This window comes from Gorilla gorilla, chromosome 5 (genome assembly GCF_029281585.2).
Source record: "Gorilla gorilla gorilla isolate KB3781 chromosome 5, NHGRI_mGorGor1-v2.1_pri, whole genome shotgun sequence".
Lineage (NCBI taxonomy): Eukaryota > Metazoa > Chordata > Mammalia > Primates > Hominidae > Gorilla > Gorilla gorilla.
The window spans coordinates 113,515,756-113,587,844 of NC_073229.2; the positions used below are offsets into that span (position 1 = coordinate 113,515,756).

Here is a 72,089-nt window from a genome sequence, read left to right on the forward strand (position 1 = left end):
TCCCTTTAAACAACTACAGAGAAAACAGTGTCTCACAAATTATGAGAATTGTTTAGGGTCCTTATTTAAAAATACAGATTTCTGTATTTCTCCCTGGAGATTCCGATTCAAGAAGACCGGGATGGGGCTGGGAATCTGCATCCTTAAGCACTCTAGATGATTCATAAACTCAGGTAACTTTGGAAAATATGGGCCTAGAGCATTAAATGAAACAGTACTATGTGTGTTGGTGGCACCGTTTCTTGCATCTTATAAAGCTAAGTGAATTCCTTCCTCTGCTACGGAGATGGAAAGATACATAGGACTGGTCTCCTGCAGTCATCCCCTTTACTGCACTGCTTCCCAGGGAAAAGAAACAAAAGCCTAATTACCAAGGCCACCTTATAAGCGGTCTGGGAGAAGGCCAGAATTAGTTCCAGGTTATTGGCTATCTAGGTGAGGAAAGTTGAGTACTATGGGGCTTAGCTCTCTGCAAAGCCAGAGGGGAGAAAACTGAGTAGCAGCCCTCTTAGGGACTTAGGCAATAATGAAAGCAGAAGGCAAACAAAAGCAGCTTGTAGGAATGGAATTCTCCACGTGGTGATGAGGGTGAGCATGGGACTGAGGTTTAAATTGCTCTATCATAGTTGGCCTTTCATGAGAGGGGGCTTGGTTTCATGACTCTCAATTTTGGAAGAATAGAATAACCCTGCTGGCCCCAGGAGCTTATTAGGAAAGATTGAAGAAGCAAGATGGTCAAGGTCTCAGGCAGCTGGACACCAGTTAATGCCCCCACCCTCCTGAGTGTAGTCACTGGATCAGCTCCCTTTCAAAATAGCACAAAAGGGCAAACTCATGGATTCTTTTTTTTTTTTTTTTTTTTTTTTGAGACGGAGTCTCGCTCTGTTGCCCAGGCTGGCGCCCAGTGGCGCGATCTCGGCTCACTGCAACCTCTGCTTCCCGGGTTCAAGCGAATCTCCTGCCTCAACCTCCTGAGTAGCTGGGATTATAGGTGCGTGCCACCACTCCTGGCTAATTTTTGTATTTTTAGTAGAGACGGGGTTTCACCATGTTGGTCAGGCTGGTCTTGAACTCCTGACTTTGTGATCCACCCGCCTCGGCCTCCCAAAGTGCTAGGATTACAGGCATGAACCACCGCACCCGGCCAAACTCATGGATTCTTGATAACGGATAAGACCAATGTCATCTGAATTAACAAAGGACCCCTTAGGAGTCAGACATGAGCTCATGAGTCACTAAACTCCATGTAACGCTATCATATTATAGTCAAGGATAGAGTCTGTAATAAAAATGATTCTCTCAGGCCTACAACCCCATCAACCCTTCACCCCTAATACAACCCAGTATACAAAAATACCCAAGGATGGCAGTGAAAAGAAAAACCACTTTAGTAAACACTAGAAGGCCATGATCAAATGAAAGAAAAATTCAGGAACTTACTCAGAATTTCCCATTTGTTAAGATCTCTTAATTAACGAAGAAGGAAAAGATTTTAGGTTGGAAAGAAAATCCTTAGATATTTCTGATGTGGCCAATGGGTTCATTCTAACACTACTTTACAAACCACAGGTTGTGACTCATTAGTGGATTGTGGGACCTTTTTAAAAAAGCAAATGAAAGAGAAAATACCAGAATGCATTGCATGTAGAGAGGATATAACTTGGTAAGTTTTTTTAGTAACATTTGTATGAGTGTGTGATAGTTTGCAATGTGAACTGTATTTATTGTGGCTCACAATAACAAGTTTAAAATTGATTTCATAAAGGTGAACTACAGTTCTGTCCCAGGGCAATTTTACCTAGCGTTCAAACATGGCTTCAGGCATGAGTTCACATGGACGTTCTACTTTTTAAAGATGGTTTAGTTTTTCAAGATTGAATATGAGAACCATACTTCATCTCAGCTTTAACTGCTAAATCATTTATTGAAACCATAAATGTAATATTCTACAAAGAAAAGACTATTGACTTGTAAATATTTGTTGCACTGTTCTAACAATATTGTTTTGGATTTTTTTTTAAATCATGGAATTAAGTTGTTTCTTGGAATAATATGATACTTCAAATTGGTATCTTAAAATCATGAACGAGACTACTAGAGCTTATATTTTCACTTTCCCAGGACTATTGCAAAATACTGATGATACAACTGAAATAAGATCACTGCCTGAACTTAACTGTAATTTATGATAAAAGTAGGTCTTTTGAGGACCTCTAGGACAAGTATGACACATTTTAAAATCACCCAGCCTTTCAAAATTCTGAATGATGTGAAAGAGTTCTGCATTTACCATCAGATTTTTCTCACATATTCTACTGTTCCTGATGACATGTTAAGAGAATATAAACATTCTTAGGCGACACTCTTATAAATAGTTCCCTGGTACGAACAGATTGAAAAGGGTAGAAAAGTAAAATAAACTTTTTTTTTTTTGTTGAGATGGAGTCTTGCACTGTCGCCTGGGCTGGAGTGCAATGGCGCGATACTGGCTCACTGCAACCTCCGCCTCCTGGGCTCACACGATTCTCCTGCCTCACCCTCCTGAGTAGCTGGGATTACAGGCACACATCACCACACTGGGCTAATTTTGTGTATTTTTAGTAGAGACAGGGTTTCACTATGTTGGCCAGGATAGTCTTGAACTCCTGACCTCATGGTCCGCCCACCTCAGCCTCCCAAACTGCTGGGATTACAGATATGAGCCACCGCGCCCAGCCAAATAAACTTTTTATTAAATCTAATTCTGGAAGTGATATTGATGTCATATATGTATTAAGCTGGAAAAGTATGAATATTAAAATAACATTTAAAACTTCCTACTTTTAAGATAATTCACCTCTTAATTACAAGGAAAAGCACTACATGTCAATAAACATTTCGAATTTACAGCCTACTTCTATTTAGTCTTACATTAAATTAATAGTAAATATAGCTATTGATCTATCGGTTGAACAACTCAATTTCTTGGATGCTAGTTATTATCCATGGTCTCTGCTGCACACAGTGGTAAAGTCCTACACAACTGCAGTTCTAAAAACTGACATCTATAAGGACCTATCAAAAATTAGTTTATTTTTCATTATTTTTAGATATTAAAATCCTTTCATCTCCAGTATCTGCCTTTTAGCCATTTCTCTAGCACAGAGTCTGGAATATAATTGGAACCCTATAAATATCTGTTGGATAAAAGAACATTGTTAATTTCCCTCAGAAAGTCACACCATCATAGGAGATTTAGCAATCATTATTGACAAAAGAATCAAAACTCATGGCTCCTTTTATTTACCCCACACTCTTTTAGGCATGCTTGTCCTCAACACATTGAGGGAGAATAAACCAAGTCCAGAGATGCAGCAAGGCCAGGGAGCAGGGTCTTGTGAACTTTGCTAAGGAGTTTGGGCTGATATCTAGGAGTCATGGAGAGCTTCAGACCTGGAGGGTGTTAAGCAAGGAAGCTTAAGAAGGTCAGGAAGCAAGGAAGGTCAGAATTGTGGTGGTTGAGAGAGGCCACTCGGGGTCTGTGTGAAGGATGGATGGATGGATGGATGAATGAATGAATGGGGTAGAGAGACACTGGTTAAACAGCTACTGAAAGGTCCGATGCAGTTGCTCATGTCTATAATCCAAGCACTTTGGGAGCCCAAGATGGGAGGATCACTTGAGCCCAGGAGTTTGAGACCAGCCGGGGCAACATAGCAACATTCCATCTCTACAAAAAAACAAACAAACAAAAATTAGCCAGGTGTGGTGGGGCACACCTGTAGTCCTAGCTACTTGGGAGGCTGAAGCAGGAGAATCACTTGGGCCTAGGAGTTTGAGGTTATGGTATGCTGGGATCATGCCACTGCACTCCAGCATGGGCAACATAATGAGACTGTCTCTCAAAAAAAAAAAAATACTGAAATCCAAGTAAAAAGGAGATGGTGGTCTAAACCAAGATAATGGCAGAGGAGATGGAGGGAACAGATTCAATAGACCTTTGTAAGGCTGAGCTGAAAGAACCGAGTGACTGACTGCAGGTGAACAGGAGGGGAGGGAAGAGTCAAGAATGAGGCCCAAGTGTCTGGCAGAAGCACGGGGAGGAAAGTCACACCATCATAGGTGATTTAGCAAGAAGGAAGCCAATTTTAGACATATTAGATTTGAGGCTTTTCACCTATAGAAGATTCTAGCAAAAGCATGCTAATTGCAATTTAAGATATAGATCTGAAGGTCAAAAAAGAATTAGGATGGAAATATACCTTTTTGGATTTTATTCCAGATCAGTATTTTATTTTTTTTTACATATATTGAAATCTCAAGGTAAAAAATTGAATACAGTTAAGACCAAAGGCTTTTTCTCTCTTAGATTTCTGAGCTTGAAATATACTATTGCCTATTAGAAAACCAAATGGCTGTAAAAGGTATTTACATTTTCTTTAGATATTTAGACACTTAATACCATCTTCAGCATTAGAGTTATTTAATGGGTTAGGAATAAAAATGCATGATCTTTGACTTTCTTCTCTGGGTGAAGTACATTTAGAAGACTGCTCCTATTGGTTCTATAAATATGCCAGGGGAGCTCATGTAAGAATAGGTACTTCTTTCTCAATATGCCAGCATTCATGCCCATGTAGTAATTAGTAGTTTAGGTGGATAAACTCCAATGTGTCTGGTGGGCTCTGACACACTCTCCTGAATACCGCCCTCCTTTTGCATCCTCAAATGGCATGGCACACCCCATAGTCTTAGTCCACCAGACAAATCCTCTAAGTGCCCCTCTTCATATTTGTGAAAGGAAGGTATTTTTTTTTTTAAACATTTGGTGAAGCTACTTATAGTTGTAGTTGGGAAAGTGGGCTTACTAGCTATATGATCTTGAGCAAGTTATTATTTCATCTTTTTGACCTTGGTTGCCTCATCTGAAAAATAGAAATGGTAACAGTACTTACCTCTTGGATTTATGAATTTTAGTTATGCAAAAGTACTTCAGAGCAGTGCCTGGGGCATATTGTGTGTACTCAATCAGTATCTATTATTACTAAATACTTCTGTTGAAGACAAAATTTTCTTTCTCTTAAGCTCAACATCACTACTGATGTAAAATCTTGGAAATAATTATTTCAGATCAGGTTTTCCAACCAGGAACAGGATTTCATATTTGAGATATAACATCTAATGCTAGCCCCTCTCTGAGAATTCCTAGGGGATCTGAAAAAGGTCATTGTAGGATGGAATCTTACTAAGCAAAGTTAAGAATGATAAGGTAAACTGTTAGGAAAAGGATTTCCATATGACTAGGGGATTAGGGCCATAGCAGCAAGAGTTAATATCTGAAGTTTACTGAAGTAACAGTTCTACAGCCCTAACTGGCATGTACCCATCAAAAATGTGGAGATGTAAGAGAGTTTAAAAATAAAAGCATAAATTAAATTTAAGTAGTGAGATTTATCATCATTTCCATAAAATGACAGCTGGTTAATCAGGACAAATAAATTTTACCAAATGGATGTAACAGGGCCAATGAAACAGTGACATACATGTATGGTAAGCAACATCAGAAACAGGAAAGGCTGTACTTCCTTTTCACCAAAGAGACAATTCTGCTCCCAGAAAGCTTAGCTATGAATACACTTGAAATGAGAGCTTTACCAAAGCATGAACCTAGGACACATGCTTTTAAATTGGCAGTTAACATTCTTGAAAGCAATGGCTTAACAATGGTTATTAAGTGATGTACTGCTTAAAGTAAAACATGAACTATACCTGATTACAAATTACATCCAGTCTGTACAAGTTGAATACATACCATACTTTAATAACCAAGACAATTCAGCTGTTTTTCCAGAGTATATTTCAAACAGAGTTGGCATATAACCCGTATGTAACAATATTGCTGTGATTTTAGTCATATTTAAGGGTCCAAAATATGTTCACAAAAGAACAGTTTGTGAATGTCAACCGGTTTTTGCTTTATATTCCTTCAAAAACATTCCACCCTGGTCATTCACACTAATCTACATCACTGAAAATAACCAAAATAATTCACAGTCTCACCTCTATGTAAAAATTCTAATTGACTCAACAGGGAAAGGACTGCCCTGCTCCTTTTGAGGAAGGAAACCTGCAAGGCAAGTTCTCAATCCCTAAAACCAAGCAAAAATGTTCCAGTGCAGTTGCTGTAGCCATGTATTTAGGATTTGTATTTATAGAATTAAATTTGAGAATGAAACATGGCCATACACATCGCAATAAGCTGCCTCTCATATCAAAAATACAATGCAAAATGACTTGAAGACATTTCCAATAACACAGATTTGAAAAACTGAACGCTTAGACATAACTCCTGCATCTTTCTTTAATTAAGAAGTCATTGCCACACTTACAAAGTTAGAGGCAGTAATCTATATTAGCGTGTGATTAATCAAAGAGTGCACTTACTACCATGAACTTGGGCCCTATGTCATAGAATTATTTTTGCCTTTCCCCCAAAGAATCATTTGCTCTTGAAGTAATAGGCTTTTTAAGGCACATTTTAACAAAAACCCATCATATACCCAGCTTAAACATGGAAGCTCCAACCTGGTTATAGTAATAAATATACCTAAGTAATGTGTGATTTACCAAATAGGCTAGTGTCTCTAGCTTGAGGATAAAGTCAAATTAGAAAACTGATTCTTCATTTGCTTATTCAAAGTGAAACAACATGTAAAAAATATTAGAGAATTAGATTTATAACAATAGCCCATAAGTGCCAGGTCTGTTGGCAAAGGTCCAACAGGATATAGCTCTGGAAATCAGGGAGCCTTGGGCTCCTAACCATCCAGGTTTCGGAGTAGGAATCATGAGGAAAGGAGTTAGGGCACCTTAATTATTTTTAGAAATCTCCTTTCAAAATGCACAGACCCTTGGGAGGCTAAAACCTTAAACACCAACCAGATATCATCTTAAATTCAGTTACCAGCTTCAAAGAAACAGGACTTGGGGAGAGGAAGGAGAGAGGTTGGAAAGAAGCCACAGAGAGAAGTGGGAAAGTTTAGGCTGGGCATGGTAGCTCAGGCCTGTAATCTCAGCATTTGAGGAGGCCAAGGCAGGAGGATTGCTTGGGGCCAGGAGTTTGAGACCATCTTGGGCAACACAGTGAGATCCTGTCTCTACAAAAACAAAATTTAAGAATTAGCCGGGCGTGGTTGTGCACACCTGTAGTTCTAGCTACTAGGGAGGCTGAGGTGGAAGGATCCCTTGAGCCCAAGAGGTAACAGTGAGCTATGATTGTACCGATGTATTCCAGCACAAGCAACAGAATGAGGCCCCCCTCTAAAAAAAAAAAAAAAAAAAAAAAAAAAGTTTCAAGTATAAGTTGCTTTAGAGACTTTATATATTTTGCTAGGACCAACTTTGATGTTCTTAGGAGGCTCTGCTTTAAAAAAAAAAAAAATCTCATTTTCTAATGCCCCACAAGCATGCCTTAGAGGGTGCTAACCCTTGAGATGCACATAAAATTATCTACTTGGAATGATTTGGCATAGGGGTAGATTTAGGACTCTTAATTTCCTGTTAGTCTAAAGTAAACATAAGTGAAATAATTTCACAGAAACAATTACACAGCTAATTGTAATGTCTCTCCAGCCATCCTTTTCCCACTGACCTTCAGGGGTCTTCAGGATGACTCTTCAGCCTTGCAGAGCATGCTGGTGGCAGGCTGAGCTTGGCTTAATCATAAGGTGGGAACAAGTGGAGTACATGAGGCATGTTATCACCAGTGAGAAGGAGATGTGGAGGTGACAAAAGTGACTAACAGGATTGAGCTCCATGGTGGGGTTCTGCGATTTGTTCTATTCACTATGGTCATGGAGCAATAAAGAACTGGTCCTGAATAAGCATTTTAAATGCAGCACACCAGACCATCGCACAGGGCCAAAAGTCCAGAATTGTATATATGTTTTTTAGTCTGCAGTTGCCAATCACATACTTTTGGGACAACTTGAGGCCTCTGATGTTACTTTAGCCCTGGGTGGTAGGTACAGAAAAGCCTCCAGAAACCCTACAATTCAGTGACATTCTTACTTCTCTCCAGTGATCGGCACCATTTTGGAAATCTGGTCCCAAAGTTTCAAAAGAATACTAATGCAACAAAAAGAAATAACCTCTCTGTATAAAGTGATTATAGAGATGTGTGTTGAGGTAAACAGCTTCATAAAAACCGTTGAGCAGGGAAGCACAGCCACTGCTATAGAAATTTTTAGGTAAGTCTGGTGCTAACATTATTCTACAAAACTGTTTACACCCATTATAAATAGGGGACAGTTCTTATTGCTCCTGGAGCTTGTAGCTCCAATCTGTTCCAGCTCCACTGAAAAATGATTTTTCTCAACAATTGGTAGCAAAGATTTCCAAATTTACAAAAAGTCATTACCAATGCATCACTTTTTGATTAATTTCTGATTGCCATATAGATATGGACTACAGTATGCATGTCCTTGACACCAAGTACAGAAAAAAAGCTTAGAAAAGTCGTTTTATCAAAGTTCAGTTCAATGAGAAACATGAAAAAGTGCAAAATATGTACAATTCCTGGCAGTTCTCACACGGGATTTTTTTGACTACAGACCATAGAAGTTTACATTTGTGTAATGAAATGACAATGGATTTCACATCACTGTTAATATACAAGTTTTTGCTTCAAAGTGCTTACTTTATTTATAAAAGAGAAGATCAAGAGGGTTGCAGGAATTTTTTTTTTTTTTTTAGCAACAAATCAATGGTATGTGTCCCAATCTCCTTCTTCCTCTTCCTTTAGTGCAACATGGCGCAGCAGCCTCATGGATAAAGTCTGATTTCAAAAGACGTTCCTGAAACCTCACCTACAGCAGCACTCTAGGGGTCCCATTAGGGGTGGCTCTCTTTTTCTTCTGCAGCCGATTCTGAACCTTTCGAGATTTTACTACTTTCATTCTCACCTCAAAAACTTCATGAATGGCTTTCCGGAAGCAATGAAAATTATAGTCAATTAGCCCTGGAGAAGAGAACAAAAATATTTATAAATGTCACGTAGAAATAATCTCCATCTTTTCATGAGACCCATGGCCAGGGCAAGCCAGTAGGGGGCAGTACAGGATGGTCTTAGCGTAAGGACCACAGAATTTCCCTGGGATGTATGTCTGCAGCTGGCCTTCAGAAATTGCTATAAATCTTTAGGAATTATAGGCAAAGTCTTGTGAAGGAAGATTTTTCCTGATGCAAGGTTCCAGAGCATAGACCATATTTTCAAAGGTTCCTATGAGCCAAAAGATTTAAAGAACCACTGAACTGAACTTTTTTTTTAACCTTTCAGAATTAAAGATTTCTTACAATTAAGAGAAATCTGTAATGAAAAATGTTTCTCCCCAAAGGGCATTATTAGACTGAGTAGAGGCAGACCCTGACTTGGGATCCCAAAGCTGTGTATCAATCAATAAATATTTACTGAGTATCTATTATATTTAAACCATTCTCATAAGCCCGAGGGAAAGCGAAGCCCCTAATTTTAGAGTGTTAACAGTCCTCTCGCCAACTCCAGCAGAAATTCAACAACCAATGACACTCAGCTTTTCAGTATTAAGTATTTTAAGTGGAGAAATAGTAGGAGAGAATCTTCTTGTGTTTTCAGAAATGTATCAGTGACACAAAAAATAGAATAAAAGATAATCCAAAGTCTTGATGAGTGCATTTTTCATCATTACTAGTAATTTGTAAAAGTCCTGAGAGCAACATTATGTTTACACCAATTAGGATAAGGTGGTCAGTTCTATTTACTATCTTTGAATTTATTAAAATAACTAGCCCAACAATTATTTCTATCTATCAGTGGATGCTTCTAGAGCCGCGTCCAAAGGAAGAATTAGGATTCCAGCCAAGGATTAAATTCTTCAAACTAGTTATACAACTAACTGCAAGGGGAGGGCGGGGAGGGCACCATCTCGGTTTCCAGGAGCAGGAAAACCTCTGAGTAGTGCCCTCTGCTGCTTCTGCAGAGAGAGTGAACCACTAGTGCAGTAAAACCAGGAGTCAATTTCCTCAAGGAAAGACCAATGTCACAAGCAAGGGGAAAAGTAATAAAAACAAAGGAGCAAAGGAACGATTTTTAAATGGCAATTTGAATATGAGATGTGAGAGCCTCAAGATTCTCTGCTTTTATGTGCAACAAACTGTCTTAAAAAGCTTAGCTAAAAGAACTTGGCTCAATGAGAAGGGTACAATGAAATACTCAACTTGGGAAATTTCAGACATATCCTGTTGTTCTTATTTTTGAGGCAGGCTCTCACTCTGTCACCCAGGTGGGAGTGCAAGGCTCAATCACAGCTCATTGCAGTCTCAACCTCCTGGGCTCAAGCAATCCTCCCACCTCATTTTTGAATTTTTCCTAGAGATGAGGTCTCACTATGTTGCCCAGGATGGTCTTGAACCTCTAGGCTCAAGCAATCCTTCCACTTTGGCCTCCCAAAGTGCTGGGATCATAGGCATGAACCACTGGCACCCGCCCCTATTGTTCTTGACAAACCTTAACTTACATATCTTTGCACATTTCAAAATGTAACAGTAATCTTGCTGTGTTTGGAATTTTAAGTAAAAGTTCACAACTGAGGCTTTTTAAAGACAGTAAACATCCATAAACAGTGTTTGCTATTTCAACCCTCATGGAAAGTTTTTGAAAATACATGAACAGAGACATAAACAAAATAAACACTCTCTTCACCCCACCTACAGTTCATAAGGCCCCACATCCTTCTCTGGTTCAGGAGTTCTCAACCCTAGCTGCACAATAAAAACACCCAGGCACCAGGCACACCAGGAGGCCAGGCACAGCACAGCACTTTGGGAGGCTGAGCAGGGAGGATCACTTGAGGCCAGCAACCTTTAGCCCTGACTGCCATAAAGTGGTGGTGTGATGTTGAGAGAAAGTCATTTATATTTTCTAGGCCTGAGTAAAATCATCTGTGAAATGAGAGGGTGAAACAAGGTGTATTCCTGTCTATCTTTAAAATTCCATGATCTATTATATAATCTGTTCTTGTTTCTAGCAAGATGAAAATAAGGAGTAAAAGATGAACACCATTTAATTTAAAGTTTTGAGGACACAAAAGGCAATTTGGTCAGTCATGGTACACACAGGAAAAATACAGGACATCACTAAGCAGCAAGAAAATGTAAATTCACATAATATACCAGTTTTCAGTTACCAACTTTTAAAAATACTAATACCCAATATTGATAAGAACACAGCAAAATAAGTATTCATATTCTCTTCGCAGCATAAAACCAGAAAATCTTTCTGAAGAACATTTTGGTAATATGCATTAGAAGCCCCCAAAATGGGCCTACCCTTTTGATCTAAGTAATTCCACTTTAAATTTTTCCTTAGGAAACAACCAAAGATGAACATAAATATTTAGTGCAAAGGAGGTCATAATATTATTTATAACATCAAAATCTAGAAACAACATAGATGTCTGAAAATAGAAGAATCTAATACAATCATTAAAATGATGTGGTTAAAAAAAGATGGTGAATTGGAAACATGTCTGTAATAATTTAAGTGAAGGTTATAAAGTAGAATTCATCATACCATCTATCATAGTCCTTTTAGAAAATGCATATGCAAGAAAGGACTGGAAAAGTATACAGGAAATGTTAAGAGTAGTTATCTGAATGAGAAACATCGATAATTATTGTTTTTTTGCTAAATATTATTTCTAAATTTTCTAAAAGAATATTACTTTTCTGATAAAAATAAACAATGTAAATTAAGTTTTCATGGCCAATGAATTAGGAAAATTTCATGATATACGTAAGTGAAATATATGTAATATAAAATATAAATATTTTCATATTTATATTAAATATAAAACTACATTAGAATATAAAACTATATTAGACAACATGGCCCCAGTTTTGTTGGAAGGAAGGAAAAAAAGGAATGAAGGAAGGGAGAAAAGGAGCGAGGGTAGGAGGGAGAGGAAATAAGAGAGAAGAGCCAGACGTGGTGGCTCACTCCTTTAATCCCAGCACTTTGGGATGTCGAGGTGGGAGGGTCACTTGAGCCGAGGAGTTTGAGACCAGCCTAGGAAACATGGTGAGACCCCAATCTCTACCAAAAACAAAAAAAATTTCCAGGTTGTTGACATGTGTCTGTGGTCCTAGCTACATGGGAGGATGAGGTGGGAGGATCACTTGGGCCCGGGTGGTCGAAGCTGCAGAAAGCCATGACTGTGCCACTGCACTCCAGCCTAAGTAACAGAGCGAGATCCTGTCTCAAAAAAAAAGAGAGAGAGAAAGGGAGAAAGAAAATCCCAGAAATTTAACATGGGTTTAGCTCTAGATGGTGAAATACCTGGTTTTATTCTACATACTTTCCTAAATTTTCAAAGCATTTTTAATTTAATGGGCTTAGATTGCTTATAATATAGAAGAAAAAGGCTATTTCAGGATATGTTACTATTACATATTCAGGATATGTAACTATTTGTTGGAGATTTTTTTTTTTTACCCAACAAATTAGTAAACCATACCCTATTACTAACAAAAGTCCCCAGCCATATCAGTAAGCTAGGGACTTCTGTTAGTAACTTTTGTTTAGATATTATAGAAGGGGGAAATTAGTTTAATTGCTTTTGTTTCAAAATAAAACTGAATTTGATCCTAAAAAAAATTTGGTGGAGTTAAATATATTCATGGTCTTCCCTTTCCGGAATCATGATGCCATCCCTGTGTTCTGAACATTTAAGAAGTATTCTGAGGCTGAACAGAAGTCAAACCACCTGTTGTCCCCTCCTTTACATGGGAAGAACAAAAGATCACACGGTTACCTAAGACCTTCTAGAGGTGTGGAGCAAAGTGGAGACCTCCACCCTCAATATAGGCTGGGAGTCTGCTCCCTGGTAAGAGACTTCATTCACAGCCTGGCAACAGTGCCCCAACTAGCTTCCCCCTAGCAGAGATGCCAAGGCCCCTGGGAGGATCATGGGGTTCCACTTCCACCTCGCTGCAATCACAGATGCACCACTAGAGGGCAGGCCAGTTCACTGGCCCAGAAGCTGACACTGTGGGCAGGAGCCCGCCCCGCTCTGGACTCCAAGCCAAGAGGGCCTGTGACTGGCATCTGGAAGTTTCGAGGGCCATGCTGTTGTCCACCCACATTCAACAAACAATACATGCAGTAGCAGTCTGATGCTTCTTTTAATGCTTCTTTTAAATCACACCACAAAGTTACCTTTTCTTTCAAAGCTTTCCTCTCTGACAAAGCAAACGAGAGCCAGGAACTTTGTCACCTCTTTTAAATAAAGCACGGTTGTATTATTAAGCTTTATGATGGCTGTGGATTCCTTGTCATAGGGGGTTCCTGCTCCATCTTCTTTGAGACTAAATGGGGACAGAAACCAAAACATGTGACCATTGAGAAAGAACTAGAAACTGTAAGCCAGTGACAAGAGACCGGCTTTAAGCCACAAAAAGTGATAATCATAAGTTGTTTACACTTGCAGTGCCTTTCAGCAAAAGAGTTCAGAAACACACAGGCACAAAAACATACACAGTCCTCAACAGTCATTTCCTACTGACAATGAGTGGCTGTCTGCAGCAGCTGGGACACTCTCCAGGCACCTGAAGAAGCCAGTTGAAGGATGAGGTTAGCTCTCCCCACCTCCGTGGCCAAGGGCTTCTTGTTTTCTCACCTAGAATAGCCAGGATGTCAAAAGCGTGGTCTGATGAAAGACTAAGAAAGGCTGAAGATATGTTCCAAATTCAAGGAGTCTAAAGAGACCTGAAAGCCAAGTGCTAGACTGGATCCTGAATTGGGAAAAACTGCTATAAAAGATAGAATTGGGACCACTGGTAAAATCTGAATATCGTCTATATATTAGATAATAATGTAGCCATGCTAAATTTGCTGAACTGTGAACTGGTTCAATTTACTCTCAAATGGTTCACTGAAAAGAAATAGATACACAATATGTATTAGAAAAAGAGAGATGCAGCAAATATGGCAAATTGGTAAAAACTGATGAATCCCAGTGAAGAGTTATACAGGAGTTCATTTTACTACTCTTGTATATTTTCTGTAGGTTTTAACTTTTTTTCAAAATAAAGAGTTAAATAAGATATATAGGTCTATTTGGCCAGGCGCAGTGGCTCACGCCTGTAATCCTAGCACTTGGGAGACGGGTAGATCACGAGGTCATGAGTTCAAGACCAGCCTGGCCAATATGGGTGAAACCCCATCTCTACTAAAAATACAAAAATTAGCCAGGCACCACGTGGTGGCGCACACCTGTAGTCCCAGCTACTCGGGAGGCTGAGGCAGAAGAATCCCTTGAACCCAGGAGGCAGACGTTGCCGTGAGCCGAGATTGTGCCACTGTACTCTAGCCTGGGTGACAGAGCAGGACTCCGTCTCAAAAAAAAAAAAAGATATATAGGTCTATTTAAGAAAAGGTGTGGTGTGTAGACACAAATGACTTGGGTTTGAATCTCACTTCTTTTATTTGCTAGCTATGTGAGCTTGGACAAGTCGAATAACTTCTTTGAGCCTCAATTTCCTCATATGCACACTAACAGTAATTATTTCGAAGTTTTCTAATGAAGATTAAATGAAATAATGCATATGTAGCACTAAGCATAATGCTGAGAACATAAAATACACACTTATTATCATGGCTTTAATGACTGAAACTGGACCCTCTGAAGATACCTGTGTAATAAAAGTGTTATGAATCCTTTCCTCACAGGCAAAGGACACTTCCCTAAACCTTTTCCCCCTTACCTAAAACTGTACATAAATTTTCTGATTTATTTTTACTTCCCAAATTTATGAATAACTGACCAGAAATTTGACTTAATTGGAATTGTGTTAAACCTTACTACATTCACTGAGAACTAGCATTTATTAAAGCTTACTATGTGATATTAACCATTCTTAGTTCTTAAAATGCATTATCCTCTGTCTGCTATAAGAATCCTCTAAGTTTCTAAGGAAACTGAGGCTAGGGGAAAATAAGATAACTTGGTCAAAGCTGACGATAGGGGTAAAGCCAGGACCTCAAACCTAGATATGGCTAATTTCAAAGTTAATGCTTTAATCCTGTAAATACACAAGGGGGTAGAGTATCAAGCCAGATTTAATGAAAAGCCTGAATTGCACAAGAGTATTTTTAGGAAATGTAGGTTTTTAGTTTTGAGAGTATTTTAAGCTGCCATATACATGGCCACTTAAAAGTAAATTGTGAGGGTGGGCACGGTGGCTCAGGCCTATAATCCCAGCACTTTGGGAGGCCGAGGTGGATCGCCTGAGGTCGGGAATTCGAGAACAGCCTGACCAACATGGAGAAACTCCGTCTCTACTAAAAATACAAAATTAGCTAGGTGTGGTAGTGCATGCCTGTAATCCCAGCTACTCGGGAGGCTGAGGGAGGAGAATCACTTGAACCCAGGAGGCGGGGGTTGCAGTGAGCCGAGATCACGCCATTGCACTCCAGCCTGGGCAACAAGAGCGAAACTCCGTCTCAAAAAAAAAAAAAAAAAAGTAAACCGTGGAAGTTCGTTTTTTTTTTGTTTTTTTTAAAGGATTCAACTCACTATAATCTACCAAAACATTAAAGAAAAACCTTTTAAGTGCTGGACTTCAAATGTTAAAGATGCTTTAACAGAATTCATTAACTTCCATTGCACTGTTTTAACTACTATATTTTAAGGCTCAATCTCTCTTGCTTATAAGTAATGTTCTGAGAACAAGAAACTGAAACATTTAACATGTTTTACCCAATGAAGAAAATGGCATTTAAAATTTCCAAGTAAATACAATACTATATAGATATTAAACACTGTTTATTAACAGCATTTAATAATACAGGAAAATTCTCAGGTGGTAATGTTAAATGAAAAAAGCAGGATGAAAAATTTTACATACAAATGTGATCTCATTATCCTAAAAATTACACACGGAAATAAGAACAAACTATATAAAATGTAAACACTGACTGTCTCTAGGTGGTGAGATTATGGGCTACTTTAATTTTATTCTTTAGACTTTTATGTATTTTCTGCAATGAGCATGTATTACTTTCACAATCAGAAAAAGGTAAACATTAAACAAATTAGAAAAACAGAGACTCCACCAAAAATTACAAGTAGAAATTGATGAGGTTTGCAACTGCAAAAACTGTTTTACTACTCAAGTTTTTCATCTATAAGCAATGAAAACACATGAAGATAGAACATATTTTAAAGTGTGTGCACGTGTGTGTGCATATATGTGCGTGTGCGTGTGTGTGCATGAGCGAGCACAGAGCTGCCAGCTGGGGCACAGCCTCAGCTGAGATTCCTGAGGCACCAGGTCACCTGATTCTAGGGCCTGCTGGTCTCCACTGGGCAGGTGGGGAGGGGCAGCAAGGCCTCCAGTTACAAGGGCACCTGCTTCCTCATTGCCTAAGAGGGCCCCAGGCTCTGCACACAATCCTGCCTCCTGCTGGTTAACAGGACTGGCTTGTTGCTGCTCCAGCAAACAATCTGAGGAAACCCCAGAGCCCACAAACCATCTGTGACCCAGACTGGTTCTTACTGAATCCTGTGGGTTCTCAGAACACCGTACTCCACCACAGAAAAACCAATCTGACAGCAAAGCCAGGCCGCCTCCTCCTAACCCCTCCCTCCCCATGTTTGTTTTAGCTGGGTAAAAGTAACTCTGATTAACATCATTTACATGAACAACTTACCACTTACATCTAATGACCATATGGCACAATAATGATCATGCACATTGTTAAGCATGTGCCAGATTAATTGTGTTGTTCATTGTACTTGATTACCATGGCAATCTGCACTGTAATCAGGGTGCGTTCATCTTCCATGACTATTTCAAGGTCATCCATTTAAACGGTTTAAAAATAATAGAATGCTTCAGGGCAGTAATCTTGGGCAATAAGGTTTATTTCTAAAGCCAGATGTCAGCGTTTAATTATAACAGTAATAATAAATTATGGCAGCTACATTTATCCAGAATCTACCAGGTAAAGGCACGTTATGAGCCTAATGATATTTCATCCTCAATACAATCTTGTAAGTATCACTTTCCGTGTGTGTGTGGTGTGTGTGTGTGTGTGTGTGTGTGTGTGTGTCTAACAGTTAACAGAGAGAGTCCGAGCTGAGTGGGCAAAGGATTTTTAAGCAATGGAAGAGAAAAATGGAGACTAGACTCTCACAAAAGCTGAGAGGCAGAGCGTCAAGCTGTGTAAGGCAGGTCACAGGCAGTGAGTAAGTAGGAAGATGAGCAAAAGCTTTACCTCATCAATTAGATGAGGATGTCAGATACAATACAGATAGCAACACCTTAACATCTTAATAAGATGAACAACTAGTTCACACCTAGTCAGTCTGTACACCACCTGTTCAGCACATTTATAATTATGTAGAATTGTTTCTACGTCGGGTAACATAATCAGTTTCCCCCACTCCTTGTTTATTTTATATTAAGTGTATAGGAAGCTCTGTTTTCTAAGAATGGTATGTTAACAGATTTTTTTCAGCAGAGGATCAGGAATCAGATCTGAGTTGAAACTCCAGTTCCAATCCTTACTGATAGTGTGAGCAAGGGTAAGAAATGTAACCACTCTGAACCTCAGTTTTTTCATCTGTAAAGTGAATACACTACAGTTGACCTTAAACAACACAGATTTGAACTGCCTAGGTCCACTTATACATGGATTTTCTTCCGCTTCTGCCACTCCTAAGACAGCAAAATCAACCCCTTCTCTTCCTCCTCCTCAGCCTACTCAATGTGAAGACAATGAGGGTAAAGACCTTTATGATGACCCACTTCCATTTAATAAATAGTAAATATATTCTTTCTTATAATTTCTTCTCTGTAGCTCACTTTATTGTTAAGAATACAGTACGTAATACATAACATACAAAATGTGTGTTAATCAATGATTCATGTTATTGGTAAGGCTTCCAGTCAACAGTAGACTATTAGTATTAATAGTTAAGTTTGTCAGGGGGGAAATATATGTGGCTTTTTGACTGTTCAAAGGGTTGGTACCCCAACCCCTGTGTTGTTCAAGGGTCAAATGTAATTCCTGCCACATCGAATAGTTGAGAATTAAATGATAACCTGGGCACAGTGGCTCATGCCTATAATCCCAGCTACTCGAGAGGCTGAGGTGAGAGGATCATTTGAGCCCAGGAGTCATCTATCCTGGACAACACAGGGACACCCTATTGCTAAAAAATTGAAATAAATAATAGGAAGCATGCAATGAGATTAGCATAATGCCTGGCATTTGCTCAATAACTGTTATTATTGCATGCTAACTGGTATATTTATTTATAGATTTCAGTCATTTAAGACAAAAATGTTAAAGTTAAGTAAGTAAATGTAAATGCAAAATGCCTGAAAGGTTATGAAGGAAGGATGGCTTGATTGTGGCCTTTAAGAATGTTGTACTTACCCATAAATACAAGAGATGTCAATAACCACATCTATCATATCACAGCAGAGCTCATAGGTTTGCATATCCACCGGAGTACTATCAGTTGCAATATAAATTTTACTGACCACATCAAATAGAAATGCCTTTTCAATTCCAGAATTCTGAAATTTAAAAAAAAAGTTGCCTTAAAGCAACAGTCAACTTCAGACCATGTCATGACTACACAAAATTGAATGCCATTCTTAATGTAAAATACAAAATGAGCAAAACTCGCTACTAAAAATTTAAATTGTATCATTTTATTACAATTTAAACTTCACTGTCATAAACTTCTCTATACTGGACTTGCATAAGAAATAAAAAGTAGAGGCCGGGCATGGTGGCTCACGCCTGTAATCCCAGCACTTTGGGAGGCCAAGGCGGGCAGATCACCTGAGGTCAGGAGTTCGAAACCAGCCTGACCAACAGGGAGAAACCTGTCTCTACTAAAAATACAAAATTAGCCGGGCGTGGTGGTGCATGCCTGTAATCCCAGCTACTCGGGAGGCTGAGGAAGGAGAACTGCTTGAACCCAGAAGGCGGAGGTAGCGGTGAGCCAAGATGGCACCACTGCACTCCAGCCTGGGCAACAAGAGCAAAACTCCATCTCAAAAAAAAAAAGAATTCGAATGACCACAAATTATTTATTTTAGGTAACCAAATTGAGCAATATTTCCTAACTCGTAGAGATACATACCTGCAATTAGGAAAAGGCCAAGTAAAAATTTTTACTGACTGTAAATTTTAAAATAAGCTTAGAAACACTAAACAAACACACTCAAAATTGTGTAGTGACAGAGTAAACGTGAGTATAACCAATAGGTCTGCCTCAATTCAACTCAGCAGAGCCTACCTGGAGCTGGTGATGTGTAGGGTTCGTTCAGCACATCACTCACAGCATGTTAAACTTATAAAAAGCTATTCAACAGTTTGCGTCTTATCAATAAAGCCAAGTTTTATGTTCCCTACCTCTGGTGGGGCTCTATTAATATTGAATGATTGCCTACAGGCTTGAATAAACCCTCCAATTATACCAGTGAAGTGCAGGAATGCATTTGAGTAGTTAAATTTTATTTTTATTTTTATTTTTAGAGACAAGTTCTCGCTCTGATGCCCAGGCTGGAGTGCAGTGGCACAATCATGGCTCACTTCAGCCTCAAACTCCTGGGCTCAAGTACTCCTTCCACCACAGCCTCCCAAGTAGCTGGGACTACAGGGCATGTGCTACCACACCTGGCTAGTTTTTACATTTTTTTTGTATAGACAGGATCTCACTATGTTACCTAAACTGGTCCCAACCTCCTGGCCTCAAGCCATCGTAACGCCTCAACCTCCCAAAGTGGGGCGTGAGCCATCAAGCTGGGCTGGGAGTTAAATTTTAAAGGATCTAAAAGAACACGTAGGAGTAATCTTTAAAAGTAATACTTAAATGACCTTGAAATGCTATAGAAGCAATCGGAAATAAGATCTTTTTCACTCTTGCAATGTTATTTTCAAATTCTACAAGTGACTCAAACAGGAATATTATTTACTTACTGAGATAAAGATGTTCAGCAAATTCTCCAGAGTTGGGAGTTGTGGAATCAGTTTCTGAACCACTTTGCTAAAAGCTTCAAATATTGAATGATCATATATGCTTGTCAGATAAAAGCTGAAAGAGGAAACGGTATTTCATCATGTTTTCCCTTTGAATGAGGAACAGGCTGCTTAGGCTATGTCAAAACACCAGTAATCTGCCTTCTGTATCTATAGTCCTAACACATACAGTCCAGCCCCCTTCAGAATTTACAGTGACCTCGGTAAAAAACAAGCCATTCCTCCCCACCTCCCAAAAAGCCTGAGCTGTGCCTATTCTCATCTGCTGTGCCTATTCTCATCTGCCAACTGGCAAGCTTACAACCGCAGCAATCTGTGTCCATCCCAGCTTCCTGACATTCTGCAAGACAATCCATGCCAGATCATCTTTACACAAGCCTCTTAGGTTGTCCCATTAGTAACTTATATTCTTGATATTGAAGCAACTATTTTTTTTCCATTTCCCAATTTACAAAATGATGCATGTACTACCTCACAAAAAATGACGGAAACATTGTTTTCCTTTGTGAGGATTCCTATTTGGATTGTTTTCAGACTACTCCTTTACTTATAATTACAGATAATATCTTTATCAAGAACTGTAAACTTTAGCATCAACTAACTACTAAAATTATATTCATAGGTTTTCTATAATGTGTTTCTCATGTGAGGGGAGAACCTTAGCTTTGACCGTTTGTTAAAAAACAAAAGAACATCGCTTTCACTAAAGATTAGCATTAGCACATGCAAAGCTCATTTTCCCCTAATCCTATCCATCTACAGCACGAAACAGGGTAAAAAGAAGGTAAATTACTGCCCATGCCAAGCCAATCATGGTGACTCCGAACCCCAAACTTGCTTTCTTCCATCCTTTATTGGGATCCTTAAGGGGTTTCTGTTCTCACCTGAGGTGAATTTTTTCTAATCCAGCATCTGCAAGGTCATCGTTTGCCCTCTGGTGAATATCTCTTTGGGTTTCAATTTTGTGGTCATCTGACAGACCATCCACTTTATGAATAAACACCTCGAAGTTGATGTCGGTATTCACTTTGTAGGCCCTGGTCACCGTGAGGTGGAGCCTGGCCAGGGCTTCCATGTAATCATCCTAGGACCAAAGGCAACGCCTGTGAGAGAAGGCCGCTTTGCTTCCTGAGCCTCCCACACACACTCTTCACCTGGAAACCACGTGGCTGCAACCCCCCGAAATATGTTGCAAAGGTTCCCCTCAACAAGCTGGCTTCTTATAATTCCAGTGTGAAAACTTAAGTTCTGTTAACAAAGAGAGGAAAAAGAAAGGCTAAAAAAATGCAGCTGATTTAGGCAGTTATGACTGAGGTTGATGACAGTCATAAAGATCAGAGTTGGCTGGGCGTGGTGGCTCATGCCTGTAATCCCAGAACTTTGGGAGGCCCAGGCAGGCGGATCATGAGGTCAGGAGATTGAGACCATCCTGGCTAACACGGTGAAACCCCTTCTCTACTAAAAATACAAAAAATTAGCCAGGCGTGGTGGCATGTGCCTGTAGTCCCAGCTACTCGGGAGGCTGAGGCAGGAGAATCGTTTGAACCCCAGAGGCAGAGATTGCAGTGAGCTGAGATCACACCACTGTACTTCAGCCTGGACGACAGAGTGAGACTCGGTCACAAAAAGAAAAAAAAAGATCAGAGTTGCGGTTTCAGGAAGAGAAACGGACCCCACTCCACATAAGACCTTCCCCAGAATACTGTTCCTCCTAACTTTTCCAGTCTCTTGTGAACTGTGATGAACAATTAGAGACGGAGGCATGATACAGGCCACTGGGCGGGTGGGGAAGGAGCTGAGGAGCAATTTTAAGAACCACTGGTTCAGTGCAGAAGTCAGCAGACCACCGTCTGCAGGCCCTGTGCCTGTTTCTTAAAAGTAAGTTGTATTGGAACATGCTCATTTGCTTTCATATTGTCTAAGGCTGCTTTTGTGCTACAATGGCAGAGTTGAGTAAGTTTCCTCTAGAGAAACTCCTCAGAGACAGTACAGTCTACAAAGCTTAAGATGTTTGCCATCTGGCCCTTTACAGAAAAAGTCCCCTGGTCTAGAGGAATTGCCCCAAACAATACGAACTTTTTTCTTCTTCCCATGCCTATATAATGAACACCTGTGTATTCATCTCTGTTTAAGAAATAAAAACATCTACACAAAAGCCCTCTGTGTTTCTCCTCATCCTCCCAACCCATGCTATCCCTCTACCCCCTCAACCTCTAGAGACAACCACCATCCCAAGTTTAGTATTTATTCTCACTCATGTATACATTAATACAGACATATATATCCCCAAACATCACATATAATTCATTTACATTGTTTAAAAATGGAAAGAAATATTAAGTTGTGTGCATATTATAGTTTGCCTTTTTCATTCAACACTATGTCAGTGAGATTCACCTATGCTGAATGTTATCTGTAGTACATAACTACAGTGCATTAGTTCCTTTTAATGGCTCTATAAAACTTCCTTTTATGGATGATCTATAATTTATATTTGCCTGCTGATGGACATTAAATATTCCCATGTATATGTGATTACAATGATATATGTACAGTCTCACGTACATGTGGCTTACTCTGAAGGGTGACTTGTCAGGTCATAGGTAGGAGTGCCTTGACTGTTACCTGGAAGTGTGTAAACAGCATCTGATACTTCAGACCCTCACCAACAATTGGTGGTGTCAGATCTCTTATTGCCAATTTGAAGGGTGTGAACAGGTCTTGTTTTTATAGCAAAAAAAAAAAAGGAAACAGATCTGTAGGACAGAATCTAAATGCCTTCCCCCTCTGCCCCGCCACTTATGCCTCCAAACCTGGAAAAAACAGAAAGCCAATATAATTGGGGGTGTTTTCTGGCATTCTTCTATGCTCCAAACATCAATAAAAATGTATCCCTAGTCTCTAGGTAAATCAAATATTAATTATACAAATAGGAAACTATGAAGAGGGAAAAACCGCAAATGGAGTCCTTCCCATCCTTCACACTCCACAGAGTTGTTTAGAATAAAGGACAAAAGCCGGAAGCAGTGGCTTGCGCCTGTAATCCCACCTACTGGAGAGGACTGCTTGAGTTCAAGACCAGCCTGAACAACACAGTGAGACCCCTATCTCTAGAAATATATATATATATATGTAATTAACCAGGCTTGGTGGTGCACACCTGTAGTCCCAGCTACTCGGAGGGTGAGGCAGGAGAATTCCTTGAACCCAGGAATTTGAGTTTACAATGAGCTATGATCATGCCACTGCACTCCATCCTAGGTAACAGAGTGAGAGCCTGTCTGTAAAAATTAAATAAAATGAGGCCAGGCGCGGTGGCTCACGCCTGTAATCCCAGCCCTTTGGGAGGCCAAGGCGGGCAGATCACAAGGTCAGGAGTTCGAGACCAGCCTGACCAACATGGTGAAACCCCGTCTCTACTAAAAAAATACAAAAATTAGCTGGGCATGGTGGCGCATGCCTGTAATCCCAGCTACTCAGGAGGCTGAGGCAGGAGAATTGCTTAAACCTGGGAGGCGGAGGTTGCAGTGAGCCAAGATTGTGCCACTGCACTCCAGCCTGGGCAACAGAGCAAGACTCTGTCTCAAAAAAAAAAAAAAAATTAAATAAAATGAAAGGCAAATGTCGGATGCTGGGTCAGCAGATTAAGCATTAAAAACTAAAGGTATTACTGTATGGTTCCACATAGATGAAATTCTAGAAAAGGCAAACTAAAGTGACAGCACTTCAGTGGTTGCCTGGGGTTGCCTGGGGTTTCAACACCTGAGAAAGGGCACAAGGGAAACTTTGGGGTGGTGGAAATATTCTATATCTTGAAGGAGGGGTGGTTACATGGTATACACATTTGTCAAACCTGTTGAACTGTACACTTAAAATGAATGCATTTTATTGCATGTAAATTACACCTCAAGAAAAGTGTTATTGCTGTCTTTAACTGAGGAGGAGAGTTAAGGGAACATGTCTTGAGCAAAACTACCCAATGTCAAGAGAGCATCACATCTCCAAAGACTGGAAATTGCTACTCTAACCTCCCTGCCAAGCATATAAAATCGTCTGATTACCAAATAACTGAAAAGCAGCATGTAGCTACAAAGACTAAAAAAAAAGAAAATACTTGGTTAGTTAGAACAGAGGGATTGCAGGTGATTTTTCCCATTGTTTATTACTTTCTTTGACAAATAAAAATTAAGGTAAAATACACTGCATAGTTTCTACTCTGAAATTAGATCTGGGGATTATGGGCAGGTCACAAGCACCAGCACAGGTCAAGAAGAAACTCTCTTTTGGATCCACAGCACATGTGCAATGGCTTCAGGAGATATGGTGCATTCTGTAGGCTGGGGAGCAGGGCTGGGGTGTCACCACAGATCATAGGAACCACTCTTGCTTTCATTCTTTTTTATTTTATGACATTCTGTGAGGACACATTTACTCCTGGGGGCTATATTTATCCGGCAATCCTGTGACTGTAAGGAATTCATGAACAAAAAATAAAAATATGAGGAGTGAGAACAAAATAGTATTGCTTAGAAATAAAGGAAAGGGGCCAGGTGTAGTGGCTCATGACTGTAATCTCAGCACTTTGGGAGGCCGAGGCGGGTGGATCACGAGGTCAAGAGATCTAGACCATCCTGGCCAACATTGTGAAATCCTGTCTCTACTAAAAATATAAAACTTAGCTGGGTGTGGTGGCTACTCAGGAGGCTGAGGGAGGAGAATCACTTGAACCCAGTTGGCGGGGATTGCAGTGAGCCAAGATCGCACCACTGCACTCCAGCCTGGTGACAGAGTGAGACTCCATCTCAAAAAAAAAAAAAAAGAAAGAAAGGAAAGGACACTCAAGTGCTGTGGAGACACTTCCCTAAAGTTTTTATTTTCCTGTCAGTGCTTCTAATCACATCCCATAAAGGTTCCTGCAAACATGATTTTTACATTCTGCTTCCAACAGAAAAGTATACTAGGTTTTGAAACTGCTTATTTAATTATTCCTTATTTTAAATAAATTACAGCATTCAACAATGCTTTTCCTACTGTTTATTTTTATGTGTGGTTTTTTCTCTTTTTGAGATAAGGTCTTGCTCTGTCACCCAGGTTGGAGTGCAATGGCACAATCATAGCTTACTGCAGCCTCAAACTCCTGGGCCTAAGTGGTCCTCCAGCCTTGGCCTCCCAAAGTGTTTGGATTATAGACATGAGCCACTGTGCCCAGCCTTCTCTTTTTAAAAAGTATAACTTTAGGCTGGGCGCGGTGGCTCACGCCTGTAATCCCAGCACTTTGGGAGGCTGAGATGGGTGGATCACGAGGTCAAGAGATCGAGACCATCCTGGCTAACATGGTGAAACCCCATCTCTACTAAAAATCAAAAAATTAGCCAGGCATGGTGGCGGGCACCTGCAGTCCCAGCTACTCGGGAGGCTGAGGCAGGAAAATGGCCTGAACCCAGGAGGTGGACTTGCAGTGAGCCAAGATCACGCCACTGCACTCCAGCTTAGGCGACAGAGCAAGACTCCGTCTCAAAAAAAAAAAAAAAAAAGTATACCTTTAAAAAATGAACTTCTCAAACATTCCTATATCTTTCTCTGCCCCACAAAAAACACCCAAGAGAAGAGCCAAGGGTAGTAGCATGCATCTGTAGTCCCAGCTACCTGGGAGGTTGAAACAGGAGGATCACTTGAGCCCAGGACTTTGAGGCTGTAGCGGGTTATAATCACACTTGTGAATAGCCACTGCACTCCAGCCTGGGCAACATAGTGAGACCTCGTCTGAGGAAGAAAAAAAAAAAAAACTTCAAGAAACAAAATTAAAATAAAAAACACATTTACCAACCTAAATTGAAGGTCTGCCTTCAATTTAAAAATAGGCAGATGTACCTATTTTAGCCACATTATAACCATATTAGAAACACCTAAAAATAGATTACACTGTAAATTTGAATTCCCATAAATGCAAATTGCTATGTAAGCACAACGTGGTATTTAAGTAAGTACTTACTAATCCATTGTCTTGAAATGATGAGTCATCTGGTTGGAAATCTACTCACCCATGGGTAGGACTACTACAGCTACCCAGTTCAACAACTACAGAAACAGCTGCTGCGTGACTTAGGGAGAAAAATGGAGCTTAGAAGAGAGAGATGAGCATGACATCCCTGGAGCCTCCCCTTCCCTACAGCAGTGTGCACACACCCCATCCACTCCCCTTGAGCTCTAAGCTCCCTAATTTATGGTGCTGGCAGACCTGAGACAGTAAAGCAGAGGATACTGCCAAGACCACAGATGGGCCAGAAAACAGGTCAGTACAAGTGGGACAGTCAGGAAAGCAGCTGCTGACAGCAGGCCCTGGACATGGTGCAGGTAACACACGTGTTTCTGGGTAGGCCCATGGGAAGAGAGTAAACTGCTGATCACAGATCAGGCATTGGATTTGAAGTCTCCCTCCTCCACACCCCTACCAAAAAGGAAAGGAAGAACCCTTCTAACCATTGGCCATGCTCCCACAGCCATACGCGTACACAAATGCAGCCACTTGGAACTGAGAGGCTTAGTTGAAAATTTTGTTATTATTATTAAACATGCACCTAGTTCCTGAATGAACTTACGATCCTCTCAGGCATGGGGAGTCTACTCAGAGGATGGTTCTCGAGCATGGGCTCAGAATGACATTATCGGGAATGGTCTTTGTAACACTTCAGCCCTAACAGCTCTGGTGCTCCTAGAAGGGCCGGGTGTGCTTAGCGGGGCGATGCACACCCGCAGCTGGCCAACCTGTCTCACTGTGGGTCCACAGTTAAAGGGAAAGGGCACAACCTGAACCTCAGAGTTGGTTCAGCGCGTGCCGAGAAGGGCTGATGCCATTTATTTCCCCCCAGCTGCAAAAGGGAGCCCTTGGGGAGCCTTCAGGCTGGGCCATATGTCATGAGCATTTTCTAAGAGCCCCAGACATGGATAGTTTGGAAAGCACCAATGCCCCTATCCTGCTGCACATCCCCTTCCGAAAATGTATCTGCCTGACACACTTGTGGTCCTACTGTCTCCCTTTGCCTCCCCTTTACACCAACTACAGCAGAAAAGCCTCAGGATATAAAAAACCCAGGGTGCCAAGGAGCCAATGTGGAATGCTAGAAAAGAACCTGATACAGGGAATGACTCGCGACTGGGAATGGGGCTCTTCAAAGCATAGGAAACGGGTTCCCAATTCTTTGCTTCCAACAAAGTGAAAGGAGAACCTAGTCTGGAAGCCTGTTGTTAAACTACTAAAAATAATTTTTCATGATAGAAAACTTGGTAATTTAGGGGATATAACTTGGAAGGAATCTGAACAGCAGTATGAATGCTAGAATAAAACTCACCTCATATCCACCTACTTACTTATGTGAATAAAGTTTCTCAGTGCTTATAACTATATAAACAGAAAACAAAAATGGAACTGATGCCAAATATTGTCTTATTGAAGCATGGATATATGAAGTGGAAAAAATATCAAATATCCATCTTCTAAAGAGGGATATTTATCTCAAATTTTACTTTTTATATGTAATAATCATCTATAAAATACATAATTATATTATCTTAAGCAATAATTATAATAATTTATTTCAGAAGAAAAATTTTCACACCTAGAACTTTATCTTCATAGGAAATAATAAACAGTTTAAAATGTAAATTTATATACATGTTTTTGTTGCAGAGAACCTGTGATCTTTTGTAGATGTTGACAGCGGTATCATAGTGGGGATGACACATTTGGCCTGAATGGGCCCCTCCATCAGTGAGGTTTCCTAGGTCTATGATTTGCTGAAGTGTCAATTGTTCCCTAATGCTCAATGGGTTGATTGTTGGTCACGGCTGGAGCCTTTTATCTTTGGCAAAGTCTGAGAGCCCTGACCAAGAAACACTTGTTTGGTAGAAAGGCCTATTCCAGAGTTTAAAAACCAAACCAAAAACATGGGGTGGGGTGGAGGGGACCGGCCAGGCCATCATACCCCTGAGACTCTGAGCTTTACCTGTGAGTCAATGACAAATATCAGTGCTCCTGTTCCCCGGAAGATCATCTCATAGTCAAATGTAGGGTCAAAAAAGTCAATCTGTCCTGGGAAGTCCCAAATCTGAAAATTGACAAAGGAGCTGTTGGAAACATCTTCCCGGCATATCTTATTAGTGCTCTCCAAGAACAGAGTTTCGTTGGGAGACATTTTGTGAAAGACAACTTTCTGAATAGACGACTTGCCGCTTCTCCTCAGGCCCATGAGCAGGATTCTCGGCTTCACTTCAGTGCTGAAGGGGTCACTGAAGTCCAGAACTGGAGAAACCACAAAATGAGAATGAAGGTGAGACGCTTTCACAGCGGTTAATTACAGGAGTTTCACTTCCACCTCAAATGTGATTTATGATTCACAGATGATGCCACTCTTCCAAAGAGTGCTAACTGCATCCCTCCACTTAAACCCCAAGTCTTGCTGACTTCACAACCTTAACACTTAACCGCTGGTCTATACTTCCCACCAGGCAAAGGGGACAGCTTTTGCTAAGTGCAAAACACTCAACAATACAGTCTCGCCACTTCTCACACCATCCCGGAGGCCAGACACCAATATAATGCCACATCACAAGCAGGGACTCAGGAACGTGAAGAGAGATTTATTTCCTGGAGCAGACTGTGGAAAGAATCCAGGTCTGAGCATTCAGGAGCCATATTGTTCTCTGAGAAGCCATCACTAAAGAGATGCTTGTTGACGTGAGTTATGCCTCTCTTAGTCACCCTCCTCTGGCTAGTACTCTCCCAAGCCACGAAGGCCTGGAAAATGGACCTTGGACTAGATGTCGCAGGTTTGGATTGTGTTACACAGCAGATGCAAAGTTTGTGAGAGGCAGACATCTCTCAGGCCCACCCTGGCTCAGGGCCCCCATCCAGTAAGGTAGCTACTAGCCAAATACAGCTATTTAAATTAAAATCGATTAAAATTAGAAATTCAAATCCTCCTCCTATGATGTTTCTAGAGAAGCCAAATTCACAGACACAGAATGTTTTCAGGGGTTGGGGGAAAAGACGAATGGGGAGTTCTATGTTTAATGGGTATGTAGTTTCAGCTGGGGGAATATGAGAAAATTCTGGAGATGGATGGTGGTGAGGGGCGCATAACAGTCACATTGTTATGTGGCCCTCACCGCCAAAAATGGCTAAAACTGTAAATGTTATGATGTTATATATATTTTATCACAATAAAAATTTGGGGGTTCCTCAGTTTCATCGTGGCAAGTACTCAACAGCCACATCCAGCAAGTGGCTAACGTATTGGACAGCACAGACACAGAACAGCAGTCCCCAACCTTTTTGGCACCTGGGACCAGTTTTGTGGAAAACAATTTTTCCAGGGACCACTGGGGTGGTGGGGTGGTTTCAGGATGATTCAAACAGGTTACATTTATTAGGCAGTTTATTTCTATTATTATTGCATTGTCCTATATAATGAAATAACTCTCAAGTCACCATAATGTAGAATCAGTGGGAGCCCTGAGCTTGTTTTCCTGCAAGTAGACAGTCCCATGTGGGGTTGATGGGAGACAATGACAGATCATCAGGCACTGGATTCTCACAAGGAGCGTGCAACCTAAATCCCTCACATGTGCAGTTCACAACAGGGTTTGCACTCCTATGAGAATCTAATGCCACTGCTGATCTGACAGGAGGCAGAGCTCAGGCAGTAATGCAAGCAATGGGGAGTGGCTGTAAATACAGACGAAACTTCGCTTGCTCCCCCACTGCTCACCTTCTGCCACGCAGCGCAGTTCCTAACAGGCCACAGACTGGTACGGGTCTGTGGCCCGGGGTTTGAGGATCCCTGACATAGAACATTCTTATCCTCACAGAAAGTTCTAGAGGCCAGCACTACACCAGTCCCTGGTAACAAAAATTCAATCTTAAAATCCTTTGCTAAGGGTCCTAGAGGGATTAGGCATTACTGGATAAAAGTAGGAGTTGGTGGGCCGGGCGCATGGCTCACACCTGTAATCCCAGCACTTTGGGAGGCCGAGACGGGTGGATCACGAGGTCAGCAGATCAAGACCACCCTGGCTAACACGGTGAAACTCCATCTCTACTAAAAATACAAAAAAAATTAGCCAGGCGTGGTGGCGGGCACCTGTAGTCCCAGCTACTCAGGAGGCTGAGGCAGGAGAATGGCGTGAACCTGGGAGGTGGAGCTTGCAGTGGGCCGAGATCATGCCACTGCACTCCAGCCTGAGCAACAGTGTGAGACTCCGTCTCAAAAAAAAAAAAAAAAAAAAAAAAAGAAGTTGGTTTTAACAGCTCAAAACCCTGTAGGGTTGGCTCTCTCTTTCCTTTGTTCTTGAAACATATAGTATTAATTCCACAATGTTCTTTAGTCCTAGAAAACCACTTAATTGGTAAGCAGCCTTCCTAATTGACCAAGAGCGTGTATATTTCACAGAAGTAAAGGAAGTATAGACCGTGGTTCAGTGTTAAGGCTGTGAAGTCAGCAAGACTTGGGGTTTAAACTATCAGACCTTGAAAAAGATACTTAGCTTTTGAGACTCAATTTCAAAATCTACAAAATGGACTTGATAATGAAAATAAACATCTCATAGGGCTGTTATAATAAATGAGATCAAGGACCTAAAAAATTATTAAAACTAAGACATTCAGCAAATGGTGCTGGGCCAACTGGATATCCACATGCAAAAGAATGAAGTTAGACCCTTATGTCATACCATATACAAAAATTAACTCAAATGGATCAAACATCTAAGTTGAAGAGCTAAAACTATAAAACTCTTAAATCAAAATGTTTTATTTAAGAAGGCAACATAGGTGTAAATCTTGGCAACCTTGCATTAGGCAATGGTTTCTTAGCTATCACAGCAAAAGCACAAGCAACAGAAAAAAAAACAGATAAACTGGACTTCATCAAAAATTTTAAAAGTAAAAAGACAACATACAGAATGGGAGAAAACATTTGCAAATCATACATGTGATAAGAGTCTAGTATCCAGAATATATAAAGAATGCTTATAATTCAACAATAAATGACAACCCAATAAAAAATGAGCAAAGGATATGAATAGACATTTCTCCAAAGAGACACTAAAGGCCAATACACATATGAAAAGGTGCTCCATGTCATTAGCCATCAGAGAAGTACAAGTAAAAACCACATTGAGAGCCCACTTCACACCTACTAGGATGGCTATAATCAAAATGACAGATAATAACATGTGTTAGTGAAGATGTAGAGAAACTGGAACCTTCATATGCCACTGGTGGGAATACAAAATGTTGCACTTTGAAAAACAGTTTGGCAGTTCCTCGAACATAGGCTGGGCATGGTGGCTCACACCTAATCTCAGCACTTTGAGAGGTCGAGGCAGGCAGATCACTTGAGGTCAGGAGTTTGAGACCAGCCTGGCCAACATGGTGAAACCCCATCTCTACTAAAAATACAAAAATTAGCCAGACATGGTGGCGGGCACCTGTAATCCCAGCTACTTGGGAGGCTGAGGCAAGAGAATCACTTGAACCTGTGAGGCAGCAGTTGCAGTGAACTGAGATGGCGCCCCTGCACTCCAGCCTGGGCAACAGAGTGACACTCTGTCTTAAAAAAAGATTAAACATACAGTCACCATATGACCTAGTAATTCCACTCCTCCAAATATACTAAAAAAAATTGAAATCATATATCCAGGCAAAAACTTCTACACGAATGTTCACAGCAGTATTATTCACAATAGCCCAAAAGTAGAAACTGCCCAACACCCATCAACTCGTGAATGGATGAAAAGAATGTGGTACAATGGAATACAGGCTAGGAATGGTGGCTCATGTCTATAATCCCAGTACTTTGGGAGGCTGAGGCAGGAGGGTTGCTTGAGGCCAGGAGTTCAAGATCAGCCTGGGCAACATAGTAAGACCCCATCTCTACAAAAACTTTAAAAATTAGCTGGGTATGGCAGCATGCATCTGTAATTCCAGCTACTCAGGAGACCAAGGTGGGAGGATCCCTTGAGCCCAGTGGCTCGAGGCTGCAGTGAGCCACAATCATGCCACTGCACTACAGTTTGGGTGACAGAGTGAGACCCTGTCTCAAAAAAAAAAAAAATACAATGGAATATTATTCAGCCATAAAAAAGGAATAAAGTACCAATTCGTGCTACAATATGGATGAACACTGAAAATAATAATGCTAAGTGAAAGAACAGACACAAAATGTTATCTATTGTATGATTCTATTTACATGAAATGTTCAGAATGGACAGATCCATAGAGACAAAAAGTAGTTAGTGGTTGCCAGTGGCTAGAGAGAAGGGAAAATAGAGAGTGACTGTTAACTGGTATGTAGTTTATTTGGAGTGATAAAAATGTTCTGGAATTTGCCAGGCATGGTGGCTCACACCTGTAATCATAGCACTTTGGGAGGCCAAGGCAGGTGGACTGCTTGAGCTCAGGAGTTTGAGACCAGCCTGGGCAACATGTCAAAACCCCATCTCTACAAAAAAAAAATGCTAAAAATTAGCCAGGTGTGGTGGCACGCACCTGTAGTCCCAGCTCCTCTAAGAGCTGAGGCAGAAGGATCCCTTGAGCCCAGGAGGTTGAGGCTGCAGTGAGCCGAGGTCATACCACTGCACTCTAGCCTGGGTGACAAAGTGAGACCCTATCTCAAAAAAAAAAAAAGAAAAGAAAAAATCCCTGGAATTAAACAGTGGTGATAATTGCACACCTTTGTGAATATACTAAAATCCATTGAGCTCTGTACTTTAAAAGAGCAAATACTATGGTATATAAAGTATATCTCAATTTTTTAAAAAGGTTTCAGGAGTAAATACACAAAAATAAAAAACCCAGTATGAAACTCAAAGAAGGATCAAGAAAAGAAACCAACGTCTTAAGAAAAGAAAAGGAGCTGGGCACAGTGGCTCATGCCTATAATGCCAGCACTTTGGAAGGCTGAGGTGGGAGGATCACCTGAGGCCAGGAGTTTGAGACCAGTCTGGGCAGCACAGAGAGACCTCTGTCTCTACAAAAAAAATTCTTTTTAATTGGCTGGGCATGGTGGCATGCAGCTGTCATCCCAGCCATTTGGGAGGCTAAAGTGGGAGGATCCCTTAAGCCCAGGAGTTCAAGGCTGCCGTGAGCTTTGATTGCACTACTGCACTCCAGCCTGGACAACAGTGCAAAACCCTGTCTCAAAAAAAAAAAAAAAAAAAGGAATATAAAATATAGAGATGTATATATATTAAATTATTTTCCTAAATTTCTTATTTCCTTCTTAACTATACCTCATCATGTCTTTTTCTCTGGTCTAACCTAATCCAATACAGACTGAAAAGTAACATTTTATTTCCCTATTGTAACCAACAATTTTCCCCCAAAACTCTACAATTGTCTAAAACACATGTTAATACTTGATAATATCTTAGTAAATTTCATTTATTATATATAATACTTTGATGTTTGAATTTGCAATAGGTGTAGGCAAACATACATATTTCAGATAAGACAATGACTGAATAAAGAAAAATTAAGCAGGTACAGATGTGCATAGATATTACTCCACTATAAGCAACTCCTCAGCCCCACCTTATCCACCCATACTTTTCCAGTTCAACTGAATCCAATTCAACACATTGCTGTTGACATACAGTTTAGGCAGTAATGTGGAAGCAAATGACCCAAAATCTAACCAGCTTTCTTCTTCATCAGTGATTACATGCTACCCAGTCACAGTACTGCCATTACAAGTCAATCTTAGCAAGAGCAGGGCATGAACTGAAAATGAAACAGGACTACAAGTTTAAAAATATCAGACAGATAACATGTTCATCTTCCCTTCCCATGCTAACTCCCTAAAAATAATAGAAATGGTATGCATAATAAACAAATAGGTGCACAATGAAACATGGATAGCTAAGTTTGAAACAAAAAGGAGAACTCAAAATTGACAACCAGGAAATCCTTAAGAAACACAAAGATGAGATTGAAGAGGGAATCTGCAGTCCTTGACTATGAATGGCAGAGTTCTGCTGTAGAGTGTAGAACTGGTGGAATCCCACAACAGGAAGGAATATGAAGACAAGCAACAGAGTCATTATTTGGAGAATAACAGTGAAAACAGCCAAGCAGATAAACTCTGTGCACCATGGCCCACTCACCCAAACTTACCCTACACACACTAGGATATCTTCTAGGTGAAAGCAGTAAATGGAGGAGGTTGGGCATGAGAAGGAAGGCAGTGCCCCCAGTGCTAGTGATGCCCAGAAGGACAAGGAAGCATCCCCACTACTGCCCTCAAAGTCCTCTCACCTCCCCTAACTCTCACTACAATGTGTGGAGAAGAGCACTATCAGAGGTGGATACAGTACCATCTTCCCTCCAACATTTCCTTGAACATCAAATATTCGAGTAATGCCAAGATTATGGAAGACAATATAGACTCAACAAATGTAAGAATGTACACCTGAAGAAGCAGAGTTAATAACAGAATCACAGCAAACTGTCAAGCTAAATATACTTCAGAGACTCAGAGATGTAAGAAAATATGGCATTCATGAAACAAGAACAGACAGTTTCAGAGGAAGAGCAGTTATGAAAAAGGGGTATATAGATCTTGGCAATAAAAATGTATGAATGTATGGATTAAAAAGCAGAATAAACACAGATGAAGATGGAAATAGTGGACTGGCTAGTCAAAGTCTCTCAAGATGCAGTACAAAAGAATAGAGCACTGGAAAGTATGAAATCAAAGTTAAAGTGGCATCAGGAATAAGATTCAGAAGAACCATTATTTTACCAAAGAAGTTCCAAAAGGAGAGAATACAGAATATGGGGCGTAAGCAACATTTAACTAAATAATAGAGAAGCCTTTCCTAAATTAACAAAAGATAAAACTCAAAATGAACAGACTCACAAAATAAAATGGAGAAACTTAAAAACAAGCCCACACCTAAAAAAAAATCATAGTGCAACTTCAAAACATCAAGGATATCTATAGGAACAAAAAGAGAAGTGAAAAAAAAAATTTTAAATCAAGGATAACAATAAAATCCTTAGAGGGGGAAACAATTACCAATGAAAGAACTAGAAAGGCATCAGATGCTTATCAACAACACAGATATGAGAAGACAACAGAACAGATCTTAAAAAGACAAAAGGAAAAAAAATCTGTGAACTCATTAATATACCAATCATACTATTTTTCAAATCTGAGAGTGAAATAAAGACATTTTTAGATATTCAAGGACTTAGGAAGTTTATTTCCCACTTAATCCATTTGAAATAATTACTCAAGGATGTAACTCCTGAAAGAAAAATACGCCCAAAATGAGTACAATGTAATCAGCAATGGAAAACAATGAATGGTAAAAGAGAGGTAAGTCAAAGAATGCTATGGTTGCTGCTAGAAAAGCATAGTTAAGTATTTTTTTTTTAATTTAAGGATAACCATTTCAAATATAAATGAAAATATAAATATGTACAAAAATGCATTTTAAAACGGTCCAGAAGGATACACAGCAAATGGCAAAGTGTAGGTAGAAGTAGAATTTAGGGGGATCATGAAAGGGAATTTGGTTTTAATTTTAAAAATGAAATATATTCACATACATATATAATTAAAATTGGCTTTGAAAAGGAAAGAAAAACAATTTTTAATGTCTAGGGAGTCATGAGGGACACTGAAATGGGAAGGTGGCCAGGCCTGGTGGTGCACACCTGTAATCTCAGCACTTTGGGAGGTTGAGGTGGGAGGATCACTTGAGCCCAAGAGTTTGAGACCAGCCTGGTCAACACAAAGAGACCTCATCTCTACAAAAAAAAATTTTAAATTAGCCGGACCTGGTGGTAAGCACCTGTAGTCACAGCTACTTGGAAGGCTGAGGTGGGAGGATCCCTTGAGCTCAAGAGATTGAGGCTGCAGTGAGCCATGATTGTGCCACTGCACTCCAGCCTGGGCAACAGAGTTAAGAACCTGTCTCAAAAAGAAAGAAACAACAATTTGTTGGACATGCCTGTGGTCCCAGCTACTTGGGAGGCTGAGGCAGAAGGACTGCTTGAGCCCAGGGGTTTGAGAACAGCCTGGGTAATAGCAAGACCCCAACTCTAAAACAAAGAAAGAAGGGAAAAGAAATAACAACTTAAATCGATAGAACTATAATCTGTCAATGAAAATAAGTAAATAAGATAAAACAAAATTTACAAAGTAAAAAGAGACAACTGACATGCTGTTTTAATTCCAAAGATGCACAAGTTCACTGAAAACCTTTGATATTCCCTTTCACTTTATTTGCCAAACACAAATGTTTCAAAATATTAAATACTCCTTAAATTGTGATTTCAACTCCACATTTTCTCTTTCAGTTGTGCTCTTAGGGTTTCTGTTTTATGAATACAATAAATATGTGGGTTAATGGGCCCAAAGTAGTTGCTTGGTAAATGTTGGTTAGACAAAAAGATATGTAAAACATGGTTCCCATCTTAGAGAAACTTAGAAATCCAGTCCAAACTGTGAGTGTTGGTGTAAAGATAGACAAATAGACAAATAGATGACTGGAACAGACAGGGAAATAAACCCACACTTACATAGACAAATGATTTTTCACCAAGAGGTAAAGCCACCTCCAAGAAGAAAGGACAGTCATTTTCACCAAATGACTGATGGACCAACTGGACATCCACATGCCAAAAAAAAAAAAAAAAATTCAACTCACATCAACTCAAAATTGGTCTTGGCCTAACTGTAAGATCTAAAACTATGAAACTTCTAGGATAAAATATTTATGACTTTGCGTTAGGCAAAAATTTCTTAGATATGACACCCTCCCCCAAAAATTGGTAAACTGGATTTTATTAAAATAAAACTTCAATACCCATGAAAACTAAAACAATAATAACAATAATAAAATTTAGAAAGAAAAGCACAACAAATACAAAAATGAAGAATTTGTTGGGACTTAAAAGGCAGCAGCAACTCTCAAAAAAAATAATAAAGTAAAAGAAAAACATCAAATGACATTGTTAAGTAATAAAGATAAGACACAGACTAGAAGAAAGTATCTGCAAATAATGTCTCTGGGAAGGGATTTGTATGCAGAATATATGAAGAACTCTCAAAACTTATTAATAAGAAAACAAATGACTCAATTTTATTTTATTTATTTATTTATTTATTTATTTATTTACTGAGAGTCTTGCTCTGTTGCCCAGGCTGGAGTGCAGTGGCGCAATCAGAGCTCACTGCAACCTCCACCTCTCAGGCTCAAGTGATCCTCCTGGACTCAGCCTCCAGAGGAGCTGGGACTACAGGCGCGCCCCATCATGCTGAGCTAATTTTTTGTAGAGATGGGGTTTCGCCATGTTGCCCAGGCTGGTCTTGAACTCCTGGGCTCAAGCAGTCCACCCACCTCAGCCTCCCAAAGTGCTGGGATTACAGGCGTGAGCTGCTGCACCCAACCAATGACCCAATTTTTTTCTTTTTTTTTTTTTTTTGAGACAGAGTCTCGCTCTGTCACCCAGGCTGGAGTGTTCAGTGGCATGATCTTGGCTCACTGCAACCTCCACCTCCTGGGTTCAAGTGATTCTCCTGCCTCAGCCTCCTGAGTGGATGGGATTACAGGGGTGCACCACCATGTTCTGCTAATTTTGTATTTTTAGTAGAGATGGGGTTTCACCATGTCGGCCAGGCTGGTCTCGAACTCCTGACTTCAAGTGATCCACCCACCTCGGCCTCCCAAATTGCTGGGATTACAGGCATGAGCCACCACACCCGGCTGACCCAATTTTAAAAGTGAAACAAGCAAAATATTTGAAGAGACAACTTGCCCAAGAAGATTTATGGAAGGTAAAAAAGCACAGGAAAAGATACTCAATATATCATTAATTATTATAAAATGTAAATCAAAACTATAATGAGATACTATTACATACCCACTACGACGGCTAAAATTAGGAAGAATCAGAGTAACAAGTGTTGGCAAGGATGTGGAGGTACTAGAACTCTCATACACTGCTGGTAGAAATGTAAAATGATACTATTTTGGAAAACAGTTTGGTGGTTTCTTAAGAAGTTGAACATACACACCTGTCATACTATCCCTTCCATTCCACTGCTGAGTTTTACCTAAGAGAAATGAAAGTTTTTCTCCATATAATAACGTGTACATAAAGGATCATAACAACTTTATTTGTAATAGTCAAAAACTGCAAACACCTGTAGTCCCAGCTACTCGGGAGGCTGAGGCAGGAGAATGGCGTGAACCCGGGAGGCGGAGCTTGCAGTGAGCCGAGATCGCGCCACTGCACTCCAGCCTGGGTGACAGAGCGAGACTCCGTCTCAAAAAAAAAAACAAAAAAAAACTGTAAACAACCCAAAAGTCCACTAGCAGTTGACTAGATACACAAATTGTGATGCATCTCAGCAATAAAAAAATAAACTATTGATACACATAACCTGGATGAATCTCTAATTATGCCTAATGAAAGAAGCCATTACTCCTTTTTCATAAAATTTTTTTAAAAAATGTAAACTAATCTAATCTACAGTGGCAAATAGCGTATCAGTGGTTACCTAAGAAATGAAAGAGGCAGGGCTGGGCACAGTGGCTCATACCTGTAATCCCAGCACTGTGGGAGGCCAAGGTGGGTGGATCACCTGAGGTCAGGAGTTCAAGACTAGCCTGGCCAACATGGCGAAACCCTGTCTCTACTAAATATACAAAAATTAGCTTGGCATGGTGGTGGGCACCTGTAATCGCAGCTACTTGGGAGGCTGAGGCAGGAGAATCACTTGAACCCGGGAGGTGGAAGTTACAGTGAGCCAAGATTGCGTCACTGCGCTCCAGCCTGAGTGACAAGAGCAAAACTCCATCTCAAAAAAAAAAAAAAGAAAAAAAGAAATGGAAGAGGCAGTAGGCAGTAAGGAAAGGTCAGAGGGAGGAAGAGGTATGGGAAAACGTTTGGAAGTGATGGATATGTTCTTTATCTTGACTGTGCTGATGGTTTCACAGGTGCATATATATGTGAAAACGTATCAAATATGTGTTATGTCAATTAATTGTTGTAATTGACAGTTACAGCTGTCATAAAAAAATGTAACCTTAAAGATAAGAACGGAAACCTTAACAGTTATAGTTGCTCTGCTATCACATCCCAAACAGCAAGTGTTTAAACAATGCAAAGTGGAGGGAAATGCTTGTGGGCCAGGGGAGAGACCCAGTGGATCACACAGATTATGAATGCAGATTTAAAGTACTGCAGAATTGGGATGGGGTTGAGAGAAGGAGCAGGCAGGAGCTCCTCCAGAAGAGGGAAGTCCAAATGTAAGCAAAGGCACAATGCCTTACATGGAACAGGAAAATATGCATGCAATGAGAACTCATGGCTATCATGTATGAAGGTGCCTACAATGTGCCAGGCACTACTTTAGGCACTCTACATGCTTCAACCCATTCATGCTCCTTCAAGAATAGATATTATTATCCCCATTTCACAGGTGAAGAAATTCTGGTTTTGGTGGAGTGCTCACCTACAGCCTTCACCACCCAGAGCCTTCACTACCAATCAGAACCTTTACCACCAATCAGCTGTCTGTCACATTAAATACTATACTCTAATTTGCATATCTTATGATTTAAAGTTTACAGGCTTAGAAAGGTCAAGTAACATTCAAACGGAGGGCTGGCCCACTCATGGTCTATGCATTCTATTTCTGCTGTGCAACACTGCCCCCAATTAATGCAAGCAAAACTCCTCATTAAATTATGTACAAGTGCAAAAATATTCATGTGTTTATAAATGCCTTTCTTCCCAATTTATACTGCTAGATATGGGCGTAGATTTTAATGTTTCTCCAGCAGGGTCTGTAAGTCTCTATGTGGTATGATCATCCATGCTGATGACCTGTAGAAGTTGAATCTCCTCCTCCTGGGAGGGTGGCGAGGTGACAGACACCACTGTGAAGGGGGGAGGGAGTATGTATGCATGTTTACATACACAGAAATGCTGGGAACTAAATACACATATGGCTGCAACAACACATACAGCTGAAGTATTTCCTTTTCCCTGCCTGCCAAATTCAATCATGGGCCACCAACCATTAAACAGCTGAGAAAGGGTGGCCTGGATCAGCAAGAACACCATCAACTTTGCAGTGACTCCCTAGTTCCGAATAGATGCATTTTATTACATTCATCTAGGGTGTATGGAAATACGCTGTGCAGGCTGGGTACAATGGCTCACGCCTATAATCCCAGCACTTTGAGAGGCCAAGGAGGGCAAATTGCTTGAGCCCAGGAGTTCAAGATCAGCCTGGGCAACATGGCAAAACCCTCTCTCTACTAAAAATATATATATTTTTTAATTAGCAAGTTGTGGTGGCTCGTGCCTATAGTCCCAGCTACTCAGGAGGCTGAGATGGGAGGATCACCTGAGCCCAGAAGTTAAGGCTGCAGTGAGCTGTGATTATGCCACTGCACTCTGTACCACCATGCCCAGCTATTTTTTTTTTTTTTTTGTAGAGACGAGGTCTCCCTATGTTGCCCAGGCTGGTCTGAAACTCCTACGCTCAAGTGATCCTCCCACTTCAGCCTCCCAAAGTGGGGGGATTACAGGCATGGCCCACCATTCCCGGTCTGGGTGGGACATTTCTACAAACTTCACCGGCCCAGTGAGGGAGCGTAAGTCTGTTCTACCCCTGAGGAATCTCGGGGAAGTAAACTGCCCAAGGTCATATGACTGGTATTGGTGGAGTGCTCACCCAGAACCTTCACCACCAATCAGCTCTGTTTGTAACATTTAATACTAAACTGTAGTCTAATTTGCTTATCTCATGAATAAAATTCACAGGGGACCTTCTCCTTGAGGTGTCCTACAAAATGGCTTCATTCCAGCTGCTCTTCAAATCCTTAAGTCAGAACACATTAGTCTTCATAAAATCAACTTGTGGGGATTAAACAGCAACAGCATTAAACAACAATAAAGAGATTTAAAAACAAAAAAACTAGAAAATATCGGAGCACATGGTACAGCACAAGAGTAAAATTACGGCTTGGTGAAATTTTCCTGGGTTTATTTGCATGTATGTGGGTACTCGTTCAGAGTATAAATGTTTTTTACTGTGGGCCAGGGTAAAAAATGTTGTAGGCCATGGCTTTACATCAGGAAAGGTTTCTTATATATCAGAAATGGACTGCTGACAAAAATCTTCCCTCTCATCTCCTCTCACCCTCTCCTCAAGTATCTCCACTTAAGAACCTCATAGAGCCTGGGTAGCTTAGCCCAGGTAAAGCGTTAATCTGAGGATCCAGGGTTCAAGGACAGGCACTAAAAAAAAAAAAAAAATCCCCTAGAGTACAGCTCTGAGTTCCCCAAAGGGTCTCACTCTACAATAGGCATGGCAGAGGCAGTGAGCTTATGCCAGGAAGGGAGGCACTTCAGCCTCTCAGCCTCCTGCAGAAGGCTGGGCTTTCTCCACCAACACCTCCCTAGGCATTACCCTCTGCCTCAGGCTTCTAGGTAGGCAAAAGAGAATGAAGGATGACAGCCCCCCTAAAAGGAGCAATCGGGGGACAAGTCTTTAAAAATCCACTACAGGAGGGCTCCCCTTCAACCTACCCAGAAAGTTGCTGTAGTGAGATGAAATGTTCAAGCAGGCAGTTTGTTCTAATTTCAGGAAGGTTCCCTGAACACTGGCCAAGTGTGAGGCAGGGCTGCAGACACAAAGAAAAACGATTCATCCCCCAGCAATCAGAGGGGAATACAGACATGAGAAACTGGCAATTACCATGCACGGCCAGCTAGGTGTTCTAGGCACTGAGAGAGGCTCCCTGGAGGAGTAATATCTGAGTCTTAAAGGAGAGGAGGCATGGAACAGATGAATGAGGGAAAGGTTGTTCCAGGAAGAGATTTGCAAGTTCAGGAAACTGGAGGTTAGGGAATGCAGTTTGAAGGCAAGATGAGGCAACACTCTGTCCAGGGGCTTCCCCACAACATTTTTTTTTTTTGAGACAGAGTCTTGCTCTATTGCCCAGGCTAGAGTGCTGTGGCGCAATCTTAGCTCACTGCAACCTCTTCCTCCCAGGTTCGAGCGATTCTCCTACCTCAGTCTCCTGAGTAGCTAGGATTACGGGCGCCTGACACCACACTCAGCTAATTTTTATATTTTTAGTAGACAGGGTTTCGCCATGTTGACCAGGCTGGTCTTGAACTCCTGACCTTGGGTGATCCATCTGCCTCAGCCTCCCAACGTGCTGGGATAACAGGTGTGAACCACCTCGCCCGGCCCCCCACAGCATTTAGAATAAAATCCAAATGCCTTCTATTCCCCCTCACCCATGCCTGTTTCATCTCCACTTGTTCCCTCTCCTCCAGCAACACTGGCCTTCCAGAAGGTTCCTCAGCTCAGGATCTCACTTTGCTCTTCCCTCCATCTAGAAGACCTCCTTCTTCAGCTCAGCCCAGCTGCAATGTCACCCCTACCGCTAAATCAGGCACTACCACTTCCTGGGCCATAACCCTGGGCCTTTTTAATAGTCCTTATTACTATTAATAGTCCATCTTTAGTATGTCTGTCTTCCTGTTTGTTTACTTGTTTTTTGTTTGTCTCTCTCACATATGCACAGGCAAAATACAAGGTAGCACATGGCATGAGTTCAATACATATCTTTGAAGAAATTAGTTGATGGAGAGGTGACAGGCTAGCTCAGGAGGGTGACACTGGGAAGTTTGGATTTTACCCTGAAAGCACTGAGGAAATCCTAAGGATTTTTTTTTTTTTTTTTTTTTTTTTTTTTTGGTGGGGGATGGAGTCCTGCTGTGTCGCCCAGGCTAGAGTGTAGTGGTGCAATCTCAGCTCACTGCAACCTCCGCCTCCCAGGTTCAATCAATTCTCCTGCCTCAGCCTCCCGAGTAGCTGGGATTACAGGCACGCACCAGCACACCTGGTTAATTTTTGTATTTTTAGTAGAGACGAGGCTTCACCATGTTGGCCAGGCTGGTCTTGAACTCCTGACCTCATGATCCGCCAGCCTCGGCCTCCCAAAGTGCTAGGATTACAGGCATGAGCCACCGAGCCTGGCCTGGAAATCACTAAGGATTTTAAGGGGAGATTAATATGATTTACATTTCATTAAGTTCACTCCAGAAACAGACTCCCTTGCGGGTCCCAGTATGGAATTAGGAGGTTGTTCTAGAACACAAATGACAAAGAACTGAGGCACAGGCTGTGGAAACAGGACTTGTGAGTGCAAATCTGTGTCACATTAGGCATGAGGGACAAGGGAGACAGAAGCCCTGGGTTCCTGACCTGGCAGCCCAGCCACCAAGAAGGTTAGGGGCTTCCCAACCCTAGCTAGGCAGCTAGCCACCAAGCAGCTGAACAAATATTTGAACTTGTTGAGTCTGAGGGGCTTGCTGGTCTGCAGCTCACATTGGGAAAGGACTCAGGGCCTCAGAAGGGAGGTAAAAATGTGACAGGCTTGAAGCAGGGAATGGAGGCTGCTGAGCTAGCCCATGCCTGATGGTCCTTTTCCCCCTGACCTCGTTGGGTGAAAGTGAGGGCATGTTTGAGGAGTTTTAGCCTTGGCCACAGCGAAACAGCTCAAACCAACCCACTCCAACCTCTCATCAACCTGTGGTTGCCATTTACTGACCACCTACATAGCACACAGTGTCATCTCTCAAGGTGGTAACACTCATCCTTTACAAATGTCAATGACGCCTCCCATGCAGGTACTCATCAATGGCCATGATGTTTCAGTCAAGCAGGTTGAGTAAGCTCTAGGGATCTGATATACAACAGTGTACCTACAACAGCATATTATATGCTTAAAAACATATTAAGACAGATCTCATGTTAGGTGTTTTTACCACAATGACATTTTTAAAAACTGTCGGCCGGGCGCGGTGGCTCACGCCTGTAATCTCAGCACTTTGGGAGGCTGAGGCGGGTGGATCACGAGGTCAGGAGATCAATCGAGACCATCCTGGCTAACGCGGTGAAACCCCCTGTCTACTAAAAATACAAAAAATTAGCTGGGCATGGTGGCGGGCGCCTGTAGTCCCAGCTACTCAGGAGGCTGAAGCAGGAGAATGGCGTGAACCCAGGAGGCGGAGCTTGCAGTGAGCAGAGATTGCACCACTTCACCCCAGCCTGGGCGACAGAGCAAGACTCTGTCAAAAAAAAAAAAAAAAAAAAAAAACTGTCAAGGCGTAAAGTACCAATTCAAAGGTACTTAGGGAACATCCAGGCATTGAGAACCTTTATGTCTGTGGAATATTATAAGGCAACAAAGTGGTCTTTATCTGGGGATATATATATACATATGGCCATGGATGATAATAGACTTCCTGATTGGTTTTCTTTTTCTTTTTTTTTTTTTTTTTTGAGAGAGAGGGTCTCACTCTGTCTCTCAGGCTGGAGCTCAGTGAGTGGCTCAATCATAGCTCACTGCAGCCTCAAACTCCTGGGCTCAAGTGATCCTTCTGCCTCAGCCTCCCAAGTAGCGAGGACTACAGGCACACACCACCTCCACCACACCTAGCTAATTTTTAAATTTTTTTTGTTGGGGGGATGGTGGTTAGAAGCAGGGTCTCGCCATGTTGTCCAGGCTGGTCTTGAACACCTGGGCTCAAGCAATCCTCCCACCTTGGCATCCCAAAGTGTTGGGATTACAGGCGTTAGCCACTGAGCCTGGCAACTTCTTGATTTAAATCTTTATTCTCTATATTTAGAAGACATCAATGTGGCCTTTTGCCATTTTTCCCATATGGGTTATTACACACGTGCTTGAAGAATAAAAAACGGTTGTCATTTGAAGGGATATTAGGTATTGGTAAGCAACTTCTGCCTTTCTGTAAAATTTTAATATTATATTCCAAAGGGGGCTTTTTCCCATTAGTCTAAAATTTGGGCCCAATGGCCTGTGTAACACAAAGTATAGAAAAATACAAACACACGATTTTGCAGTTTGTAGCTTAACAAAATTAAAATTGTTGTTAAAACAAACTGAGGCCTCAGTGCTTACCCACAACAAACACTCAATAGATGTTTGTTGGGATGATTACATGAAAGTGACTGAGCAGAATTTGAGGCTAAATTAACTGAAGCTTTAAAAAGAAACTTCATGTCTGACTTTGGCCCAGATCAGCACTTGGAACTGGGTATCAAGAGGATCAGCTTTATGCCTAGGTGAAGTTTATTTACTGTGGTCAGGGACACCAAATAGACCTCACCTCTCCTCCACTTGGTGCTATCAATACCCAGATTTTCCAGAGATCCCAGCCTTCAAACTGGACTGCTGTAGACCCCAGGAAATTCAATCACCCAAGGAACAGCACTATGGGGAGGGGTCATCAAATTGAGCCATTATCAGTCTTTAACACCTGAAGGCTAATCACTTAATCCGGAATTATCCAGTAACCAGCAGAGCCCTGTCAAAAACCAACAGGCCTTAGTAAAAAAAGAAGGGAGAAAAAGATGGATTAGTGCCTCGAGTACAACAGGGCTGCCTGGGGACCCTGCCTGACTGATCTGAGGGTTAGGAATGCTTACAACAAAGAAGAAACCAGAAATCAGGGAAATGGGAATTGAAAGCCAATGTTCGCCTCCTTACACAGCTCTTAAGGTTGCCCCTGCCATCCTAAGCTCAAGGATCTCTACAGGAAGAATGAGATATCATATGAAATGCACTTCACAAATTCTAGTGCATTATACGAGTGAGAACTATTATAATTAAGGAGAGTTCTCTGAGAGGTAGCATCTTTGAATAGGCTCAAAACAGGAAAATAAACTATTTAATGCAAGAATTAAGATAACACAGTGGCCAGGCACGGTGGCTCATACCTGTAATCCCAGCACTTTGGGAGGCCAAGGCGGGCGGATCACGAGGTCAGGAGGTCAGGAGATCCAGATCATCCTGGCTAACACGGTGAAAACCCGTCTCTACTAAAAAAAATACAGAAAAATCAGCCAGGTGTGGCAGCGTGCGCCTGTAGTCCCAGCTGCTGGGGAGGCTGAGGCAGGAGAATGGCGTGAACCTGGGAGGCGGAGCTTGCAGTGAGCCGAGATCGCACCACTGCACTCCAGCCTGGGTGACAGAGCAAGACTCCGTCTCAAAAAAAAAAAAAAGAATATAGTGGCGAAGTGATGGCAAGTGGAATGGTTGAAAAAGTACTAGGTTAGTGTCAGACTAGGATTCAAGTCCCAACTGTCCATTTACTAGCTATGTGACCCCATACATGTCCCCTTGCCCATGAGCCTTCATTTCCTCCTCTATCAGCATACACGCATACACACGGACACACACACAGGCACACAAGGACACACACACAGGACACACGCAGGCACACAAACACACTCCCCTTCTTTTTTCCCACCCCAAGCCTAGGCAACGAGAGGGTCTTCGGTGGAATGTGACTATAGTAAGAGGCTCACTCAACCTTAAGGGAAAATTAGAATTTCTTCGCTATTAGTATTCTGTGGAATCAACAAAGGCTTAAGCGTCTATGTGCTTACGGTTTTAGGAAGAGGCCCCTGGTGTGTTTCTATTTGCAACTTTCTCTGTGGCTCCTTTAAATTTCTGAAGCTTACGTTGATCAATGGAACTACTTATACATTCAAGACCCAGGAGTTCAATAAGAAATTCCAACCCAAGTGGGAATGAATCATATGACTAATACTACTACTAACAAAAGCTATGCATAAATCACGAAGATTCACTGTCCATTTGATTAACTACTTAGTAAGGAAAATTAAATGCAAACAGAACACATATTTTTCAAAGGCACAAAGATTTTTGAAGGTGATTCTTTTATTTAGCGTGAAAACTAAATCTTTATGAAATCCTCTCAAGTCACACTGGCAAATAACTAAAAAACATGATAAATACCACATATGAATATTTCCTTAACATATGTATTCAGTAGCAGTCCTAATGATAAGGGGAGTGCTGGGAAGGGAAGGGTGTGGTCCCTTTAAACGATATGGAAGGGAGAAGGGAAGTGCCAGGCAGAGAGGAGGGCATGGTCCCTGGCTAGGGCTGCACCCCCACAGGCCTAGGTGAGGTCAGGCATTTCCGGCCCAAATGTTGCAAGACCACTGTGGCCTGCCACATCCCCATCCTGTGCCTATAAAAACCCAAGACCCAAGCAAGGCAGACACAGAAGCAGCTGGACGTCGAGAGGAGCACATCAGTGGAGGAACACACAAGCGGCTGGATATCGAGAGGAGTGGATTGGTGGAAGAAGATTCAAGCGGCTAGACGTCGAGAGGACGTTGGGAGCACACCAGTTTGGCTGGAGTGGTCAGAGAACAGCTGCCTGACTCCAGGGAAAAACCGTCTCCCTTCTGGCTCCCCTATCTGCTGAGAGCTACTTCTATTCAAGAAAATCTTGCACTCATTCTCCAAGCCCAGGTGTGATCCGATTCTTCCGGTACACCAAGGCAAGAACCCAGGATACAGAAAGCACTCGGTCCTTGCAACAAGGTAGAGGGTCTAATTGAGCTGGTTAACACAAGCCCATAGATGGCAAAACTAAAAGAGCACCCTGTAACACATGCCCACTGGGGCTTCAGGAGCTGTAAACATCCACCCCTAGACACTGTCGTGGGGTCAGAGCCCCACAGCTTGCCTGTCTGTGTGCTCCCCTAGAGGTTTGAGCAGCAGAGCACTTAAGAATCTAGCCAAACCCCCATCACACACCCTGCAAGGGGGACAAGCGAACTTTTCCCGTTTTACATTGGTAAAACTGTTCTGATTTACCAATGTGCCTGCAAAAAGGGAAAGGTATTCTTACAAACTTTTTAACAATCACTTTGAGAGTGCACTAAGGTTGGCTTTACGCAGTCCTCTATTTTATACACTGAGAAATGGAGCCGAAGTCTTTCTCAGAGGACCACAAGAGGAGAAGGTCGACCAGCAAGCACCCTGGACCCTGTAGCCCAGGAGTGAAGAAACTTTTTGTCTGCAGTGTCACAGCAGACCCAGGAAAGGCCATCACAAGAGAACTCTAAGGCTCTGGCACAGGAGGGAGAACCAAAAATATTTTTTTAAAAAATAAAAGGATACCGAAAGAATAAAGGAGGTAGAGAAGAAAGAAGGAAGAGGCCAGGCGCAGTGGCTCATGCCTGTAATCCCAGTACTTTGGGAGGCCAAGGCAGGTGGATCACTTGAGGTCAGGAGTTTAAGACCAGCCTGGTCAACATGGTGAAACCTCATCTCTACTAAAAATACAAAAATTAGCTGGGCGTTGTGGTGGGCACCTGTAATCAATCCCACCTATTGGGGAGGCTGAGGCAGGAGAATCACCTGAACCCAGAAGGTGGAGGTTGCAGTGAGCTGAGATCATGCCACTGCACTCCAGCCTGGGCAACAGAGTGAGGCTCCATCTCAAAAGAAGGAAAGAAAGAAGAAAAATGAGCAGGAACGAAGTGTCTGTGCTAAAAGTGAAATTGATTGTCACCAGCATTTACTATGGGCTGGGGGAGGATTGAATAACACAGGGGGTGAACTTGGGGCAGACTCAGTTATCTTTGAAAGACAAAAGATGATCTCTCAAACCCAAAGCCATCGGCTCTTATCCAGAACTTGCTGTTTGTGCCCCGTTTCCATTAGACTACCCTCTATCTAGTATTAAAATGGAAGAGATGGCTAATAAAAGTAGAGAGTCAGTACTCTCTGATGCCCTGAATCACTGACACAGGTTTATAAAACATCTGATATAGAAAGATACTCTCTAAATACAGGCATTTGAACAAGTATTTACCCAAAGTTTAACTTTGGGCACATCATTTTAACCTATTATGTAGTTTCATCTGTTCCAACTCTTCTGTATTTCCAGGGCCAGAAGGAAATCTAAGAGATAAGCTGTGTCCAGGGCTGTAGTCAAGCCAGCTCTTTTCGGATAAGGCAGAATTACAAGAAAAGGGGCTTACATTTCCACATACTTGATACTCTTCTAAATACTTCGCTCATTTCTAGCTCATGATAGGGCAGTAGAAAAGTCCCCTGGTATCTCTGAGCCATGATTTCAGTATCAGTATAACTGTTATCTCTACTTACTTCCAAGGAACAATGAAAAGGTGAATTCCCTAATAATTTTTAAATTATTTTAGGAAAAAGCCATGCACAGTCATGCATGCCTATAATCCTAGCTACTTGGGAGGCTGAAGCAGGAAGATTGCTTGAGCCCACAAGTCCGAGACCAGCCTAGGCAACATAGAGACCCAGTCCCTTCCCCACAAAAGGCTAACATTAATGAACTAATGATTAATACATATGAATTGCTGGATTCACCCCATCTACATCCTTCAGGAAGGAAGACCCTGGATCTTTCATGCCTCCAGAAACCACCTACACAGTCACTTCCTCAGACCCTAAGGGTGTGCACAGGCTGCTATGAAGGCAAAGACCGAACTTCACTGGACTGTGGGTGAGAAGCTTACGTTAGCCAAGTTTCTCCTAAAAAATGGGAGGGGTTTTGGGCGGAAAACAATTTTACTTTCTGATTAAATATGATCTTGTAATTGCTTTCCTTGTTATTACAGTTTTTAAAGCACAGTAATTTATCAAAAGATTTAAAGTCCATGAATCTAAAAATAATCATTATTTTTGGTGCAATTGTTTTTAACGGCCTAACCATTCCCTCCTCTCTGGTAGTTTTATCTGGAGTGTGGGGATTGAAGGTGAGACTCACCTTACCTGCAATTAACTACCATGAAAGGAAGGTTGAGAGGTGCCCAAATCTGCCCTAACAGAACTAATGTGCCCGAGAACACTTTTGCTATTCATGAATAAAATATGGAGTGGAAGCCAGAGAAGTGCAATTTAAGTCTCACCTTAGTTGCCCTATGTTTTCAAACTCAGTACAATGTGGTAAAACTTACAAGGCATACTCGGTTTAAAAATAAGACCAGAGGTTCCTTTATAAGTCCTACAGACTGAGGGAAATGAAAATTGCATTACACATCCACCTTTAGTCCACTTCTCTTGCAGAGCTCCTGATAAATTGCTTTGCAACTTAACTGGCAACACTAGTTGGTCCCACATCCCACCCTCAGCCTCCCACCCGCCAGGGTAAATTTCTGAACTTAGTGGAAAAAGTCCCAGGTCTCCACTAAGTGCAGGCACTAAACCAAGCTATTAGGAAGGGGAAAGGGGAGTGGGGGTTCATTAGAGAAATGCTTTGCTAGTGGTTCAAAGTACATCTTTTCTCAGCATAACTCCTTTTTTTTCCTACATTCTATTTCTTAAGTTTGAGTGTAGATAAATGTAAATTTTACCAAAAATAAAACAAGATTATAATGCAACACGTGAATCAGCCTTTTGAAGGGCACAGGAAGGGAAGTCACAACTCCCAACCTCCTCCTCCCAATCCCCACTCCCCAGACCATATCAGCTGGCCTGACAGCCATCAGGAGCAGTCCTCGCTGGAATTGCTGACTGAGGAGCCTATCTGACACTAGAGAGCGAATGTTCTGACATGGGATTCTGCATCAAGGCCTAAACCCAAAAGTCAAAGCCAGGGAAATCTGGAAAGAACAGAGGCCAAAATATAACGGAGGAAGTCTGAGAAGCAGACCACCTATCCACTGCAGGCCCAGGTGGACAGAGAACAGGCTTAAGCAACGTTTGCCGAGCAAACATGTTGCTCTTCTCACAATATAAATATATTTAATCCTTTTATAGCAAGATCCCAAGCTGATCCCAAAAGCTCATTCAGAAGGATTTTATTATGCAAGTCACCAAAAATCAGTTACAGGCAAGTTTGCCTTTACATTAACAGCTAAGGAGCCTCCGAGTCTGGGCTCTGGGGAAGCCTTTTGTTCCGGGAATCCCATCCCTCAAGCAGGGCTTTAATTTCACTTCAATTTCAAGTCCCCAAACGAAATTTTAAAAGTGCCCACTTAAAGAACTGCAGAATAAACGAGGGGTCCAGTACTTTTTCTGGACCCTCCAGGCCTCAGGACAGTATCAAATTACAGGGCTTTCCCTCCTGGATATGGCCCCTCCACCCCCCACTTTTTTTCTTTTTTAAAAAAGAGAATCCCACACACACCCTACTGTGTCCACCATTTCAAATACCTTGCAAATACATCCCTATTCTGCATCTCTCTGGAGTCTTCTAAGAATCTGGGAGGAGCTAACAAATGGAATTTGAATAATAATGAGGCGACTGAACAATTTAATTACGGAAGGTAGCTCTAGAGACTCCAATAAAACGGCTGAAAGCCTTTATCTACAAAAATGTGGCCTGGTGCTCAACGGTAAGACCAATTACCGGGAGTGCAGAAGACAGAAAGCACAAAGGTGCACACATCAGTTTAAGCAAATGAGGAATTAGCACAAATCATCCCAAGAGAGAAAACGCTATGAAAAAGGGTGACTTGAGAGGCTGCTTTCTCATCTACCAGGCGCAAGGCATAGTTAACTTTATTTCCTTTCTGATTCATTGAAAGTCGTGCCTGCCAGATGTAGAATAATGAAACTACCCTAGTGAGAAAAGCTCTGCATAGAGAATTTAAAATAAGTTCAGTGAATTCTCAATAAAAGTTCTTTAAAAATCAATAGTCACAAAGGTACTTGTATCTCTCACACAATTTCTTCAGTGTGAAACATTAAAGTTAGTTCCTTCTCTTGGATGCATACAGTTTCACTGAGAATAACATCATGTTTAACAGCCGCTTTCTATTGACCTTTCCAAGTGACCTTACAATAAAGGAACTTTTGCTCGCTTCTGAGGGAAACTAAAAAAAGTTTAACCTCTCTGGAATACTAAAAGGCTCTCAACTTCCTTACACCTTAAGAAAATGCAGGAAGCCCCCACAAGCTGAACGATTGCTAAAACCCGCTTCTAGAACAGGAAAAAGAGTTTGCTTCACTATTGAAGCAAAGAATTCCCCGCCGCGCGCTCACTCCCGGGCAGGCACTGCCATGTCCAGGTGGTGATACCGAGAGCAGATAAGGTGTCCTGACAACGGTATTTGCGTGGATCCCGGGAAATCTGCGGCCTCTCGGCGACTCCCACAACAGCTTGGCGAGCATCCCCCCGCCGCCCCGCGGGTCTCCCCAGCCACTACCTGGGTGGGCCCCTCCCGCGGCGACGCGGGGCGAGACTGACACCCGCAGCTGCCGACGACCTTGCCAGTCACGCCGCCGCCGGCTGCCTTTTTTTAGCCACGACATCTGACCCTGGCTTCAACAGCACCGTTCTGGGAGAGAGGTCCCAGGGCGCGCCCGCGGTCCCCTCCCCTCCCCTCCCCAACCGCCAGACGCTGCGGAGAGCTTGGGGTGAGGGGCGCAGGAGGCACCGGCTCTGAAAGGGGCAGAAGCGCGCGCTCCTCCAGCCCAGACGCTTACTCCCTCCTTCCCCTTTTCCACCGATCCTGGTTGCCCCTCCGCCACCAGCACCGCGCTCCCTCATTTGGCAGCTCGAGGTCGGGCTTTTGGCGTCCCTCCCCACCCCAAACCCTCAACTGGACCCGCTCCCCTGGACCCCCTCCAAGTCGGTGGCTCGCGCACGGCCGGGCTGGGGGCGGGAAGACGCCAAGGGGAAGAAAGGGGCGCGAGCCGAGGACGCGGGGGCCGGGCGCTCACCTCCCTCCTCTGTGCCGCTGTCCGGATCGGCGTCGGAGGAGTCGGGCCCGTCTCCGTAGTCCGCTAGCCCCACCAGCTCATCCTCCTCCTCCTCCTCCTCCGCGTCGTCCTCGTCCTGCGGCTGCGGCTTCCCCAGCACCTGGCTCATCGCGCCCACCGGCCGACCGGCCCGGGGACGGCGGGGGTCCCGGGGTGGGGGCCAAGCCTCCTAGCCGGCCGCCCGCAGCCTATTTCTGAAGCGGAGGTTTGTCTAGAGCTCAGCGGGGCCCGGCGGAAGCGGGGGCCGCGCGTCCCCCGGCGGGCGGCGCCCAGGTCCGGGTCCCGCGGTTCCCAGCGCGCCCGAAGCCCCCTCCCCCGCCCCGCCCGCCGGCGGAGGAGTCAGCCGGAGCGCGGCAGTTCCTCCCGGAGGAGGGAGAGAGAGAGACTGCGTGACCCGAGTCACCTGACACACACTGTCACACACTCACATACACACCCCGCACGGGCGCGCGCGCGCTCGCCCGGCCGCGGGCACCACTCGGCGGGGCGCTGGGCCGAGGACACACATGCACACGCACACGCACACGCACGAGGAGACCGGAGAGGCGCGGGGCCCCTGCACCCTCCCAGACTCACACCGACACACGCCCCGTACACGGGGCCCCCGGGACGCCGGCCGTCACCCACCGCGGCTGCGCGCCAGGGGCCCCCACGCGCCTCTCCTTCACGTGGTCCCCGCATAGGCAGGGGAGGGGGCGCCGCACACCCTCAATGTCCCCCCCGCCGTCCCACTCCCACACGCCCGCAGAGCCCCTACCGTGGGCGGATGCCTCCTGCTTACAGTCCTGAGCTAGGGTCCCAAGCGGGTGGCCTCCCAACACTGTGGCGCCCAGATCCCCCACCCCAGAGCGGCGTGCCCAGGACACCCTGTGGACGCTTAAGAGCCCCAGGCGGAGAACTCAGATAAATGCACAGTGGAGGCGCAGTCTCCATAGCAATTGTCTTTTAGTGTGCCTTTATGGTTCAAAGTGCTTCCCACCAAGAATATTTAAAAAGCAGGCCTACCCAGACGTAAATGTTTCTGAAGAAATCACATGACTCGTGGCTGCTTAGACTAAATAATTCCTCTGCAGCCCTTTGGAAAAGGTCTCAGTGTATAACACACTCGGGGGCTATTCATGGCCACCTCCTCATGTCTCATTGTTGCATAGACTGTAATCCCACATGAATAAAATATTTCAAGGCTTTTGTGGGAGTAGGGGAGTGGCGGTGGTGGGGGGGCAATTCTCAAATAGGAATAGTAGCAACGTGGAGTGAGACTCTAAAACCTGCATTCCTCCTTCACAAGCTTTTCACCACGGAACACACTGTACCCACCCTTTCTGGGTACTGCAAAAAATTACGTGGATGAACTTCCTTCTGTGGAGCACAATAAGAAAAAACCGGCTGGTCAGCATGATGATCCAGCTCCTACAGGTGCCAGCAGCTCAGCCGGTGGTGCGGTGCAGAAGCGGAGGGAGGAAGCTAGGGCAGGAGACTCTCAGGGCCCAAGGGTGCTAACCTCCATAGGAAACATTTATTAACCACCTCCTATATGCCTGAGGCTGGGTTAAGTAGAGGGTCCAAGAATGCTCAGGGCAGTGTTCCTGCCCTGAAGGAGCTCGCAGTCTACCAAATCATGACTCATGTCCTGGATTTTTTTTAGTATTTCTGAGTGTAGAAGGTGGATGCAGACACTTTCCAGAAGGTGGCTGCTTCTAATGGGAAAGGTCCTGAGATTTTCCAAGGGAGGCAGGCAGTATAATTTGGTATGACTGTATCAGTTAAGGTCTTTCCCAGGATGAAACAGACGGTATGTGCAAATACTTTAACTGAAGCCTTCAAGTGAAGGAACAATTTACAGGGGTGTGGACAGAGTTTAGGGAATCAATGCAGGTATTAGCGATAGTGGGAAGATAACACCACCCCTAAATTTACAGGAGTGAGGAAGAGAGCTAGAGTCCTGGAGAGGGGCCACAAAACAGGAGCTGTAACTGATGAGGAAGCTGCTGCTGCCAGAACGGCCTCACATCAAGGAGAGAGCAAAGACCTCTCTTTCTCTCCATCCATCCTCCCTCCACTCTCCTGTGTCTCCCATTGGCCAAACCCATCTGGTAGCCAGAAGGCAAGGGAGCCTGGAACCTAGTCCAGGACAGAGATTGGATAGGGAGGGCAGGGAGTGGGTCCCTGGGTGGGGTGAGGTGCAAGGAGTATCACCAACACAAGCAGGCACTACATACTCCCATCAGAGGCAAGTTACTTATGCCCTTCTAAACCTGATTGCTTATCAATAGAACATCACTCCTTCTAAGGATTATTAGGAAGATTAAATGAGGGGGAAAAAAAATCTCAGGTACTTACAAAGCTCGTTTCCTAGGAGTAATTTTCCTAGCCTATTTTCCTAGCCTATTTTCATCCCTTCCATCAAAGGAAACCCCAGGGAGGAGGGCCTCCCAGAGTGTGGCTGAGGACTTTCAGCTATCCTATAGCTAGCCCACCATCCTCAAGTGGCCTTTGAACTGGTCTGATTCAAACTGCAAATAACAATTTAGGAGATCCTAGAAGACTGTCCAAGGTCAACCCAGACTCAGACGTATAGGGCATTCCTGGGCAGGTTGCCAAGTGTGTATGCCCCATGGACTCAAGGGATCAGGAAAGGGCTGGTCATAATCCAACAGCCCCACTGTGCCTATGGACTAGAAAGGACAGAAATGTCTGATGATCCTCTAACTTCCCCAGGAAGAGAGATCTTAGAAGGAAACAATAGATTGGGGCACACTCCAAGATACTTGAGAATTGGACCATTCTTTTGTTTTTTTCTTTTAACATGGAGTCTCACTCTATCACCCAGGATGGAGTGTAGTGACATGATCTCAGCTCACTGCAACCCCTACCCCCCAGGTTCAAGCGATTCTCTTGCCTCAGCCCCCCGAGTAGCTGGGACTACAGGCATGCACCACCACACCCAGCTAATTTTTGTATTTTTAGTAGAGACAGCGTTTCACCATGTTGGCCAGGCTGGTCTCGAACTCCTGACCTCAGGTGATCCACCCACTTCGGCCTCCCAAAGTGATGGGATTACGGGCATGAGCCACCGCACCCAACCTGGAGCATTCTTAAGAATAAGAATAAAATAAAATCCCACAAAAAAATCAGTAGAAGTCAAATCCTCAATTATATTCTACCCCAAGCTAAAGAGTCATATACAGATTTAAGATATTCTAATTTACTACCATTTCAGAAATGTATAGTTGAACAGAACAGGAAAAGCCTTGATTGCTTTTTTTCTTTTGCTGACATCATTTCAATACTGTCAGCTTTCAAAGAAGAGATATGTTGAAAATATCCTAGAAATAGAAGTTCTTGAATTTAAAAAATCATGTGTGTAGAATCTTTCTGAATTTAAATAAAAACTGAAAAACACTACAAGAACCCTGAAAGCCTTTAAGAAACTCAGCGTGGGATCTGCTCAGTGAATTGGCTGCTGCCTTGGCCGCTCTGCAGTGGAGCTCAGCCTATGTCTGGGGATGTCTCCCCGGGAGAGTGCTCTGAAGAATGTGAAGATTGGTCTCTGGGCTACCCATGGTTTCTGCTGTGGTATGTAACCATGGCAAGTATGTAACCATGGCTTATACTTGACAGGTGCTTAATAAATGCTTATGGAAAAAAAGAGAGATGGGAGAAAGAAAAGAAGGAGAGAAGGAAGGGAGGGAGGAAGAGAAGAAGAAAAGAAGGGTGGGAAGAACGGAGGAAGATAGTATATGGCTCTTCACACAGATCTAGCCTGTTTCTGAGAGAAACTTCAGGAAGAAATAGCAGCCAAGTTTTCTACTTGCTCCAAACCTTGGGAAATGCCACAGTGTGGGTAAATATGAAGTGTTAGCTACAAGAGAGCAACTAGGAATGAGCTGACATGCAAAAAGAGCATAAGTCTTAGGACTTCATCTGTCCAAGACTGCCTGAGATCTGAAGAGACTACAATATCACGACGACTAAATGCTTATTTTATTTCAACTAACTTTTCCTTCTTAAAAAAAAAAACTCTTTTTAGACATTTTTAGCATCATGAAAGAAGAGCTTTGTCTATTACCCATTAAAATTTAGCCAACTAACATTTACTGAGATTTTCTACAAATAAGGAGGCACTGTTCCAAGATAATACGAAGTTTAAAATATTCCCTCTAAGAATGTGATATCATCCCCTCTACTTTATAGATAAGAAAACTCAATTTAAACAAGTCACCCAAGGTACTGCACAGAATGGATGGAGGAACTACTTTGGAACTCAGACAGCCTGACATGAAACCTTAATCCAAACTTATACACCCCATGGCCCAGGATGGCTTTGAATGCAGCCCAACACAAATCTATAAATTTTCTTAAAACATTATGAGACGTTTTTGCGATTTTTTTTTAGCTCATCAGCTATCGTTAGTGTTAGTATATTTTATATGTGGCTCAAGACAATTAATTCTTCTTCCAGTGTGGCCCAGGGAAGTCAAAAGATTGGACACCCCTGCCTTAGTCCCATTTAATGGCCTAAGGCTAAACTCTACATTAAAGCCATTGAACTGAAAAGGGTAGAAGGGAAGTGATTAGCTGCTCCCAATCTCCTAAATAAAGAAGCAAAGCTCATATAGACACTCAAAAAATGGATCTGTTGTCTCAGCCGGATTTAATTTGCAGGATTCACTAAGAGAAAAGGGAAAACAAAAAACAAAACAAACAAACAAAAAACTGAAAAGCTTCCTAACCAACAAAAGAAAGAAAACTTCTTGTTATAATACAACTGTGGATTGTCATCATTCCTTTTACTAGGAAGACAAATGGCAAGTAATTTAGTACCCTTTCTGGTTTATATTATTTCTATACTGTATGCTAAGCCAAAGTATAAAATCCAAGTGTACTTTGGCTTGAAAATTTGAATTTTAAAGGGAAGAAGTTTGTTTCCTAATTTCAGTGAATTATTTTGCTGTTACCAATTAGATGTCTTGTGATGACAAGGAATATGAGAGCTATTTAAAAGAAACCTGTACAATGTAGGCAGAGTAATTGCAGTCCTGAATAGGGCAAGCAATTAAATACAGCCTGCATCCTGCATCTTAGGGTATTTTGAGGCATCTCATGGCATTGTGCCTGGTTCCTGGGATTCACATGTTGAAAGCTTTTCACGCTTTCTTTTAAAATATGTATTTAAAGCTATTCATCCTCTCCTGAAGCAAGCAAAGGAAAGAGCCTTCTACAGAATCCTGCTGGACTCATTCTAAGCCAGGGAAGCCAAACAAATTTCTAAAGAGGGCAGCTCACAGCCTCCAGTTCACCTAAGACATTTGATGATCTAATGTCATTAAAATTCATTAAAAATTATTGAATAATTTTTGAGAGGCAGTCCCTCATTAAAGAGATATTAAAATGTTTTACGATTTTAAAAACATGCGCATAGTAAAGTAGTCCAACAACACAAAAGAATATCCAATGAAAAGCTAGTTTCTCTCTCTCCTGACCTACAGCCCCCCAGTTCTCTCTAGAGGGAAACACTTGGCTTCAAATGTGCAGACATACTCATAACCATTACAGAGATTTATATTTTATAACTTCATCACCTTAACAGTTGACGAACATTTTTTAAAGAAAGAAAATGAAGAAGATGGAATTTTCAGATCTGTGCTTTGAAGGAAAAAAACAGAGGGAGGTGAAAGAGTAGCTGAGGGTGAGGGAAGAAGGCTGATTTTGATGGGGTAGCCAGAGAAGACCTCTCTAAAAAGGTGACATTTTAGCTGACCAGGAGAAGGACAGAGCAAAATGAAAGTCAGGATGGAGAGTGTTTCCCAGGAACTACTGTTTTCAGCAACTGGAAAAACCAAGAAGGGGCAGGGTTTGGTGTTGGAGGAAAAAAAAGGCCAATGTAATGAAAGAGCAGGAGGACGGCAGGCACAAGGGACAGGTAGTTTTTTCAGCCAGGGTAGGGAGCTTGGATTGTATTCTAAGTGCCACTGGAAGCACTGAAGAAGTTTAAGAAGGGAGGTGGCTAGGTGCAGTGGCTTATACCTGTAATGCCAGCACTTTGGGAGACCAAGGCAGGATAATCTTTTTGAGCCCAAGAGTTCCTGACCAGTCTGGGCAACATAGGACACCTTGTCTCCACCAAAAAGCAGAAAAAATTAGCCAGGTGTGGTGGCATGCAACTGTAATCCTAGCTACTCAGGAGGCTGAGGTGGGAGTATTGCCCGAGCCAAAAGGTCGAGGCTGGAGTGAGCTGAGACTGTGCCACTGCACTCCAGCCTGGGTGACAGAGCAAGGCCAAAAAAAAAAAAAAAAAAAGGAAGGAAGGAAGGGAGGGAGAGAGGAAAGGAGGGAGGGAGGGAGGTGGGTGAAATGTGTTGTATACTTTTCTTAAAGCTCACTCTAGGCCAGGTATGGTGGCTCATGCCTATAGCCCCAACACTTTGGGAAGCAGAGGCAGGAGGATCACTTGAGGCCAGGAGGTCAAGACCAGCCTGGGCAGCAGAGCAAGACCCTACCTCTATAAAAAAAAAAATTAAAAATTAGGTGGGCATGGTGGTGTGAGCCTGTAGTCCCAGCTACTCAGGAGGCTAAGGTGGGAAGATCACTTGAGCCCAGGAGTTTGAGGTTACAGTGAGCTACAGCAGTGCCACTGCATTCCAGTATGGGCAACAAGGCAAGACCCTGTTTCAAAAAAATAAAATTAAAAAAATAAATAAATACAAGCTCACTCTGTTAGATTGCTTCCAAAGGTGGCCACAACCATCCATCCCACCTCACATGCCCTTTTGCAAATGGGCCTTTGCCATTTCTCCCTCTGTTTCCACTCCTCCTGAATCTGGGCAGGCCCTGTGACTTGCTTTAACCAACAGAATGTGGTAGAAGTGACAGGGACATAGTGCAACTTCTGAGATTGGGCTATAAGAGGTCTTGCTGCTTTCTTGGAGCCTTGAGCCATATGGAAAGAATACTGGGCCAGCCTGCTGGAGAGGCCCCATGGATAGTGAGGTCCTGGAGCATGCCAGAGCACGAGGCCCCAGCGTTCCAGCCATCCCTGCTGAGGGGCTAGACATGTGAGTGACACCACCTTGGGTTCTCCAGCCCAAACTTCAGTCATGTGAGAAAGTCCAGCCCACACTACATGCAATACAGCCTTCCTATTCCAGTTGAACTTGCCCTGCTCAGCTAACCCACAGAATTGTGAGCAAATAAAATGACTGTTTTTTGTTTTTTGTTTTTTTGTTTTAATCATTAAGTGGCTGGGCACAGTGTCTCACGCCTGTAATCCCAGCACTTTGGGAGGCCGAGGTGGGCAGATCACCTGAGGTCAGGAGTTCGATACCAGCCTGGCCAAATGGTGAAACCCTGTCTCTACTGAAAGTACAAAAATTAGCCGGGTGTGGTGGCCGGCGCCTGCAGTCCCAGCTACTCAGGAGGCTGAGGCAGCAGAATCACTTGAACCCAAGAGGTGGAGGTTGCAGTGAGCCGAAATCGTGCCATTGCACTATAGCCTGGGTGTCAAGAGTGAAACTCTGTATCAAAAAAAAAAAAAAATTAAGATTCGGGGTGGGCTGGACAGAGTGGCTCACGCCTAGCCACTCCTAGCACTTTGGGAGGCCGAGGTGGTTGGATCACTTGTCAGGAGTTCAAGATCAGCCTGGCCAACATGGTAAAATCCCGTCTCTAGTAAAAATACAAAAAAATTAGCTGGGCATGGTGGAGTGCATCTGTAGTCCCAACTACTTGGGAGGCTGAGGCATGAGAATCATTTGAGCCTAGGAGGTGGAAGTTGCAGTGAGCCGAGATCACGCCATTGCACTCCAGCCTGAGTGACAGAGAGACTATGTCTCAAAAAAAAAAAAGAAAAAAACAAAAAAAAAAGATTTCAGGTCATTTGTTCTGCAGCGGTAGATAACTGATGAACTGATGAACATATTCTGGCTGATATGGGAAAAATGGATTTTAGGGGACTTACAGGTGGAAGCAGAAATAACAGGTAGGCCACTGGAGTGGTAAGAGAGAAATGAGTGAGAACAGTGGAAATGGAGAGGAGTCAATAGATTTCAGATAAATTTTGGAGGTGGAACAGATAAGATGTATTGATAGATTTAATGTGGGTGGTCAGGGAAAGGACTCCTCCCAAGCATTTGATTTGAGCAACCAGATGTAAGCTAATGCTGTTTATCAAAATAAGTAAGACCCAGATAGGAACAGGATTGGGAGGTGAGAAGTGAATCAGGGTCCTAGATTTCTAACATCCTAGTTACTGTGTATTGCTACAGAGCAATCTCTCTTAATCCTGCAATTTTGGCCATTTCTTAGATGTCTATCATGTTGTCTTTGAAATAAATAAATATTTATTGAATAAATAAATGAAGTTTTCTGACTACAAGCCATGAATGAACCAAAGATGACATTTGTGGTTATCCAAAAAAAAGTCTCAACCTGGTGAGATGGAATTGCTATATAGGAACTTTTAGTAAAAATTAACTTTTAGGCAGGGCACGGTGGCTCATGCCTGTAATCCCAGCACTTTGGAAGGCCAAAGCGGGTGGATCACTTGAGGTCAGAAATTCAAGACCAGCCTGGCCAACATGGTGAAACCCCATCTCTAGTCTCTACTAAAAATACAAAAATTAGCCGGGCGTGGTGGCATGTGCCTGTAATCCCAGCTACTCAGGAGGTTGAGGCAGGGAATCATTGAACCCGGGAGGCGGAGGTAGCAGTATGCCGAGATTGTGCCATTGCACTCCAGCCTGGGTGACAGAGCAAGACTCCATCTCAAAAATAAATAAATAAAAATAAATAAAAATAAATTGGCCGGGCACGGTGGCTCACACCTGTAATCGCAGCACTTTGGAAGGCTGAGGCAGGTGGATTACGAGGTCAGGAGTTCAAGACCAGCCTGGCCAAGATGGTGAAACCCCGTCTCTACTAAAAATACAAAAAAAAATTAGCTGGGCACAGTGTCAGGTACCTGTAATCCCAGCTACTTGGGAGGCTGAGGCAAGAGAATCGCTTGAACCTGGGGGAAGGAAGTTGCAGTGAGCCGAGATCATGACACTGCATTCCAGCCTGGGTGACAGAGTGAGACTCTGTCTCAACAAAAATAAATAAATAAATATAAATAAATTAACTTTTATCCAGGTTCAGTGGCAGGCTCCTGTAAGTCCCAGCTACTTGGGCGCCTGAGGCTGAAGGATCACTTAAGCTCAGGACTGCAAGACCAGCTTGGGCAACATACCAAGAACCTGTCTCTAAAAAACAAATTTAACTTTTTATTCATATAGACTTTTAAGGACAAGCTTCTGATATAAATAGTGCTATCACATGAGAGCACAAAGCTCTCTCTTGACAACAGAGTCGGCAGTACAGAGGTATTAAATGCTCCACATGTCTGTAGATCAGTTTGGACTTGGCAACCCCTGCTTTGGATGGGAGAGTTACACCAACTTATATATTCAATGATATAAGTAAGCAGATACTCCAAGAGAAACAACCTCATTAAAAATTCACTAGAATGAAGTCTCAGAACTGTCACTTACACATACTGTTTTATTTTACCTAACAAAAATAGCAGGCACTATCAGTCAGCTACCTCCAAGCCATTCCCAAACCTTCTACAAGCCCACTTTCCAAATTAGAGCAGGGAAAATCAGATACTTAAACTCCAAGACCCTTTCACATCTGTTCAGTAAGCTGTAAGGAGGAATCCTGCTGGGGAACTTCTAGGAAAGAGTTTGCTTCCTGATAAAAGAGACTGATGAATCAGAAGAGTCCCCTGATACCACCATTTCCCAATTTGAACCCCATTAGTAAGAACATGGTACTTGGAGATGGGGAGGCCATCTTGCAACCATGAAATAACCATGCAACCTGAGGTTGAAGATAAAAGTCCATCATGGGAATAGCAGCATAAAGAGAGGAAAGCTCTAGATGACCTTGCTGAACAGCTGCACTCTAACTGGGAAATGCCTACCTCAAACTTCTTTTTTTTTTCACCCAACAAGAAGCCATAACTTTATTAATAATACAAACAGCACAAATTTCAAACCAAGCTGCAGTTACTCTTTTGAAACACACACAAAAAGATCCTCATCTTCAGATTACATTTTGAAACACACACAAAAATATCCTCATCTTCAGATTACATTAATTCCATGATAGCATTTACAATATCAGCACTGTTGTTCTTCAGGACTCCGACTGCCTTTGCTCACACATTTGCTTGTGACAAGACCAATCCTATATCCTTAAGTTTCACACCTGTTTCCTCAACCTCCTCCTCTTCCCTCTCCTCTTATACAGTTAAATCTGCATGTTTTCTTGAATGTTTGGGACAACTTCACCTTGAACTTTGAACTTCTCAGCAGCTCTTAGCTGTGCTTGTTGAGATAAATCTTTGATCTTAATTCCCCGCTCCCCCCTCCCCAAGCCAAACTGTGTAGGTGTTTGAAGCTAGGCTCTTGTAGACATCTGGTTTTGTGATGACAAAGAGGATATTCTTAGATTTCGGGATAGCGACTCTAGTAACCCTCATAGCCTTTCACAGACCCAGTTTGGACATAGCCGTAGCCTTCTGTGCCTTCTTTTCTTTTCTTTCTTTCTGTCTTTTGAGACGGAGTTTCACTCTGTCGCCCAGGCTGGAGTGCAGTGGTGCAATCTCAGCTCATTGCAACCTCTGCCTCCTGAGTTCAAGTGATTCTCCTGCCTCAGCCTCCTGAGTATCTGGGATTACAGGAATGTGCCACCATACTTGGCTAACTTTTGTATTTTTAGTACAAATACTAGACTAGTACTTAGACTAGAGATGGGGTTTCACCATGTTGCCCAGGCTGGTCTCGAACTCCTGACCTCAAGTGATCCATCTGCCTCGGCCACCCAAAGTGCTGGGATTACAGATGTGAGCCACCGTGCCTGGCTATGTGCCTACCCTTCACTCTGACTGTGTTTTGCTTTCTTGAATGGTTCTTCATCAAATGCGGCTGCTGCTGCCACCTGGGCTTATTCTGTGGAATTTTGTTCCTTGAGTTCTGGTACTGATTCTTCACTGTAAGATTCAGTGCCAGACCTGTGCAGGGAATATAAAGATGGCAGCAGAAAGAGCCCACACTTCTTATTTCAGGAGAAAATTATAAGTCTATTCCTTAAGCTAGTGCTTCCCCACGTTGTCTGGTAATGGCACACATAGAAAATGATACTATTTGGGCCTAAGCGCTGGCTCACTCCTATAATTCCAGCTCTTTGGAAGACTGAGGTGGGAAGATTGCTTGAACAGGAGTTTAAGACCAACCTGGGCAATATAGCAAAACTCCCATCTCTACAAAGAAATTTAAAAATTGGCTGAGGCAGGAGGATTTCTTGAGCCCAGGAGTTCGAGGCCACAGTGAGCTATGATCGCACCACTGCATTCCAGCCTAAGCAACAGAACAAGACCCCATCTCTTACAAGAGAAGAAAAAAGAAAGATACTATTTGTATGGTACAATGGCGTGTAAATGGACAGGCTACTTACAGCCAGAGGTGACTGGCCCGAAGACTTTAGTCACCCTCAGGCCTTGCCTAGCTGCCCTAAAGGCTGAGGGGATCAAAAACTTGGCCATACCTGTAAGCCATTTATGGCACCCAAGTGGTGGTGGCAAACCAGTTGGGAAGTTCAGCTTAAGCTATGTGGATGGGGTGCTCTAAACTTTGCAGCAACTGACACAATATATATCCTTTATGAGTGGAGAGAAGAAAGGATGGATGAACTTGATCATGTACTTGGTGATGAAATTCAGGAGTCATATCATATTCAGAGGATCCTGGTAAAGGTGTCTCTGGATATTACAGGAGACAATTGAGACTCCTCAAGAAAGGGACCATGGCTGGGTGCGGTGGCTCATCCCTATAATCCCAGCACTTTGTGAGGCCAAGGCAAGAGGATCACTTGAAGTCAGGAGTTCAAGACCAGCCTGAGCAACAAAACAAGACTCTATCTCTACCAAAAATAAAAAATAAAATTACCTAGACACGGTGGCATGTGCCTGTAATCCCAGCTACTTGGGAGGCAGAGGCGGAAGAATCACTTGAGCCCAGGAGTTTGAGGCTGCAGTAAGCTACAACGGCAGGCACCACTGCACTCTAGTGTAGGTGACAGAGAGTAAGACCCTGTCTCAAAAAACGCTGGAGGGGGGACCTTGCTTTTACTTCTCTCTGCACTTCTCCCTTTATTCTTCTCTCTCTGCATGAAAATTGGCTTTCAGTGCTTTTCCTACCAGAGGGCAGGAGACAGCTGCCCCACCCTCCTGGTCCCAGTGATAGTGGGCCCATCCTCTGGAATCAGGCTTCCTAGGTTTAAATCCTAACTCCATCCTTAGTATCTGTGTGACCTGTAGCAAGTTACTTAACCTCTCTGTGCCTCAATTTACTCATCTCTAAACTAGTGATAATGTAATATACCTCAGTAGGGTTGTGGGAAGGAATTAAATCCATTAAACTATATAAAATAATTTAGGACCATGTATTACTCTGTTTTCATGCTGCTGATAAAGACATACCTGAGACTGGGCAATTTTACAAAAGAAAGAGGTTTAATTGGGCTTACAGTTCCACGTGGCTGGGGAAGCCTCACAATCATGGTGGAAGGCAAGGAGGAGCAAGTCCTGTCTTACATGGATGGCAGCAGGCAAGGAGAGAATGCGGAAGATGCAAAAGCAGAAACCCTTGATAAAACCATCAGATCTTATGAGACTTATTCACTAACACGAGAACAGTATGGGGAAACCACCCCCATGATTCAATTATCTCCCACTGGGCCCCTCCCACAACACGTGGGAATTATGGGAGTACAATTCAAAATGAGATTTGGGTGGGGACACAGAGCCAAACCATATCAGACAGTAAGCACTATATAAGTGTTAGCTATTATTATCTTTAATTCCCAGGCAAGAAAATCTGATTGGCTGAGTTTGAGCCAGTGGTTCACTCCTGGCCTAATCCCCTAATGGTGCACTACATATCACTAGGTACTAGTCCTCTAGAGCATTTGTCTCAATTGTAGTTTAAGATTTGATTGAGGACTGTATTCACAACTAGACTGTGGGACCATCTTCTTTTGTCCACCATTCTATTCTCAGTGCCTAGCACAGTAGCTATAATCTGGACGAAATATAATTGTAGTGTATACCACTTACATTGTACTTTATGTGCAGCATATATACATATATATATATATATATATATATATATATATATATATACACACACACACACACATAAATAGCTTGATGGTGGTCAAGTCCCGATAAATATGTGTTGAAGACTGAATTAATGGTCCCCTCCACTATGGCTGGAGATGCAGCTGTGTGGCTGCAGAGGTCTACCCTCAGGGATGGAGAAGTATTTCCTAATAAAGGGGTATAAGCCAAACAGAAACCTCCAAATGTATCTGCCATTGCCAGGCACAGGGAATACAAAGTCAAATAGATGTTTGGCAGACATTGTTGGCAGCATAACCGGTTCCTCCCTCTCACCTCCTTCATCCTTAGTTTGGTAACTTTATTTATTTATTTATTTATTGAGATGGAGGCATGCTCTGTCGCCCAGGCTGGAGTGCAATGGCGTGATCTCGGCTCACTGCAACCTCCGCCTCCCAGGTTCAAGTGATTCTCCTGCCTCAGCCTCCTGAATAGCTGGGATTACAGGCACCCACTACCATGCCCAGCTAATTTTTTTATTTTTGGTAGAGACGGAGTTTCACCAGGTTGGCCAGGCTGGCCTCTAACTCCTGACCTCAGGTGATCCACCTGCCTTGGGCTCCCAAAGTGTTGGGATTACAGGCGTAAGCCACTGCACACAGCCTAGTTTGGTAACTGGGTATCAACACACTCAGGGAAGGAACCCCAGACCAGAAGTTGAATCATGGTTAGTCTATGGTAATTATGGTAAATATGGTAACCACTCCCCTATCTTTGTCATCCAGTGATAACCAATGACATGTGAAAGGATATATGTCTCAGGGGCATCTGATAAGAAGTTGTTCCGCAGTTGAAATAAATACTGTGAGAAAGCCTGCAACCTTTCTTGCCTGGATGTCATCAAAGACAAAAGCCAAAACTGAGGGTGGTACAGTAGAATGACAGAAAGAACCCAAGGCCACATATGTTTACCATATAAATTATTATTATTTTTTTGAGACAGGGTCTCACTCTGTCACCTTGGCTGGAGTGCAGTGACACAATCATGGCTCACTGCATTCTTGACCTCCTGGTCTCAAGCGATCCTCCTTAGCTCCTCCCACCTTAGCTTCCCAAAGTGCTGGGATTACAGGTGTGAACCACCCTGCCCAGCCTACATGTTTTTGTTGTTTAAGCCACTCTAGGCAAGCACACTCTTGTAGCCAAACACAATGTAACTGATAACTATAGTCCCCTTACCTTAGGAACTGAAAATGAGGAAGGAAGACGGATCAGAAAATCAGAAGCTTAAAGTTAGGAACAGAGAAGGATGCCCACTATCACCACTCCTATTCCATGATGTACTGTAGATCCTTGACTGCATAAGATTGGAAAATGAAACAAAAGAATTGTGACACTAGAATTGTGCCATTTATTTTATTTTATTCATAAGATAAAACATTGATAAATTGGACTTTGTCAAGATTAAAAAAACTTTTTCACTGCAAAGACCCTGTTAAGAGGATTCAAAGACAAGCTAAGGACTAGGGTAAAATATTTGCTAACCACATATCTGACAAAAGCCTCGTATCTAGAAAGTATAAGCAATTCTCAAAACTTAGGGGAAAAATCCAATTAGAAAATAGCAAAAAACATTTCACTGACAAGGATATAGTAATGTCAAATAAGCACATGAAAAGATGTTCAACACCATTAGACATTAAGGCATGCAAATTATTATTATTATTATTAGAGAAGTGTCTCACTCTGTCACCCAGGCTAGAGTACAGTCATAGCTCACTGCAGCCCTGAATTCCTGGGCTCAAGCAATCCTCCTGTCTCAGCCTGCCAATTAGCTAGGACTACAGGCTTATGCCACTATGCCCTGCTAATTAAAAAAATTTTTTTTGTAGAGACAGGGTCTCACTATGTTGCCCCGGTTGGTCTTGAGCCCCTAACCCCAAGCAATCATCCCTCCTCAGCCTCCCAAAGTGTTGGAATTACAGGCGTGAGCTACCACCCCCTGCCCAGAAATGCAAATTATTAAGACCACAGTGAGATACTACCACATAACTACCAAAATGACTGAAATTAAAAAATAGTGACAACACCAAATGCTGGCAAGGATACAGAAAACTCAGATATCTCATACATTGGTGGTGGGAAGTGTAAAATGGTATAGCCACCCTGGAAAACAGTTTGGCAGTTTCTTAAACACTAAACATGCGACTACAAAATGACCCAGCAATTGCCCTTCTGGTTACTTATCCCAGAGAAGTGAAAACTATGTTCATATGAAAACATGTGTATGAATGTTCACAGCAGCTTTATTCATAATAACCCAAACCCAGATGCTGTTCAATGGGTGAATGGCTAAACAAACTGTAGCATATCCACACTGTGGAATACTACTTAGCAATGGAAAGAATCAACAGTTGACACACACAATAACTTGGATGAATCTCAAGGGCATTATGCTGAATGAAGAAAAAGGCAGCCTCAAAAGGCCACATACTGTATGATTTCATTTACATAATATTCTGGGTTTTTTTGAGATGGAATCTTGCTTTGTTGCCCAGGCTGGAGTGCAGTGGTGTGATCTCGGCTCACTGCAACCTCTGCCTCCTGGGTTCAAGCGATTCTTCTGCCTCAGCCTCTCGAGTAGCTGGGACTACAGGCACGCCACCATGCCCGGCTAATTTTTGTTATTTTTGGTAGAGATGGAGTTTTGCCATTTTGGCCAGGCTGGTCTTGAACTCCTGACCTCAAGTCATCCGCCCCCGCCTTGGCCTCCCAAAGTGCTGGGATTACAGGCATGAGCCACCGCGCCTGGCCTACGTAACATTCTTAAAATGACAAAATTATAGAGATGGAGAACAGATTAGTGGTTGTCAGAGATTAGGGATGGTGTCGGGGAGGGGGTTGGGTGTGACTATAATTAAGTAGCATGAGGATGATTCTTTGTGGTGATGGCATAGTTCTGTATTTTGATAGAATGGTGGTTATATGAAACTACATATGTGATAAAATTGCACAGAGCTATACACACACACACACACACACACACACACACACACACACATTGTACCAATGACTTAATATCATAAAGATGCCAATTTTTTCCAAATAGCAGTAGTAGGAAACATTCTTGCTTCCATTACATGAAGGCTGCAGACTTTTTGTGGCCATATTGGACTCTGCATGATTCCATTTGTCTTTTCATTCTGGATCCCCACGGAAGGTGCAGCCACTCTTTGGGGCATGATACTCTCATGGCAAATGGCAGAAGCTCAAGGGAGGTAGGGGAAGCACTAAAGCATACAACATATTTTAATCTTCTGTTCCAATGTGGTGTTTGCCAAGGCAAGTCAACACAAACCCAAAACCAATGGAGCAGACTGGTTTACCCCACCTATAGAAAAGCATGGCAAAGATGGAAAGGGTACAAATAATTGTGAATGAACAATGCAATCCACCACATATATTTACTGAGATTTCAAATTAAAATCTCAAGTTTATCATAACAAATGAATTAGAAAATGTCTATGAAGGAGAAAAGAGCTAAGAATACTTGAGATCTGTATAAATAAAAAAGAGAAATAAGTCAGGGTAGGACTTGTATATTTGGAAATCAACACTTGAAATAAAACCACAGGCCAGGCACAGTGGCTCACACCTGTAATCCCAGCACTTTGGGAGGCCAAGGCGAGTGGATCACTTGAGGTCAGGAGTTCAAGACCAGCCTGGCCAACATGGTGAAACCCTGTCTCTTTTTTAATTTTTTAATTTTAAATTAAAATTTAAAATTTTAATTAAATTTTTTAATTTTTAAATTAAAATCTATAATCATATCCTTTATGATTATATATCCTTTTGATACCCTAAAAAAGTCTATTTTTTAATTTTAAAATTAAAAAATAATTTTAAAAAAATTAGCTGGGCGTGCTGGCGTGCAACTGTAATCCCAGCTACTCAGGAGGCTGAGGCAGGAGAATCACTTGAACCCAGGAGAAGGAGGTTGCAGTGAGCCAAGATCATGTTACTATGCTCTGGCCTGGGCAACAGAGCGAGGCTCTTTCAAAAAAAAAAAAAAAAAAGAGAGAGAGCAAGAAAGAAAGAAAGAGAGAAAGAGAAAGAAAGAAAAAAGAAAACCAAAGATTTCAGGCAGTATGATGCTAGCAGAGGGATAGACAAATGGAACAAAATAGAGGACCAAAAACAAACCTATATGTGTATAAAAATCCATTGTAAGAGAGTTCTGGCATTGCAAATGAAAGGAGAAATGAATTTCAGATAGAATGTGGACTTACACATGAAAGGCAAAATTGTAACACTTGAAATAAAATATGGGAGAATATTTTTATATCCTTGGGGTCAGAAAGGACTTCTCAAAACACATGAAACAGGGCAAAAGACACCATCAATTAACAAAAGAGGAAACAGGACTAGCTATTAAACACTAAAGATGCTCAGCTGTACTGGTAATTGGGGAAATAAAAACTACAACTATTATGAGAGATCATTTAGATGAAAACAAGTGCTGGCAAAGATTGTGGGACATGGATGACTTTCTTTTTTTTTTTTTCTGAGACGGAGTCCCGCTCTGTCGCCCAGGCTGGAATGCAGTGGCACGATCTCACTGCAAGCTCCACCTTCTGGGTTCACGCCATTCTCCTGCCTCAGCCTCCTGAGTAGCTGGGACTACAGGCGTCCGCCACCATGCCAGGCTAATTTTTTGTATTTATAGTAGACGTGGGGTTTCACCGTGTTAGCCAGGATGGTCTCGATCTCCTGACTTCGTGATCCACCCGCCTCGACCTCCCAAAGTGCTGGGATTACAGGCATGAGCCACTATGCCCGGCCGGATGACTTTCATATACAGGTGTTAGAAATGAAAATTGGTACGACCACTTTAGAAAACAATTTTAGAAAACAACCAGTTTAGACAGTTTGACATTACCTAGTAAATTTGAACGTGCACTTACCTTAAGACCTGATGATTCCACTTCTAGGTATATATCCTAAAAAACATTCTTACACACATGTATCGGAGAAATATTTAAGAATATTCACAGTAACACTGTTTGCAATAGCAAAAACTGGAGCCAATCCAACATCCAAAAGTAGAATGAGTAATTAAATTGTGTTATGTTTTTACAACAAAATACCTATATAACAGAGAAATCAAATAGGTTAATCTCAGAAACAATGCTGGGCAAAAGCTGCAAGTTGCATGGGAATAATGCAGAATGATTCTGTTTTAAAAAAGCTCAAAAACACGCAAAAGCAAACCATGTAGTGTTTAGGGACACATATATTTGTGATAACATAATTATTAACACAAAACTTGGGATGGTGGTTTCCTCTGAAAGAGAAGGATATGATTATAGAGCGGCAGATGGAAGGGTTCTTCCTTGAGTGGAAGCTTTAGCAAAGGCAGTTTCAGTGGAGTGGCAGGGATGGAAGCCAGAATGGTGTGTTGAAGGCTGCGTTGAAGCTAACAACATGAAAGACAGCTAATGCAGTCAGCTCATTAAAGACATGTTGTTGAAAATCGGAGCAGATTATGTTATCACAAAGCAGTGAAAATGATCATTTGCAGAGCAAACTTCTTTCTCACAAGGCAGAAGGAGGGTGAGCTAGGGTGAATATAAGAGGCTGGCTGTGATTGAGCTGAATGTAGGGGCAAGAACACAGCTGCAGCCTGGGAGCCCTTCTCATAAAGAGGGAGATTTAGGAGTCTTCTTCGTTGGTCGCCCAAAGACTGTCTGCCCACTTGGAGATGAGCAAGCAAGATCTCCAAGCAGCTCAGCCACTGCCTGCTTTGGCTCTCATGAGACCTCCTGCCAGGAATCCCCATTAATCAAAGTCTGGGAACAAAAGCAGATCAGTCAGTTCCCAGGAGCGCTCACATGTCTTGCAGGCTGGCTTTGGCTTTCTGTTTCTTTCGGGGTCATTGCTCTGACTACCCATAAATATAACTTAAAATCTCACCTCAATGTGACTTTCTGGTGATGTTTTAAAAGCCTATCAGGGAAACTGAGCATTTGCATCTTTGGAAGTTTATTCGAGGGACTAGCTAGGAAAACTCAATGTGGAAAAGTACAAGAGAGAAATGATCACATTGAAAGGTCATGTGGCTGGGCGCGGTGGCTCACACCTGTAATCCCAGCACTTTGGGAGGCTGAGGCAGGTGGATCACAAGGTCAGCAGTTCGAGATCAGCCTGACCAACATGGTG

At 42.4% G+C, this 72,089-nt stretch overlaps 1 protein-coding gene and 1 pseudogene across 3 annotated transcripts; both read right to left on the reverse strand.

Moving 5' to 3' along the window:
• Positions 1-972: 972 nt before the first annotated feature.
• RRAGD (Ras related GTP binding D) lies at positions 973-53,270 on the reverse strand. 3 transcript variants are annotated; one of them, XM_004044404.5, is made up of 7 exons: positions 52,673-53,270; positions 28,081-28,376; positions 20,962-21,161; positions 20,018-20,132; positions 18,461-18,603; positions 13,232-13,380; positions 973-8,998 (listed from the first exon to the last, which is right to left on the reverse strand). In XM_004044404.5, exons 1-7 carry the CDS (start codon positions 52,818-52,820, stop codon positions 8,847-8,849), a joined length of 1,203 nt encoding a protein of 400 aa, XP_004044452.1. In that variant the 5' UTR covers positions 52,821-53,270; the 3' UTR covers positions 973-8,846. The 3 variants fall into 3 exon arrangements, with proteins under 3 accessions (XP_004044452.1, XP_018885165.1, XP_055247796.1); XM_019029620.4 differs by lacking the exon at positions 52,673-53,270 and adding an exon at positions 52,156-52,485; XM_055391821.2 differs by lacking the exon at positions 52,673-53,270 and adding an exon at positions 45,922-46,017.
• A 9,570-nt stretch (positions 53,271-62,840) lies between these two features.
• LOC129534474 (nascent polypeptide-associated complex subunit alpha-like) lies at positions 62,841-69,038 on the reverse strand (annotated as a pseudogene).
• Positions 69,039-72,089: the final 3,051 nt, after the last annotated feature.

Coding starts and splice junctions, on each gene's coding strand:
- RRAGD (XM_004044404.5), bottom strand. CDS start 52,820: ATGAGCCAGGTGCTGGGGAAGCCGCAGCCGCAGGACGAGGACGACGCG. Junction 13,381..18,460: donor GACATCTCTTGTATTTATGG/GTAAGTACAACA, acceptor GTCCCCATTTAG/TCTCAAAGAAGATGGAGCAG. Junction 8,999..13,231: donor GGAAAGCTTTGAAAGAAAAG/GTAACTTTGTGG, acceptor TCTCTTCTCCAG/GGCTAATTGACTATAATTTT.